The 72089-nt window shown below is 37.9% G+C and overlaps 4 protein-coding genes across 6 annotated transcripts; 1 reads left to right on the forward strand and 3 right to left on the reverse strand.

Annotated features, from left to right (window-relative positions):
* Positions 1 to 12657: 12657 nt before the first annotated feature.
* On the reverse strand, positions 12658 to 25748 carry eif4ea (eukaryotic translation initiation factor 4ea). The gene is made up of 7 exons (XM_038269081.1): positions 25665 to 25748; positions 23295 to 23392; positions 22150 to 22245; positions 15598 to 15661; positions 15282 to 15395; positions 14933 to 15072; positions 12658 to 13654 (listed from the first exon to the last, which is right to left on the reverse strand). Exons 1-7 carry the CDS (start codon positions 25680 to 25682, stop codon positions 13540 to 13542), a joined length of 645 nt encoding a protein of 214 aa, XP_038125009.1. The 5' UTR covers positions 25683 to 25748; the 3' UTR covers positions 12658 to 13539.
* A 1703-nt stretch (positions 25749 to 27451) lies between these two features.
* Positions 27452 to 33919, reverse strand: LOC119772632 (alcohol dehydrogenase class-3). Its single transcript, XM_038269115.1, has 9 exons — positions 33789 to 33919; positions 33236 to 33337; positions 31534 to 31675; positions 31365 to 31452; positions 31048 to 31267; positions 28259 to 28519; positions 28038 to 28173; positions 27818 to 27956; positions 27452 to 27647 (listed from the first exon to the last, which is right to left on the reverse strand). Exons 1-9 carry the CDS (start codon positions 33804 to 33806, stop codon positions 27623 to 27625), a joined length of 1131 nt encoding a protein of 376 aa, XP_038125043.1. The 5' UTR covers positions 33807 to 33919; the 3' UTR covers positions 27452 to 27622.
* Positions 33920 to 37329: 3410 nt separating this feature from the next.
* Positions 37330 to 43511, reverse strand: gar1 (GAR1 homolog, ribonucleoprotein). Of its 3 annotated transcripts, none has more exons than XM_038269084.1 (7): positions 43352 to 43511; positions 42955 to 43124; positions 38471 to 38625; positions 38313 to 38372; positions 38106 to 38232; positions 37899 to 37958; positions 37330 to 37747 (listed from the first exon to the last, which is right to left on the reverse strand). In XM_038269084.1, exons 2-7 carry the CDS (start codon positions 43106 to 43108, stop codon positions 37737 to 37739), a joined length of 567 nt encoding a protein of 188 aa, XP_038125012.1. In that variant the 5' UTR covers positions 43109 to 43124; positions 43352 to 43511; the 3' UTR covers positions 37330 to 37736. The 3 variants fall into 3 exon arrangements, with proteins under 3 accessions (XP_038125012.1, XP_038125010.1, XP_038125011.1); XM_038269082.1 differs by having other exon boundaries at positions 37836 to 37958; XM_038269083.1 differs by having other exon boundaries at positions 37836 to 37958; positions 42955 to 43131; positions 43352 to 43409.
* Positions 43512 to 44102: 591 nt separating this feature from the next.
* Positions 44103 to 51027, forward strand: LOC119772619 (alcohol dehydrogenase class-3-like). The gene is made up of 9 exons (XM_038269086.1): positions 44103 to 44137; positions 44787 to 44888; positions 45055 to 45205; positions 45325 to 45412; positions 45493 to 45712; positions 46726 to 46986; positions 47091 to 47223; positions 50229 to 50367; positions 50642 to 51027. The coding sequence occupies exons 1-9, from the start codon at positions 44120 to 44122 to the stop codon at positions 50694 to 50696; spliced, it is 1167 nt and encodes a 388-aa protein (XP_038125014.1). The 5' UTR covers positions 44103 to 44119; the 3' UTR covers positions 50697 to 51027.
* The last annotated feature ends 21062 nt before the right edge of the window (positions 51028 to 72089 follow it).

Consider the following 72089-nt stretch of genomic DNA (forward strand, 5'->3'; position numbering starts at 1 on the left):
TCCACTGAGCATGCTCATCTGCACCTGATCCCGTCTGCTCCTGTGCGGGACCACCTGGTCATGCTTTTGGACCCTGTCAGACTCTGAACCCTCCTGGGAGCTTGTGGATGCCTGGAAGTCTGGATCCTGCCACCTGTTTCTGTTCCTGCCTGATCAGGATCCTGTTCCTGTCTTTTCCTGTCTGTTCTGGATCCCTGACCAGGATCGGCTTCGAGCATGTCCTCTGGGACTGCAGCACTTGGGGACATTCTAGGACTGGACTGTTAAACTAGAGTGTCTGTAATTGGGCGGTGCCCCGCTCCCCATCCTGCAGTGTCCGCGAGCCACAGCTCCACTTTAGTTTTTGTTTTATTTAATAAACTTTTTGAACTGTCCTACTGACTGTCTCTCCATGAATACTGGGTCCATCTGTCCTCGGTTCATGACAGTGTCCTTCTGTAAAGGACCTAGGATCAAGCGGTGACCTCTTTTGACCTTGTATGTTTTTCTGGTTATGGCACAGAACGAGGCAAGTAAGAAAAGAAATTACAAAAAAATCATAGTATTATTTCCTGTACAGTTTAAAAATTCTAAGAAACTTCTAATGACTGTCTTTCTTAATACATCACAGCAGAGTAGAAGCCGACATTCATATCTGTATTCAGATAATATCACTATGTTCAAGGGCAAGAATAAAGGACAAACAGTCTCCCATTTGGATTCAGTGATCTGCTAAATAAACTAGCTAACTTTATTGAGCAGCATCCCTGTGGAAGCACTATCTGTGGATGTGCATGAAGAGATTCTTACTAACATGCTGTTCTTCTCTGAAATTGATTTCTTAAAATGAACACATTTTCTCTGAAATAATGTCACGTAAAAGGGAATTATCTCTGTTAGAGGTATGCCACATGTAGGTCAGTAAAATTTTTTCTTCTTACATAAACATATTATCTAAAACCATTTATGTTTTTTCAATACCAGCTAAACATCTTTAAGACTTCATCTAAAAAAAACAAAATAGAACAAGTTAGAAAATTTGATTTTTTTCTTTTACTTTATCATGGTGAAACAAAGGAATGAACATGAGATTCTTTTGATTTTTGAGTTTTGTGCCACTGGTATGACTTTGAGTAAGTCATTAAAATTGTATTTATATAACAATACTTATTATTTTGACTCTGACTTTGTACAAAGCTAACAATGCATTAAAAAAACTATTGGCTTTCCCGGTCAGTGGTTTAAAACAGACCAGAAGCCAATGAAGATGCAGAAGAATGGAGTCATTCTAGTGCTATTTAAGACCATTTATTTCAGGTTTGACACAAATTATGCCTTTATTATATTGGAGTTAAGGGCTCCAGAGTGTTTATGTTTCTCTAAGAAATTGCAATAATTCAATTTCAAAATGTAACAAGAATATGTTTTTCAAATTTTATAATATAATATGCAGAAATCAGTGAAGTATATCCAAACAAACTGCAAACTCTACAAAATGACATCCACCACCTTATGAGATTTTCAATGACCTTACCATCTCAGAACCCTGCAGCAGCCTGATAGTGCACCATGCAGCCGAGATGAGACAGAAGCGTATAAAAACACGTGTACGATGAATTGCTTTACTTTATTGTCAGGGGATTAAAACTTGAATGAGAATACAATTTAGGCTGTTAAAATTAGTAGGTCTTTAGGGCACACTGATAAAACAAGCTGGTAAGATACTACCCATTCCATCTTAAAGTTTAATTCTTTAATCCTTAAAACCTCCTTGTCGTTTGATTATAAGTGATCAAAACTTAACTTCTACTTTTTTTCAAAAAAAAAAAATTTAAATATGAGAAAAAGCACAAAAAATAGTTTCAGAGCATATGTGAAATCCGAGAAGAGTTTTAGCTGTAACTGCAGCAACGTTTCTGCATAGAACTAGTTGTCTGTGATGTGCTCTACTTTCTTAGCTTTAGCAAGCCTCTGCATTCTGGATCAAATGCATCTTTCTGATCCATTCGCTGTGAAGACACCATTGCAGTAGTCAGTTCAACTTATGATAGGCATGGGATACTGTTTCCAGAACAGAACTGAAACATTAGTCCTAATATCTTGAATCTGTTCTTTACATTAGAGAAGGCTGACTTCCTTATTTTATTTATGGGACGGTTCAGGTCTATCAACATACCCAGAATTCAATTCAATTCAATTCAGTTTATTTATATAGCGCCAAATTCACAACACATGTCACCTCAAGGCACTTTATAGTTCAACCAGATCATACAGTCAAATTGATTCAAAGTTTTCTATCTAAGGAAAACCAGTTCATTGCATCGACTCATTGACTCAAATACAATCCCTCACACTAAGCATGCTTGTAGCGATAGAAAAGAGAGGAAAAACTCCCTTTTAACATGAAGAAACCTCCAGAAGAACCAGACTCAGTGTGAGCGGCCATCTGCTGAGGCCGACTGGGGTTCAAGGAGACAGAAGCAGAGACACAAAAAGTAGCTGCAAAAGGCGGCCCCGTCCAGGAAACACACAGCCAGGCAGACGAGCTCCGAGCCAGCTCCCATGCCAGAGGACCAAGAGAGCAATTCATAGTCACCTAGTGACATGGTAAGGTACAGCAAGGCAAGTTGATTGATATTACTTGTTTCAGTAGCAACACAATTCAAAGTGCTGTGAACGAAAAAATATATATATAAAATAGGTATTTTAATGTATTGGTATACATTGGATTGGTATAAAAGTAATTAAATATTGAATGAAAATAATTAAATATTAATATTAAAAATAAGATGATTTAAGAGAAAAAAAATGATTGATAAGAAAATGAAAAGCAAGATGGACTGAAAACACAGCATTTTAAACTATACCAGTCAAGAGAGGCGAAGAATTTGCGCAGCTTAATCCAAGATGATAAGTGAAGATGATTTGGTCACAGTAAGTTGTTTTGCTGAGGCTTGTTTTTGTTCAGACTCTTTCTGGCCTGCTTCTCTTGCTGGCTTCCATGTTTGCAGGCTGCTGCTCTTTTGCCAACATAAAATATCGAATGCTGTGCTCTGTTTTGGCAACCCTGGGAATTGTGAAAATGATAGGCATAGGTAAACACAGGCTGCACACTGCACCACATTGGTTCTAAACTGTACATCTAGATTTGAGATGAGAAATTCTGACTAAGATGATGCTGGAGAGGATAGATTATTGTTGTTAATTCCATTCTGGGGATCTGAGAATGATTTAGTTTATTTTGCAGAACATTTCTTAATAACCGCTCCTTCAACTAATAATGTTCAAATACAGGTGCTGGTCATAAAATTAGAATATCATGAAAAAGTAGATTGATTTCAGTAATTCCATTTAAAAAGTGAAACTTGTATATTATATTCATACATTACATACAAACTCATATATTTCAGATGTTTATTTTGTTTAATTTTGATGATTACAAATGACAACAAATGAAAATCTCAAATTCATCATATCAGAAAATTAGAATATTGTGAAAAGGTTCAAAATTGATGGCCCCTGGTGCCACACTCTAATCAGCTAATTAACTCAAACCACCTGCAAAAGCCTTTAAATGGTCTTTCAGTCTAGTTCTATAGGCTACACAATCATGGGGAAGACTGCTGACTTGACAGTTGTCCAAAAGACGACCATCGACACCTTGCACAAGGAGGGCAAGACACAAAAGGTCATCGCTAAAGAGGCTGGCTGTTCACAGAGCTCAGTGTCCAAGCACATTAATAGAGAGGCGAAGGGAAGGAAAAGATGTGGTCGAAAAAAGTGTACAAGCAAGAGAGATAACCGCACCCTGGAGAGGATTGTGAAACAAAACCCATTCAAAAATGTGGGGGAGATTCACAAAGAGTGGACTGCAGCTGGAGTGAGTGCTTCAAGAACCACCACACACAGACGTATGAAAGACATGGGTTTCTGCTGTCGCATTCCTTGTGTCAAGCCACTCTTGAACCACAGACAGCGTCAGAAGCGTCTTGCCTGGGCTAAAGAGAAACAGGACTGGACTGCTGGTGAGTGGTCCAAAGTCATGTTCTCTGATGAAAGTAAATTTTGCATTTCCTTTGGAAATCAAGGTCCCAGAGTCTGGAGGAAAAGAAGAGAGGCACTTCATCCACGTTGCTTGAAGTCCAGTGTAAAGTTTCCACAGTCAGTGATGGTTTGGGGTGCCATGTCATCTGCTGGTGTTGGTCCATTGTGTTTTCTGAGGTCCAGGGTCAACGCAGCCACATACCAGGAAGTTTTAGAGCACTTCATGCTTCCTGCAGCTGACCAACTTTTTGGAGATGCAGATTTCATTTTCCAACAGGACTTGGCACCTGCACACAGTGCCAAAGCTACCAGTACCTGGTTGAAGGACCATGGTATCCCTGTTCTTAATTGGCCAGCAAACTCTCCTTACCTTAACCCCATAGAAAATCTATGGGGTATTGTGAAGAAGAAGATGCAATACACCAGACCCAACAATTCAGAAGAGCTAAAAGCCACTATTAGAGCAACCTGGGCTATCATAACACCTGAGCAGTGCCACAGACTGATCGACTCCATGCCACGCCGCATTGCTGCAGTAATACAGGCCAAAGGAGGCCCAACTAAATACTGAGTGCTGTACATGCTCATACTTTTCATGTTCATACTTTTCAGTTGGCCAACATTTCTATAAATCCTTTGTTTTTATTGGTCTTCAGTAATATTCTAATTTTCTGATATGATGAATTTGAGATTTTCATTTGTTGTCATTTGTAATCATCAAAATTAAACAAAATAAACATCTGAAATATATGAGTTTGTATGTAATGTATGAATATAATATACAAGTTTCACTTTTTAAATAGAATTACTGAAATCAATCTACTTTTTTCATGATATTCTAATTTTATGACCAGCACCTGTACACTAAACAAATACATTTTTGATTTTGACAAAGAAACTTAGGGGAGTTGCGCTTTTAAATTTTTACGGTAGTTTATTCTGTATTAGTGGAGCATATAGATGCTACTTCATATTTGCAATTTTAGGCTGCGTGTCATCTGGATAGTTACTACAGCTCATGTTATTTCATATAATCTGAGCTGGGGATAGCATGCGGAAATTAAATACAAGGGTCCCCAAGTGGGAACCTTGGGGAATGCCCCGTTTTGTGTCTCTGAGCTGTATTTGCACATTTTTCTTGAGCTGACTTAAAAATATAGGATAGATGACACCTACAGAGCTTTGCTGAATGTATTTTTGTATTTACATAGGCTTTTGTGGAATAAAAACCTATTATCTTCTTGACATACATTCATTTAATTATTCTCACAGTACAGTGACAGCAGGAATGTTGACTGTAGCACCACAGATGATGACGTACAAACTTCACTTGAACTTTTAATGTTAAGAAGCAGCTGCTGGAGAGTTACAGTGAGCCAGCAGTTCAGTGACATATCTGCCATAAAAAAAAAATAACAGAGGGTATCGGCATCTTCTGCAGATGTAAGGTACTTTCTAAAACCTTTCATGTTGCAGTCTTATCCAGAGTGGAGTCATGTCACTGAGTCTAGACCTCCAGCACATGGCACTTGTTCATAAGAGGTGGGCTGAAGAGCAGGAGGTTGTCAGTTGCCTGGGGCAATGATGCTGGGGTATATGCAATGCAAGGGTTTCTATTTTCCTTCTTTTCATTTTTGGATGGGGTAGATGTTCAAAGTATAAATGGACGGTGGGGGTTACGCTCAGCCACTATTTAAAATGATTGTCTTCCCCAACTGTGTGAACAGACATGAATTCACAGGATATCCATTTTTCTCTAAATTACAATCAAGAAGGATTCAAACGTTTGATGTTGAAGTCAAGTGTGTAGCCACATTGCCTCCTGGTGGACGGTTCGGGTAAGGACGAGAACCCAAATAAATCATCCAGTCTGACTCAAGAGTGAGCTCTGTTTCATCATTAAACATTTCCCATAGCAACAAAGGTGAGACAGAGTGTTATATTGTGACTGCAGCTGTAATTGGCTTGTGCAGATCTCTGTCCTAAATCCAGAATGTAGACTAAAAGCCTGTTTCTAATTACAGAAATGTTCCTGTTTTTAATGTATTAATTCAAAAATGTTTAAGGATTGATAAAAGCAAATCCCTGCAACCAATCTGATGTTATAGACAGCCTGCATATCAGAAGGCAGGCAGCAGAGGCTGCTTTGGTGCTTTTATTTTTTAAATCACACAACTTTGTTCTAATAATTTAACTGGAGCAGGTTTGCATGCACAGAGTCTGGGGTTGCCATTTTATATGTTCAGATTTAATTGATAGCTTCAGGACACAAAAGGGCTTAAATGGGGCAATGGAAAGGCATATTATCAAAGTGTTCTTTGATTAGGATGAGTAGTGAACCCATGCTTATTCACAGAAGAACCTCTTAACAGAATAAAATTATGTCAGTTGAAAATGACAAATTCAAATTGTGCCGAAGCATAATTCTAAACTGCATCAGAGTGTTTTTAGCTCTTAAGTGCATTTTAATCAATGCATCCTTCCACTAAAACTTGGACAAGAGAACTGTAGCAAGGTGCTAATGCATTTACAAAGTGCCCCATTTCTTCGAATGGGTCACTGATTGGACTAATATCAGTTCCAAATGCTCAACTCGCTCAGAACGACTACAGGAAAACCCTCAAACAGAATTGTCATTCTTGTTGCTGATTATCTGGTGAGCCTTTTAGATGGAGCACATGCCTCTGTCAATTACAGGTGTCAGCTCGGATCATCAAAGCCATCAATCAGAACATCAGGAGCTTCCAATTTAGACACCTCAGATGTGTCAGCTGTTAGCACCGCAGGAGCAGAAGATGGGCTAATCACCTGCAAGAGTGGATATCAAGGACTTGCAAAATCTCACTCTGAACACTGATGCTGGCATGATCATGGTGTCATCAGTTTAATTTAAGGCAGAGATTTAAACAAGAGATCAATCTGAGCAACTACAAGAAGTAGTCGTTCAGTTACAAATTCTATTGTATTATTAGAAGATGGCAATGACTTTAAAGTCATTAATCTCATCACACTTCAGAAGGTTTATGAAAAATGGTTTCAATTTAAAAAACAACAACAGTCACATCAATAGCGGTATTAAACGTGAGACAAATATATATCTTTTTGCATGTTCCCTTAAGTGAAAATCAAAAAGGTAGTGCAGAATTCTAAATGGAAGAAAATAATGCACTAACAGGAATTCACCCATTTGGGAAGATACTATCTGATATTATCTTATATTCCTGTTATGGCGGATAATCTATATCAATATTACAGTCTTTTAACATGAAATTAGTAGGACGTTGAGATTAAGCCCAGAAAATTCTGAATTTGCAGTAAAATGTTAAAACAAATTGGAGTCAAAGCAGAAAACACCCCAGTTTGAAAAACAAATGAGACTTTTACACATTATTAAAAATCAGCACTGTGATGTTCTAATAGAAAAACCTTAAAATAAAGTCAAAAATTTTATATTTAAAAAAAAAAAAAATAGGAAAACTGCTTTACCCTGGATTAACAATATTCTTCAGTTTATGAAAAAGCAGGATTTGAAATTGTAAAAATAAAAGAATTACCCAGAAAGAATTTCTAGAACTGTGGAGTCAGAGGGTGCAGAATGACTCTCATCGTTCTCAAATAAGTTCAGCTTTTCTCTAAAACAGGGCCATTTGTAAAAGAACACAGAGAGCACTGAAGAAAATTGTCAATTCGATATGTTCTAGTGTTTTCTATTTGTGCAATGCAATTTGTCATTATCTTGGTTATACTGTAAATTAGTTTTTTGGAGCAAAAATACATTTCAGTGACAGGGGCTGTAATTTTGTCCTTTGGGTAAAGCTCTGTATCCATTGCCTAAAAGGTGATAATATTAGGTACACTGTCCCTGTAAAACTAGAAATATGTATTTTATGTATTTCTTTCCATACCATTTAAACACTGTAGAAAATGAACACACATTTGACATTACTTATCTGCCTCATAAACATCCCTTAATCTGGCACTGCTACCATCGCCATCAGATATCCAGCCCCCACCTATGATGCTATCATGCCTATAAGATGGCAATATACAGAGTTCATTTATTGGACCAGATATTTAAGAAAAAGACTAACATATTCATGATGATACACTATATTGCCAAAAGTATTTGCTCACCTGCCTTGACTCACATATGAGCTTAAGTGACATCCCGTTCCTAATCCATAGGGTTCAATATGACGTCGGTCCACCCTTTGCAGCTAGAACAGCTTCAACTCTTCTGGGAAGGCTGTCCACAAGGTTTAGGAGTGTGTTTATGGGAATTTTTGACCATTCTTCCAGAAGCGCATTTGTGAGGTCGCACACTGATGTTGGACGAGAAGGCCTGGCTCTCAGTCTCCGCTCTAATTCATCCCAAAGGTGTTCTATCGGGTTGAGGTCAGGACTCTGTGCAGGCCAGTCAAGTTCATCCACACCAGACTCTGTCATCCATGTCTTTATGGACCTTGCTTTGTGCACTGGTGCACAGTCATGTTGGAAGAGGAAGGGGCCAGCTCCAAACTGTTCCCACAAAGTTGGGAGCATGGAATTGTCCAAAATGTCTTGGTAAGCTGAAGCATTCAGAGTTCCTTTCACTGGAACTAAGGGGCCAAGCCCAGCTCCTGAAAAACAACCCCACACCAAAATCCCCCCTCCACCAAACTTTACACTTGGCACAATGCAGTCAGACAAGTACCGTTCTCCTGGCAACCGCCAAACCCAGACCCGTCCATCAGATTGCCAGATGGAGAAGCGCGATTCGTCACTCCAGAGAACGCGTCTCCACTGCTCTAGAGTCCAGTGGCGGCGTGCTTTACACCACCGCATCCGACGCTTTGCATTGCACTTGGTGATGTATGGCTTGGATGCAGCTGCTCGACCATGGAAACCCATTCCATGAAGCTCTCTGCGCACTGTTCTTGAGCTAATCTGAAGGCCACATGAAGTTTGGAGGTCTGTAGTGATTGACTCTGCAGAAAGTTGGCGACCTCTTCGCACTATGCGCGTCAGCATCCGCTGACCCCGCTCCGTCAGTTTACGTGGCCTACCACTTCGTGGCTGAGTTGCTGTCGTTCCCAAACACTTCCATTTTCTTATAATACAGCTGACAGTTGACTGTGGAATATTTAGGAGCGAGGAAATTTCACGACTGGATTTGTTGCACAGGTGGCATCCTATCACAGTTCCACGCTGGAATTCACTGAGCTCCTGAGAGCGACCCATTCTTTCACAAATGTTTGTAAAAACAGTCTGCATACCTAGGTGCTTGAATTTATACACCTGTGGCCATGGAAGTGATTGGAACACCTGATTCCAATAATTTGGATGGGTGAGCAAATACTTTTGGCAATATAGTGTATATTGTGCATCCTTAGTTTGTATAGTCTCTGTGAATAAAATCTACCACCTTTTCCTTATTTACAGATAACGTTAGATACAGATTTTTTTATCTGATGTAACCAATTGCATTTAGAGGTCACCTAATTAGCAAATAGACTAAACCTGTGGCTAATTCAATCAGAGTTAAGCTGCAGCTGTTCTGTGTCTGGCTCTAAAAATATCTGAATGTCCAGATTTTGGACCTTCAGCTTTAGGTGCGTTATAGGTGCAAAATTATCCAAAGCTTTTAACATCTAAGATTTTCAATTTTAATAGACAATTTAAATATTTTCTAAACAGCTACCAGAAGAGGTAGCTTCCTAGAATAATAATGGGGGGTTACCAAGTGCTTAACTTTTTAGGCGAAAGTTGATGTTTGGTCGTTAATTTAATATGAAATGAAGATTAACTCAGAAACCTAGCTTTAAAAGCCTTAAGTTTTTTTTTTCTCTCTCCAAATGTCCTGGAAAATGCATTAACTGTCTTTGAGTGAATGCAAGATTTGCTCTATTCCTATAATACAGGTGCTGGTCATAAAATTAGAATATCATGAAAAAGTAGATTGATTTCAGTAATTCCATTTAAAAAGTGAAACTTGTATATTATATTCATACATTACATACAAACTCATATATTTCAGATGTTTATTTTGTTTAATTTTGATGATTACAAATGACAACAAATGAAAATCTCACATTCATCATATCAGAAAATTAGAATATTACTGAAGACCAATAAAAACAAAGGATTTATAGAAATGTTGGCCAACTGAAAAGTATGAACATGAAAAGTATGAGCATGTACAGCACTCAGTATTTAGTTGGGCCTCCTTTGGCCTGTATTACTGCAGCAATGCGGCGTGGCATGGAGTCGATCAGTCTGTGGCACTGCTCAGGTGTTATGATAGCCCAGGTTGCTCTAATAGTGACTTTTAGCTCTTCTGAATTGTTGGGTCTGGTGTATTGCATCTTCTTCTTCACAATACCCCATAGATTTTCTATGGGGTTAAGGTCAGGAGAGTTTGCTGGCCAATTAAGAACAGGGATACCATGGTCCTTCAACCAGGTACTGGTAGCTTTGGCACTGTGTGCAGGTGCCAAGTCCTGTTGGAAAATGAAATCTGCATCTCCAAAAAGTTGGTCAGCTGCAGGAAGCATGAAGTGCTCTAAAACTTCCTGGTATGTGGCTGCGTTGACCCTGGACCTCAGAAAACACAATGGACCAACACCAGCAGATGACATGGCACCCCAAACCATCACTGACTGTGGAAACTTTACACTGGACTTCAAGCAACGTGGATGAAGTGCCTCTCTTCTTTTCCTCCAGACTCTGGGACCTTGATTTCCAAAGGAAATGCAAAATTTACTTTCATCAGAGAACATGACTTTGGACCACTCACCAGCAGTCCAGTCCTGTTTCTCTTTAGCCCAGGCAAGACGCTTCTGACGCTGTCTGTGGTTCAAGAGTGGCTTGACACAAGGAATGCGACAGCAGAAACCCATGTCTTTCATACGTCTGTGTGTGGTGGTTCTTGAAGCACTCACTCCAGCTGCAGTCCACTCTTTGTGAATCTCCCCCACATTTTTGAATGGGTTTTGTTTCACAATCCTCTCCAGGGTGCGGTTATCTCTCTTGCTTGTACACTTTTTTCGACCACATCTTTTCCTTCCCTTCGCCTCTCTATTAATGTGCTTGGACACTGAGCTCTGTGAACAGCCAGCCTCTTTAGCGATGACCTTTTGTGTCTTGCCCTCCTTGTGCAAGGTGTCGATGGTCGTCTTTTGGACAACTGTCAAGTCAGCAGTCTTCCCCATGATTGTGTAGCCTATAGAACTAGACTGAAAGACCATTTAAAGGCTTTTGCAGGTGGTTTGAGTTAATTAGCTGATTAGAGTGTGGCACCAGGGGCCATCAATTTTGAACCTTTTCACAATATTCTAATTTTCTGATATGATGAATTTGAGATTTTCATTTGTTGTCATTTGTAATCATCAAAATTAAACAAAATAAACATCTGAAATATATGAGTTTGTATGTAATGTATGAATATAATATACAAGTTTCACTTTTTAAATGGAATTACTGAAATCAATCTACTTTTTCATGATATTCTAATTTTATGACCAGCACCTGTATAGTTGGGAGCTGAAAAAACAAAATAAAAATCACAGACTGGGTCATACTTGGTACAGCCCTGCTTTAGGCTCTGCATTCAGCTGCTGTATTTTTGTTACATAACACTGTTCCACTGCAACACAGTACAGGCATTCATCTCAGCCAGTAGGCTTCATGTTTTATCCTCAAGTTCTCAAGAAACATCACTTTCTTCCATGTTCTGTAAAAACCTGCATGTAGAGATTCTGTTTAACAAAACATCTCGTTTTCCTGGCTTCGCTGCTTTGACAATGAAATTAGACAACTTAAATCTGTCATATTTATGTAATTTAATCCAATAAACCACGACAAACTGCATGGAAGGATAAATTAACTGAGGATAAAGCCACAAGAAAAGTCAAAACCAGTTCTGAATGTAGCCATGAAACCTGCAGAGTTGTCATTAAGGGAACAGAGCATCAGGGACACCAGAATAAAATAGTTTTTGGTATTACTTAGCGAAAACAGAATTTTTTTATCTGAGCCCATCTAGTAGAGAAAAGTCAGGCAATCGTCTTTACTGTAAAGCATGATGATGTGAGCATCATGCTGAAGGAGGAATTGGGCAACTAATTAACAGAGCAGGGGTTTTAAAGATATCAAGACAGAATAAGGGTCCTTGAGACACTGGACTTCAATAGCATTGAAGGTCAGATGGCTAAAAAATTTGCTGGAAAATAGCTTTAAAAATTAGAAGTGGGGAGATGCTAATAGGTGCTTCAACCAAGGCAGCAGCTTTGGTTGTAACCATTTACAATTTTGGGTGTAATAAAAAAAAAGAAAAGAAAAATGTGAATGAAAGTTTATCAAGTCATTATGGTTTATTTTTTTTTATATAAAAGGAAAAAAACAAAGAAAAACCAAACAAACAAACAAAAAAAACACCCAAACTGCTTTAAGAGATCTGTAAGAAATGTAAAAAAAAAAAGGTCTAGAACTTCTTCCCGGTGAAGCAGAGTGACAGCAGACCTCTACAGAAAACCAGGTCCCAGGCTAAAAAGTTGGAACCTGAATTTTAGATTTGAAAAGCTCCCTTGAGAAGTTTTAATTGGTCAAATTAAAATGTAGATTAAAAAAAAGTAATTATGTAGCTTATCAGCTCTCCAAACATATCTTACTTTATTTATTTTCCATTTGTTACAGAACATGTCACTTTACAGTTTATTTACATTGGTCCTTTGAACATACTTGGCAAAAGTAAAAAGGCAGACATGAAGACTGAAGGCACAGTTTAGTTTCCAAAAATATTTTACTTTAACTGCAGATTATGGGGCTTAAACTTTTCAGAAAAGCATTCAATGTAAAGGTCAAGAGATAAAGTTAAACATCAGTGCTCTACAACTGAAAATAATATGCAAATATAAGGTAAAGCTTTGAATGACTTTGATTTCAAGACATAGGCCTTCTGCTGGTCACAGGAGCCATAACTTTTTCTGTTTTACTCAGGATACTTTTTTTCTTGCAGTTAAACTATGTGAAGATAAATTTCAAGATGATACTCAAGGCAAAAATTTGCATTCATTTTGTTTTCTCTTAAATAATTTCAACCTGAACTCAAGTTTAGCAGCACTTTGAAATGTTACTCATCTAGACAATGCCAATAAGATCAAGGATACCCAATGCATTCAGGCAAAATAGCAACTCAAATTAAAATTTTGTCTCAAGCCATTATGTTGCTTTATTTCATGTAATCAGAAACTGACATTTCCCTGAAAATCTTAAGTTTAAATCAAATTCTAATGCACTGGAAACTGCATCTTCAGCTCACTGCCCCAACATAAAGTGTCAAAAGAAGTGCTACAGTTTTAATTGCATATTCTGTCTACACAAACAAAAGCTTTGGTCAAGTGACAAATAAGCAAACAAAAGACAAAACATTAATACCTTGTGGAATAATCTGTCGGATACAATCTTGGAAAAAAGTACAGAAAATGTGATTCCGTCAAGAAAGAAAAAGCAAACATTTACAGATGAATCCAAAGGTCCTTAGGCAACAAACTTGTTCTTGGTATTGGAGCCGCTCTTGGTGGCTGTATCTGCATGCGACTGGTAGCCAATGATCACTTTAGGAGGGACGCCTAGCCTTTCCTTGTACACCCGCCTAGAAGCACAAACATTTACTGAAGCCCACTGGGATACTTCTTGCATATTATAAACATTCACATGTGGTTGAATATCAGCAAGGGTTACCCAAGCCTTGATCTAAAAAATAAATCAGCAAAGGAAACACTTATTTAAAAATAATAGTCAAATAACTGTAACATTAACTAAAGGTGTCCAAATCCAGTCAAGGCCCTGAGTCTGGCATGCTTTAGAAGATTCTCTGCTCTTACGTTACTGATTCAAATTGCATAAACATCAAGTTCTTTAAAGGTCTAAAGAAAATCGATCTGTTAGACCAGAGTTTCTCAATTAAGGTCCTGTAGATTTAGGTTATATTCACACTGCAGGCCTTGATGCTCAATTCTGAATTTTTTTTTTTTTTTAATCAGATTTTTTTGCGTTGCTGTTCACATTTCCAAATATATGCAACTTGTATGTAATCTCCGGTATGAGCTGCATTTATACAACGCAAGTGTCCCACATGCAAAGTAGAGGACGCAATGACATCACAAGCAAGCGTGCTCTGTGTTTACGGAAGTGAACATAGATGTAGTGCTTGAGAACATCTAGCGATCTTTCCCAACCTTAAAAACTCAATCTTTCCAAGTTGGTTAAACATAAATACTGCTCTCTGCATTATCGTCCACCATGGTTGTTGTTGTTTTCTTGCCACTTCTGCGTAGCAAGAAGCAGAAGAGTGATCGCTGTCTGGTATTAATGCCGTTATGGTCGAATGAATCTGACCTGGCCGTTCAGACACAGGTCGCATTTGAAAAGATCAGATTCGTATCGGATTCGGGACCACATAGCCAAGCGGCCTGGGTCGCATGGGGGTAGAAAAAACAAAATCTGATCTGTGTTGTTCAGACAGCCATGGAAAGATCAGATACAGGTCGCATATGGGCCAAAAAAAAAAATGATTTGGGTCACTTCAGGCTGCGGTGTGAACGTAGCCTAAAAGGTGCAGCACACCGGCCCTTGAAGTCTGAGCTCCGTTGCAGTGGTTGTTAATTTGGGCCCCTTACCACCGCCAGTCCAGCACGTTACATGTTTCAACATCTGACCTTATCTGTGTAATTGGGAATTATTTAAGATTGAGGCCTTAAATTGAGAATATCACATTTGTAACTTTAATCCCCAGTAATTAGATCATGTATTGGCCCAATGCTTTTTGCAAAGAAACAAAACAGATTTTTTACTGAAGGTTAAGGCATCAGAACCTGATGCCTGCATGAAAAGAGCTCAACAATCAATAACTGCAGCTTGTACAGCTTACCCAATGTGTGTGATGGCCTCTTTGTTTTCAAAGTCTGTTGTCCATATTGCGATTTTATCCCCTTTGGCCCTTACATTAATGACGGCTCCACAGACATCATCACTGTGATCATCAAATGCTTCACCCACAAGACATAAGAGCTGCAATAAGAAACAAATGAAATCATTTGCCACAGACTTGTTATTAGAGAGCAGCTCCTTTTGAAAGCAGGTCAGTATCTGATGTGTGCACAGTCGAAGCACACACACTTTTTCCCCCAGGCTCATCAAAGTTGGGAAGGACACAGCAACAGGATTTTGAACCCAACACAGAAAAAACCTAAACATGGTTTTTATAAAGTGGAACATACCGTCTCCAACCAGAACCGGTCCAGATCATTTTTCCGCTGCTGTTTGGACAGAGTTATCAACCAGCGACCACCTCGTCGGTTCCTTTCATCCTCCCACATGGGTTCAATGCCATCCTTTAGAGAAAAACAAACTCAAAACAGACCAGACATAAAACCAGCATCTTCCACAGATAAAACTCACCAAGTTGGGCCACTTTTAACATATTTGGTTCATTTGTACAAGGCATGTAAAGTTTATCAACTCTCCCTTACATATGGATTTCAACTACAGTCAAGAGTACAATTTATGCTCAGAGTGTTTAATGGTGGAACTTGCCTTGAACAGCGAGTAGTCACACCCAGACATCAGGTTACTGGATAGCTGGATATGGTTATACAATCTGTAAACAGATGGGATGATGTGATAAAATATAAATTATATGAATTTTACTCTCAACAGCTATATGATTCAACATGAGTAAATGTAGATCAAATGAATACATTTGTTCATAACAGTAGTGTGCTCCAAGCATTTATGGTCATTTTGATGATTCCGGTTTACAGCCGATTAAAAAAAAAAAGTTCAGTTTCTGGAAATCAGACCAAAAAAAATAAATCTCTCATTCAACATAAGCATAAATGCACAGTACATTTCCAAACTAATATTTAGGAGGGAAGATAAAAAAAAAAAATAAAAAAAAAAAAAAAGTGCACTGATTGAGTTCAGATTCTTGAATTCTAAAGATTCCAATCATTTGCAACAACAAAGTTTTGTTTGCTTTGATTTTATAATAAATCTGCTGCTCAAACTCCTCTCTACAATCAAGTAGAATATGTGTATATTTAGAAGTCTTGTAAAAGAAAAATAAATAAAAAGGGGGGATGGTGTTTTTTTTTTTTGGAAGCATACATAGCCTAATAAATACAGTCTATTAACCTAAAGTAATAAGCATGGTATGGTTGTTACATGTCAGGTACGCCCTTCATTCACTTTGACCAAGGCACCTTACAGTAGAACTGCAGTCAGTTCCTTGACTAGCATGGCTATAACTGCCCCCACTTAGTTAGGGACAACTGCAGAAGATAGATTTCCAACTGGGATTAGCTTCATAATCATGGTGGGCCACTTCTTTGATTTTATTTATTTTGCTCAGGCAAATCATAAGCCCACCAAATGTTGAAAGGCCAATGTTATTGCCATTACAGTTAATATATAAAAGAAATGTCACAGGGATGGTATGGGGGGGGGGGTCATTTAGGAAGGGGGATGATTTTAAAGATTTGTTTTTAAAAAGGGGGATGTGGTTCCCCCTCATCCCAAGTACTGGGTATATCCCAAAAGGCATCTGTAGAGAAGGTTCAAGGTCACAAACGGAAGTCTTAAGAAAATGGTGTATACAGGACAAATTACATCCTGAAAACAAATATGTAAAGATTCAAATTGCCCGTTTTGAAAAAATAAAAGTCAGCTGCTCCAGCCCCTGTCCCACCATGACGATTTAACAGCGTATGCCTGACATACAAAAATAATCTTGCCAAAACGCTGGCATACGTTCGATATGGTATGGGTACGCTTTGTATATGGTACTCTCATTTAATAGAAGTGCCACTTGGAGTTTTTTTTGTATTGTATACCTATAACAAGACATCATGAAATAATTGTGTCGATTTTAACAGATATTATGGAAATTCTCCTAGTTTCTGAATTTAGGAATGACAATTTAATAAATCAGATAAATATTGATATCGGCCAGGGTATCGTTAAGCATCTCAGAATTCGACACGATTCTTCTGACTATGAATTGATAAGTTGAATTTTTTATTTATTTATTTTTATTAAATACCTGTTGATAGAGTTTAGACGGCAAGACTTGTGAATACATCTTCTGGACTGGAGAGAAAAAGTTACCGGGGAATTTCTGACTGGCCTATTTAAGCTAGGTGAACATTTTAATGTAAAAATATGGTGCTATAAATAACTATACGCATATTGTAGTCTATATGATGATTTTTCTTTAATCTCACATGGCCAACTATTTCAGCAAGAGCAAACCATATATACACTCGCCGGCCACTTTATTAGGTACACCTGTCCAACTGCTCGTAAACACTTAATTTTTAAGCAGCCAATCACATGGCGGCAACTCAGTGCATTTAGGCATGTAGACATAGTCAAGACAATCTCCTGCAGTTCAAACCGAGCATCAGTATGGGGAAGAAAGGTGATTTGAGTGACTTTGAATGTGGTATGATTGTTGGTGCCAGAAGGGCTGGTCTGAGTATTTCAGAAACGGCTGATCTACTGGGATTTTCACACACAACCATCTCTAGGGTTTACAGAGAATGGTCCGAAAAAGAAAAAACATCCAGTGAGCGGCAGTTCTGTGGGCAGAAATGCCTTGTTGATGTCAGAGGAGAATGGCAAGACTGGTTCGAGCTGATAGAAGGACAACAGTGACTCAAATAACCTCCTGTTACAACCAAGGTGGGCAGAAGAGCATCTCTGAACGCACAGTATGTCGAACTTTGAGGCAGATGGGCTACAGCAGCAGAAGACCACACCGGGTGCCACTCCTTTCAGCTAAAACAGGAAACTGAGGCTACAATTTGCACAAGCTCATCGAAATTGGACAATAGAAGATTGGAAAAACGTTGCCTGGTCTGATGAGTCTCGATTTCTGCTGCGACATTCGGATGGTAGGGTCAGAATTTGGCCTCTACAACATGAAAGCCTGGATCCATCCTGCCTTGTATCAACGGTTCAGGCTGGTGGTGGTGGTGTTATGGTGTGGGGAATATTTTCTTGGCACTCTTTGGGCCCCTTGGTACCAATTGAGCATCGTTGCAACGCCACAGCCTACCCGAGTATTGTTGCTGACCATGTACATCCCTTTATGACCACAATGTACCCAACTTCTGATGGCTACTTTCAGCAGGATAATGCGCCATGTCATAAAGCTGGAATCATCTCAGACTGGTTTCTTGAACATGACAATGAGTTCACTGTACTCAAATGGCCTCCACAGTCACCAGATCTAAATCCAATAGAGCATCTTTGGGATGTGGTGGAACGGGAGATTCGCATCATGGATGTGCAGCCGACAAATCTGCGGCAACTGTGTGATGCCATCATGTCAATATGGACCAAACTCCCTGAGGAATGCTTCCAGCACCTTGTTGAATCTTTGCCACGAAGAATTGAGGCAGTTCTGGAGGCTAAAAGGGGGTCCAACCCGTTACTAGCATGGGGTACCTAATAAAGTGGCCGGTGAGTGTAGTTTATAAAATATATAGAAAAGCCACTTGGTTTCTTGCTTTGTAACAAAAAAATTTTTTTAACCTGTTGCATTAAAGAGGAACTGGAAACCTGCTGCAACTGTAAACCTACATTGTTCACTACAAGGAAGTTACTGCAGTAACTTGGTCTTCTGCTGCACCATCCAATTTATCTTTCTCCAACAAACTTATTGGGCTAAAATCCAAAAATGTTTCAAAGTGTTGCTGCACTTTCACGTAGGGCTTTCTCTTCTTTATTTAATTTCAACATTTAGCTCTACGCAGCCCCAAACCTGGGCTTTATGGTAAACCTTCCCTCTCAGTCAACCACATCAGTCTGACTGAAGTAGACAGACTTGCCTACGAGGTCGACAGGACCTCTAGTGTCTGAACTTGGTGAAAAATACAAATAATTCCGAAGGCTTATCTGTCACTGTGTCAACAATGCAGTTTTACATCCACATTGTCTCCCTTTATTCAGTACGATGCATATCACAAAACTCTTGATTATTAGCCCAATGATCAAGGGTGGAATGTCCAGTTAAGGATGTGGTGGATCACCACTGTATTGTGAAAGACTTGAGGGCAATTAAATGATTTATATACATTTACCCGCCTTAAGAAGTCTTCATCTTTGTCATTTTACTTGTTTTTTTGTTTTTTTTCCTTCGCAGTTGCAAATACAATAGATCCATTAATTATCTCAGCTTTTTCCCCCTCGTACTGCATTAATACCTTTTGAAAATGATCCTCTTAGATGTGAACTTTTTCCCCTCCATCCTTTCCCTCACAAGGGATTAATGAAGAAAAATCCCAATTATAATGGCAGGAACAGCTGTTAATTTGATTCAGGTGTGTGGGGAAAGAAACATTTCCCTTTCTTAAAAGATTTTGAGGCTATAGACTGTTTGGATAGCTGGTTTAACTAAGCCAAAGATTGAAGAGCAGTGACTGCAATGGGGGATTGTCTATAAATAAAAAACACTGAGCCCTAAGAGGATCACTCTAAGGCCTTTAAAATACTTGAACTTTTAATCCAGATGTTATTGGCCGCCAATTTTAGCTTTCATCTGATATTGTTTCAAGTTTAATTTTTTTCTCCCAATGAAGCACCAAGACCTTTTCATTAAGCTGTGTAGAATTGTGCTTTTAACAAAGACTTTTATGTTGGCTCTATGATGTAAATATTAACGTCGTCTCTATGAAAACTAAAGGAAAATGAAAGTACAGGTGCTGGTCATAAAATTAGAATATCATGAAAAAGTAGATTGATTTCAGTAATTCCATTTAAAAAGTGAAACTTGTATATTATATTCATACATTACATACAAACTCATATTTCAGATGTTTATTTTGTTTAATTTTGATGATTACAAATGACAACAAATGAAAATCTCAAATTCATCATATCAGAAAATTAGAATATTACTGAAGACCAATAAAAACAAAGGATTTATAGAAATGTTGGCCAACTGAAAAGTATGAACATGAAAAGTATGAGCATGTACAGCACTCAGTATTTAGTTGGGCCTCCTTTGGCCTGTATTACTGCAGCAATGCGGCGTGGCATGGAGTCGATCAGTCTGTGGCACTGCTCAGGTGTTATGATAGCCCAGGTTGCTCTAATAGTGGCTTTTAGCTCTTCTGAATTGTTGGGTCTGGTGTATTGCATCTTCTTCTTCACAATACCCCATAGATTTTCTATGGGGTTAAGGTCAGGAGAGTTTGCTGGCCAATTAAGAACAGGGATACCATGGTCCTTCAACCAGGTACTGGTAGCTTTGGCACTGTGTGCAGGTGCCAAGTCCTGTTGGAAAATGAAATCTGCATCTCCAAAAAGTTGGTCAGCTGCAGGAAGCATGAAGTGCTCTAAAACTTCCTGGTATGTGGCTGCGTTGACCCTGGACCTCAGAAAACACAATGGACCAACACCAGCAGATGACATGGCACCCCAAACCATCACTGACTGTGGAAACTTTACACTGGACTTCAAGCAACGTGGATGAAGTGCCTCTCTTCTTTTCCTCCAGACTCTGGGACCTTGATTTCCAAAGGAAATGCAAAATTTACTTTCATCAGAGAACATGACTTTGGACCACTCACCAGCAGTCCAGTCCTGTTTCTCTTTAGCCCAGGCAAGACGCTTCTGACGCTGTCTGTGGTTCAAGAGTGGCTTGACACAAGGAATGCGACAGCAGAAACCCATGTCTTTCATACGTCTGTGTGTGGTGGTTCTTGAAGCACTCACTCCAGCTGCAGTCCACTCTTTGTGAATCTCCCCCACATTTTTGAATGGGTTTTGTTTCACAATCCTCTCCAGGGTGCGGTTATCTCTCTTGCTTGTACACTTTTTTCGACCACATCTTTTCCTTCCCTTCGCCTCTCTATTAATGTGCTTGGACACTGAGCTCTGTGAACAGCCAGCCTCTTTAGCGATGACCTTTTGTGTCTTGCCCTCCTTGTGCAAGGTGTCGATGGTCGTCTTTTGGACAACTGTCAAGTCAGCAGTCTTCCCCATGATTGTGTAGCCTATAGAACTAGACTGAAAGACCATTTAAAGGCTTTTGCAGGTGGTTTGAGTTAATTAGCTGATTAGAGTGTGGCACCAGGGGCCATCAATTTTGAACCTTTTCACAATATTCTAATTTTCTGATATGATGAATTTGAGATTTTCATTTGTTGTCATTTGTAATCATCAAAATTAAACAAAATAAACATCTGAAATATATGAGTTTGTATGTAATGTATGAATATAATATACAAGTTTCACTTTTTAAATGGAATTACTGAAATCAATCTACTTTTTCATGATATTCTAATTTTATGACCAGCACCTGTAAACAAATACCAAAAACTATTGTGATAAATGTCATTAGTTTAAACCAAAAAAAGTAAAAAATTGAGCAAAAATTAGTCTAAAGCTCTTGGTTCTGTTTAGGGGTTCAGGATGGAGCTTAATGTCCCAGTAAAACATTTTAAATTAAAAATAACTTCTGAGCAACAGGGGGATATTTCTCTATAGCCCAGTAAAGACACTGTTTATGCCTCTGTTTCAAGAGGCTGAACTTGGACTGCAGCATCTCATCCATGCTGTGGGATTTGCCCTTTGGACCTCCTGGGCTTTGCTTCAGAACCCTGTAAAGGTTGCAGCCATTCCTGCTACCTATGTATTTTCTCCACCTCCTCAACCATCTATGAATATGTTTAGATGATGCCCAGTGAACAGCTGGCTTCTATTCTTTATCTTATATTGATACTTTGATTTTTCTGAGTCATTGCATTTGGGGTTTTCAGTAGAAATAAATATGAAATTAAACCTTAAAATGTTTTATTCTATGAAATGAAGCAAGTGTAGTTTTGCTTTACATTTTCAGACAATTTTTTTTTTCATATTATAATTTGCTCAAAATTCTCCAGCAGATTCCATCAAGTAAAGCATGTACATTTTGCTTTAGAAAGTCCATTTATTTCTAACAGGAAGATGCTCAATTTTCCTCTTCAACATCTGAAAATAACTTGCCAAACTAAAAAAAGCACAAATTGATATGTTGATGACCTTGTGATCTAAACTAAGACTTCAGCATTGCTTTCTATAAACCAGTGATTTACTTACGCCCAGAAGTCCTCCACAGTGTCAAACTTAGAAATGAGTCGAAGGTTTGCCTGCCATGTTTTGCTTTTGTCGTTTTTGAAAAACCACAGAGCCCACCTAAAAAAATACAGAAAAGAGAAAATAGGCTTTGACTAAAGCAGGGATGTAGGTGATGTTTTATCTTTTCCCTAGCACAACCCTCCTTAAAAATTGGGATGCAATTTCTACTGTTATGAGCTGCTTGTATCTGAACCATCTGCAGGAAAATGATTACAGCAATATGCATACAAACCGGTTTTATACTCCATCCTTTAAATTAAATGTTAAAGGTACCACGTTATTCTATAAATATATCAGAGCAACCTTTATCCATTTTGGTCATTGAGTTAAGACCAGTAATTCCCAACAGGGGGCAGTCATACCCCTTGTGGTCCATGAGTGCATTGCAAGGGATACATGAAAATATTTCATTTCTTAGCTGCGATCCATTTGTTTTGTAAGGACCCAACTGAAAAATTAAACATGCTTTTACCAATCAAAAAGTAAGTTTTTCTTATATCTTTAAGTTCACCTGCAGCTGTGAAATACATAATAACCAAGCAGAGGAACAGACTGGATGTAGAGAACAGCCTGGTATCAGCTGTTTTTGAGCCATCAGAGCTCTTTAAAGCAGCTCATGTGTCCTGATGACAACAAAGTAAAACTAATTAAGTCAGTCTGACATACATACATACATACATATATATTTATTTATTTATTTTTCCCCAATTCATCAAGTTTAAATGTGATGATATCAGAGTTACTCAGAGAAGCACCAGTTTTATAAACACAGGTTTATTATATTCCATTTTGTATTTATTACAATTCCTAACCAACTTCCAGGCAACATATTTATGTAGTTTTTTTATTTCAGGTGGAAAGAATAAAATGCCTAAGAATTAAATGCTTAAGTTAAAAGATAAAGTAAGATAGTTTTTATTTTATAATCAGTTATTGTACATTCTACTTTTGGACTATCAGCATTACTTTTGACTGAGAGGGGTGCTCATGGTACGAAAAAATGTCCAAAGGGTTACGCAAGTCAAAAAAATGTTGTGACACACTGACCTACAAAACAATACATTTTTAAACATATCTGAAAACAAAAACTTAAAATGCAAAGTTACCTGTTTTGTAAAGGATGTTTGATGTAAACTTCAGGACTTACAACCTTCTGAAGAGATTTTTCATAATTCTTTTCAGAATTTGCAGGGAGGGAGGTTGTCTGTTTTGGAGAAATAAAGTAAATAAAAACATGCTTATATGGATGATATTGTTTGCATCTCTACACACATTTAAAACTTTGAAAATTACATTTTCAATCTTATTCACTTTCCTATCATTACCATGAGAGAACTCAACACTTCTGACTCAGAGCTACATCAGAGTCCTTTTTAGATGTTTTTTTAGGAATACAAGCTGGAAAATATGGAAGAGGATTAGGGCCACTGAAAAAATAAAAAAGTTAACTGATTTTTAAATATCATTTATAATATAATATAATATTCTGACTTTAATCTCAGAATTCTAACTTTTTTTTCTCAGAATTCTGACAGCTAACCAACAGGTTAGTATCAAGCTGTAGCCATGTCTAGAGACTAAACTAACTGCTCTTCCATTAATGAAAGCATCACCAGGGACTCCTGAACGTAAAAAGTCGCCTAATTCCATCATTTTCCACCAATGTGTTACTAGCCTTCCCAAACAACTAACATCTTTGTTAGTGAAGCTGAGTGCTCCCACATCTCTTCTTTCGGGGTGACCTTTAAGATTAAAGGAATAATACACCCAAAACATGATTAGCCTTCATTTTCTACTCAACCCCATGCTGAACAACACTCTGGAGTACTTTTTTGATATCTCAAATGCATCTGGAGATCTGGGAGGTTTCTTGCTGTCTGCTGACATTCAAATAATGGAGGTCTATGGTGCCCGAGACAGAAAGGTCCATAAAAGTCCACAAAAAACGTGTCAATATTCCTCCATACTGCTCGTCCAATGTATTCCAAGTGTCCTGAGTGGGTAGCATCCAGAATTTACTCGAAACGAAGTCATTTAGAATGTTTTTAGAGCATAAACAGTAGTGTATAGGATTTCCTGAAAGCGCGCACATGCGTGTTCACGACGCTACGGAAGCCGGCAGACCACACCAGATGAAAGTGCGCATTCAGCGTCTGCTCTGCCAATAATGCAAGCGTAGAAGAAGAAATGTGCCGTTTACCTGTGCAAAGAAAGAAACAACGAAAGAAAAATGTCTGAGGACTTCAGTGTTGAGGAAGAGCATGAGTTCTTTGCCGAGCTGAATGCGCTGGTTTGGTCTGCCTGCTTCCGTAGCGTCGTGATCGCGCATGTGCGCGCTTTCAGGAAATCCTATACACTACTGTTTATGCTCTAAAAACATTCTAAATGACTTAGTTTCGAGTAAATTCTGGATGCTACCCACTCAGGACACTTGGAATACATTGGACGAGCAGTATGGAGGAATATTGACACGTTTTTTGTGGACTTTTATGGACCTTTCTGCCTCGGTCGCCATAGACCTCCATTATTTGAATGTCAGCAGACAGCAAGAAGCCTCCCAGATCTCCAGATGCATTTGAGATATCAAAAAAGTACTCCAGGGTGTTGTTCAGCATGGGGGTGAGTAGAAAATGAAGGCTAATCATGTTTTGGGTGTACTATTCCTTTAAGATCCAAAATTCTGAGATTAAGGAGGTCGGGATTCTGAGATTAAAGAGGTCGGGATTCTGAGATCAAAGAAGTCAGGATTCTGAGATTTAAGTCAGAATTCTAACATTAATTCAGAATTCTGAGAACAAGAAAGTCAGACTTTTTTCCCCCTGATTAAACTGAAATATTTAAAAATCAGTTGTTGTTTTTTTCCTTTTTTTCCTGTGGGCATAATCCTCTTCCCTAGGGAAATGTCAAAAAGGTAGATGCTCAATTCTTTTTTCTCTCCTCCATGGAAAAACACTTATTACCAGAGAATGTCGCACTCTCACAGGCATCCTCCAACACGTTAAGTTGCAAATAACTTTTTCCTGGTGTCTGGTTGATTCTGTCAGAACTGACCGGAACCGAATTTAAACTCCACACCATCCTGACCAGTAACATGTGACGTGGACTTTAATGTTTCTCTTTAAGTTGTCATTCATTGCCAACAGAACATGAACTCAACTCGTCTTTAGAGTCCGTATAGAAAGTTCTCAGTGAGTTATCCGAATCATATGGGTAAGTGTAAAACATAAAAGTCAAAACAGCTGTGTTCTAACGAACGGTTCTAATAAAACCGTTAACTTATATTTGCTGCGTTAACTTTCTGTTTGCTTAAAGCAAACAGTTTGGAAACATTTTACCAGCTTCTCTTTTTAACGCTCGGGACTGTCTCTAAAATTTCACATAACGTGTTCGGTATCGGATAAACTTGCTCCTCGGTTCGGTTAAAACCCCGCACCGACAGCTTAGTCTAACTGTTAGTAGCGTTCAATGGGACTCACCAATACAGCGGTCGCCATCTTCTGGAATCATTTCCAGCCATTGGGCGTCAGTTAAAATAGCCGCCTGCTGCGCATGCGCAGTCAGATGACCAAATAAGGAACATGTCCACCCAAGGGGGGCGACATGTTTGAAATTAAAATAAAAAGAACTTTTAAATTATTGCTAGATTTCAACATAACAATTTTTTTTAAATGAACACACCTCTTGGTATCACATACAAAGGTTTAGTGTTGGTTTTATGTGTTGCCCAGAACCTTTATACAAGTTGGAAAAACAAATTAATAATTTGAAAAAAAATTATTTTACTTTATAAGTCCAATACCTTTGCTTAGTTTTAGCTCTATATTAAGATTTGCAGTTAGGTTTATGATCCAAAACTTACATTTATGTATGTTTACTTGATTATCATCATAATAGTGTCCTCTATTTTTCTTTTACCTATCTTGAATTTGTTTTATCCAGTTCATCAATAATTTATTATATTTAAATCTCTCATTGAGTTTAGACAACCATCAACCATACATTCTATGGTTTTTGAAATTATTCCCCAAAAAATTTAAATGTGTTATCTACAAAAAGAATCATTTGTTACCTGTCACTAACCTACTGACCAAACACTGAAAATGTGGGGACTCCACATTATGTATGTTGAAGATTTGATTTTTCCATTGACTTTTCACCTCTTTAATTATTCCTCTTAGTAGAAGAGGAATAAACTTCACAAAAAAGAAGTTAAATTTATTTACCACCTTATCATTTTCTACTGAATAACAAAAAGAATATATAAATTCTATTATGCCTGTGTAAATTCTGCCATCTAGATTATAGCAACCACACAACAGGGTTTTTTTTTTTCCCACCAAAACAATTTGTATATTTATGTAACAATTCCAAATTTGCCATTCTTTTCAAATCACAACTGCTCTCTCAAATTTAGCTCTCCAGCTTGTTTTAAATTTTTTTTTTGACACAACTTGTGTTTCATCTATTTAGGTCTAATTGGAATTTTAAACATCTATAGGACTATTTTGTTGTACCAACCCCAAGTTGTCCAGGGTGTTAAAGATTATTTTAAGCAGACGGGAAGATGTGCGGCAAAGTGCTCAAAGCTGGCACTGCATCGAGGGACAATCCTCTGTACGTGGGTAGCACAATTAATCACTGCCCAACCCCATCTGTCACCTTTTGTTTTATATTATCTTTTTTTTTTTTGCCCCGCACCGATATCAGAACATTTTGTGACTAAAACTTGCAAAAATGATAAGCTAAAATCATATCCTTATACTGTATCTTTTAGCAGGCCATTACAGAACTTCCTTATTTTGTCCAAATCAAACATCCTTTATTTAATCAATGGAGTCTTTTATTTTATTTGGCTGCGATGAACTATGAATGTAGGTAAATGATAACTTATAATAGGGTGCCCACTTTAAATATTCTTTCCAATTAAATTTTTGAAAATATGTAGCTTAAATAGGAGTGATTCTGTTTAAGTATCTGTTGTATTTTGTGGCATCCTTGTAGTGACTCTATTGAAAGCTCCACATTACACATTGTTTTCTAGAATATTCTATAGTAGAGCCAGATGGTCAATACATGCAATAATAATCTGAATTTCAACAGTAACAAGAATTTGTTGCAGGTCATTTGTAAAAGCAATTCTTACAATCTGCTCCAGTTCTCACCACATGTTTACCTGCCGTTGGGTAAGACACTTAACTGCACGATGCCCGCCAATCTGTGTCGGGGTGTGAAATGTCATCAAAGTGAAGTCGGAAGCAAGTAGTTATTTTTTATAATAAGGTTTTATTGACAGTATTAATGGTTCAAACAGTTGTTCTAGTGTTAAAGAGCTTCTTTTAAACTCTGGAACCTATATCAAAGGAAGTGCAGAGAAGTGCTGGAACAACAGACTGAGGCTTCTTTAAGGCTGGCTGTGTTGGATGTCTAAGGCACGTCAGAAAGTCAACACGCTTCGGATGCTGTGGTGTAAAAAAAACAAACAGAAAAGGCAAAAGATGTGTCAGGATTTAGACAAAGCTGCAACAACAGAAATGTGTGAAGAAACTATGCAAGCTTTGCAGATGTTTCTGAAATCTAACATTAAAGTTTAATTGTTCAACTCAAGTTGGCATGTTTGACCGTTTCCTACCTCTTCCCAGCATGCATCAGGTCAAAAGCTTCATTGATCTTCTCAAATGGAAGAGTGTGTGTTACAAACTCGTCCACCTTCAGCTTTTTACTCATGTAGTCTTCCACCAATTTAGGAACACTCTCCACGCTCTTCCACCCTGGAGGAAGCACATATTTGATGAGGGTAACTGCAGATCAAAGCACCATTAGCAAAGGTTTGAAAAGAACAGAATTCCCACCTCCGAATGCCGTGCCTCTCCACACTCTGCCCGTCACCAGTTGGAATGGTCTGGTGGAGATCTCTTGTCCTGCTCCAGCCACACCAATGATGACACTTTCACCCCAACCTTTGTGACACGCCTCTAGAGCGGCCCTCTGCAATAGAAACATTTATGTAGCTACTTTAAAACATCTTTATTTCTTACCAGTAGATCATGACCAATGACCCAACAGAACTCACCATGATTTGCACATTTCCAATGCACTCAAACGAGTAGTCCACACCACCATCAGTCATCTCCACCAGAACCTCCTGGATGGGCTTGCTGTGGTCCTTCGGGTTTACAAACTCGGTGGCTCCAAACTCTTTGGCCTTCTCGAACTTGTCGGGGTTGATGTCCACACCGATGATCCTGGTTGCTCCAGCAACCTTGCAGCCCATGATGGCAGCCAAGCCAACAGCTCCAAGTCCAAAAACAGCACAAGTGGAACCAGGCTCAACCTGCCAGACATGGCAAACAGTTCTGAGATCTCAAGGCTTGAAAAGTTATTTTCTAAAGAAATTACTCATTTTAGTCAGTGAAATCTTATGTTCCAGCAAAGATAGATCTCACACTCAGTTATCATGAAGCTTCAAATGCTTCCATCCATCTCTCTTTATCCCTCTGGCTCTTATGCATGACGACCAACAGAAAACATGGGGCTGCATGAGAACCAGACAACCAATTTTTGATAAGTATTCATTTAAAACAAATCAGAGCATGTTAGATTTTAAAATTATTCTTATTTTGATGCAGAATATAAAAGTTTTTAATAACAGTGTTTAGTTATAAAAGGTACTGACATAAATGGCATTTATAGAGAAACATTTCACCCTGATTTTTTTCTGTATTTAATTTTGGTAAATGTTTTGATGTATTGATCAAAACTAGATAACATTTTAAGTTATTTAATATCTGAACTGCTGCCCCACAATTGCATATTTAACATTCCTATTTATAGAAGGTACTAGTGGTGGAACGGTTCACAAAATCCACGGTTCGGTTCGATTCACGGTTTCGTGGTCACGGTTTTCGGTTGGGTTTGATACATGTTGATTGTTAGACCGAAATCCCATAAAAATTTATGAAATTAATAAAAAAAATCCCCCCAAAAATAATGGATTGTAATTATTTTAAATGATCCGCGGAAACCCTGGATCATTTCCGTACGTTTTGCTGCTTTGAATTTAATCATCTCGCGCATGCTCTCTACCATCTCCAAGGGACTCAGAGGAGAGCGGACGGGAGCCACAGTGGGGGCTGTATGCTTTGCTTTGAGCAGCCGGTCTGAAGCGCAGCGGGGCGGAGCGGGGGTAGCATACGGAGTATGAGGGATTTCGGGGTTAGCATGAAGTGTTGGTCATGTTGCTGTTAGCATAAACAAAAGGTGTTGCACAATGCTTGCACACTGTTGCACTTTTATCCACAACTTTCTTTCCGCCGTCATCGTAGGTCACTCTAAATGCAAAGCGCTCCCATAGAGCAGACCTATAAAGTGCTGCTGGCGCGTCTTCCAACTCCAGTTCTTTCCCACTCACCATTCCGACACAATTCTCCACAACAACTGATTTTTTTCCCTGCTACACCCGGCTAAGCTGCTTCGCTTCTTCCTCTTTTTGTTTACTACTGGTGGTTGGCTTTGGTCGCAGTACCGCCACCTTCTGCTCTGGAGTGTAAACGCTTCGCCTATGAGAAAAAGGAGCAGAGCATGAACCGAACGAAACACACGCAAATCGAACCGAGACAGTCTAACCGAACGGTTCGGACGGTTTTCATAAATCGTCCCATCCCTGGAAGGTACCGTTCCCCTGTGCCAAATTCCCTTTATCCTTTAATGTTTTCTACTTATCTAGATTGACAGTTTTTAATATGGCATAAAAATATAACAGATCATGCAGATAGATTTCCAGACCTGCACACAACAATGGAGTTTGTATCCAAGGAAACCCAGCTGCAACAAGGAAGCAATTTTACATAATTCGCTCTTCCTGGAGGAGCATGGAGCAACAGCAGACAGACTCTTGCATTGTGTCATCGAGTTTTCAGTCAGTCCTAATTCCAAGCATGCATGTATGTGGCGACAGTGGAGAGGAAAACTCCCTTTTTAGAGGAAGACACCTCCAGCAGAACCAGGCTCAGTGTAAATGGCCTGTCAATGATATGTGGCCAAAAGACAAGCTAACATTCTAACTATTTGTACAGTTCACTATTAGATATAATTAAAAAAATAAAAATCAGCCACTTACACGGCTCTTTGGGAAGGTAGTAGCAAGGTAAACCCAATGGGACTATTCCACTAGAACTCTTAAGTTCTTTTAACATTAAAGATTTGCTTATTTAAATCATATAATAAATACAAATTTAAGTGGGAGATCTTTTAACAGATCACTGTAATAAAAAATATGTGACTATGATGTTTTTTTTAAGTAAACAATATTTATAAACAATGAGCTTCAAGTTTTCCTTTCTTCCTTATTTAAATTTTATATTTTATAATTTTCCATCTCTGCACTTGTTGGATCAATACATTGGCCAGCCAATACTTTGGGCCTATATGAATGTTTTTTTTCCTAGTAGCATCAGGGGACATATGCATGTGTATTGATTAGCTCAATTAATAGCAATGTCTTCAGATCATGAAGTGAACACATTACAGCTCCCTGCATTTACTATTTATAACTGATTTTTTATTGTATTTTTTATTTTAATGCTTTTCTTTTCATTTAAATTGGACATGTGTAACATTCGTTATTGTGTTATTCTTATGTAAATGGAAGAAAAGAAAGCAACATGAGCTACAGTTGTGGATCGATTGATGTCAAATAATGTCGGCATCTGCCTTAAAAAACTATCAGTCAACCTCTAGTATGCATTGGGAGCACAATGAGTATCCATCAATGCTGTAGAATAATATGCTTTACAGAGTTTAGTTCTTCTGGAAAGAAGCTCATTTATCTGTTTTTAATAGTTAGCCACCTTTACTACTCACCTTGGCAGTGTTAAGAGCAGCTCCATAACCTGTGGAGATACCACAGCCCAGAAGACACACTTTATCCAGCGGAGCTTTCTCGTTAACCTTGGCCAGGGAGATGTCTGCCACCACCGTGTACTCAGAGAAGGTGCTGGTCCCCATGAAGTGAAACACCTGCTTTCCTTTGCAGGTGAAGCGTGACGAGTTGTCGGGGAGCAGCCCTCGACCCTGGGTTATTCTGCAGGGTGGAGAAACATCAGTGGATGCATTTAAATTTGGTTGCTGACTGTGTGTGTGCGTGTGTGTGTGTGTGTGGGGGGGGGTTAATACCACACCTAATCTTCTGGCAGAGGTTGGTCTTGGGGTTTTTGCAGAATTTGCATTCACCACACTGAGGTACATATAAGGGGATGACGGTATCACCTGGGATAACAAAAAAAAAAAAGGAAAATGAATAATAAAAGAAATACTCACCTTTTCATGTATTCATTTCCCGCCTCTTACCTGGCTTGAACTTAGTGACACCCTCCCCAACGCTCTCAACGGTCCCAGCACCCTCATGTCCAAGGATGACGGGGAAAAGTCCTTCAGGATCGCTGCCACTCAGGGTGTAAGCATCGGTATGACACACCCCTGTAGCAAGAATCTAGAAGGTACATGGCAATTATTTTGGGTGCATTATGAGCTATAAATGTTTTTTTCAATTGTTATGACTTTTCCAAAAAAATAAAAAAATTATTATAGCAGGAATGATAAGGATACTTTTCCAATTGCCTCTTAATATAAATATGCGTGGTGAAGGCTATTGTAAAGCTCAAAGTGACATTTAGATTATTACTTAATGCATGTAAATAACCCCACATCCATACAATTGGGGAAGCAAACAGTAAATTATTTTTCAAGACCACAAAAATATATATTAATGCACATTTATTGGAGAGTGTTGGCCTAGTAGTTAGATCAGTGCTCTTGTGCTCTGAGAAGGTTGAAAGTACCCGGTCCGATCACCACAGCCTCCACTCTGGGTACCTGAGCAAAACCCTTAACCCCACACTGCTCCCCATGCGCCACACATCGGCAGCCCACTGCTCCCCAAGGGGATGGGTCAAAATGCAGAGCTGAATTTCCCCATTGTGGGACAATGAAGGGATAAAGGAATTTTTTTTAACAATTTAAAGTGCAAATAAAAACACCAGAGCACTTGGATCAAATGCATTGAAAACCTTAAAGGGGCCTACCAAGTTCTATAACTTTGATCAGTATGCAAATGTCTTCTTTTAAAATGTTCAGTCCCTGTTGGTTAATCATAATCTATTTATAGGTTTTATTACACTTAGTTCTAGCTCAATTTGTTATTGTTACTTAACATGACCAGAGGTATAATATTGTGGGAATGAATACACAAGGAAGAGCCATAAAGGAGATGCAATAAACCTAATGAAGATAATAATATGTCCTATGTGGTGAGTTTTATAGTCACAGCATATAATATATATCCCAAAAAATTAATAACTGATTTTGAGTGTGTAAACATTGACAGCAATTTAAAGGACCACTGAACAGATGCTGCAGGAATACATGCATACCCCCCACCCAAACAAAGTCCAGTTGTATTTTTTTTATTCTCTATATTTTATCAGATGCTGTAAATCAGTAGGTCTGTCACAATATACCATTCGTTTCAATTTATCAAATATATTTATATATATTTTTTTTTACTCGAGGGCTGCTGTCCTGCAGGTTTTAGAGGTGAATCAGCAGCTGATTCTGATGATTGCTGTTCAGCAAAAGCTGGTTAATCAACTATCAATGTAAATCAGCAGTGCTGGAGCAGGGAAATCTCTAAAACCTGCAGGACGGCAGCCCTCGAGGACTGACTTTGGAGATGCCTGCTCTAAGGTTATGTTAGACCAAAAAAAAAAAAAAATTGTTTTTTATGAATTTCTTATAGAAGCACTTTTGTTATTTTTCTGAATAAATTCAGGCAAGATGGCATTTCTTATTACTTTGACATTCATTTCTGCCATCAAAAATATATATATATTTTGAATGTTACAAAGGTCATAAGGTCTTGTTTCAATGAAATTTCCCTTGTTTCACTGAGGGCCCTATAAAGGGTTAAACAGGGATATAAATCACACAGAGGGCTCTTTCAGTTTGAACAAACACAAGTCTTGGAACAAACTAAAATCAGATTAAAATTCACCTTAATGCGAACTTCATGAGCCCTGGGTGGGGCTACCTCCACCTCCTCAACGGACAGGGGCTTCCCTGCTTCCCAAGCAACAGCTGCCTTGCATTTGATCACCTGCAGGAACAATGAATTAAAAACTAATCAGGTGTTAACACGATCAAAGTACACCCTGCTTTGCTGAGAGGGGTTCCCACAGCCAGAATCTTCCTGCTGAATCTGACCCATAATCTACCTTTATCTGACAAGTAAAATCCGTTAACTTGAGTTGTTTTTATTTTATTAATTGCTTGAATGGGAACAAAGAACATAGGCAGGATTAGGGAGAGGCGTTGCAAAATCCAGAAAGCACCAGCTGGATCTGACCTGCCAAAGTCCTCGATGATCAGTTAGCGGACACAGATTCCCTGCTGCCTTCATTAAACTCGTTTTTATGCATTCTTTCATCTTAGCGCACAAAACATACAAAATGAATCATGCAAAGCACTACTAAAGGATCCCCTTGCATCTAAACGTGAGGATAAAAAGGCATATCACATATTTCAGCTATTGATTTTTGAAAACTTACTTTCCCAGCTGTCTCCATGTTCGTTTCTTGTGCAGAAAGAGGAGGAGGCGGTTATCAAGCAGCCGTAAAGGAGGTAACCTCTTAGCCAATCAGAAGCGAGAACGCTCAACGTACGTAATGCGTCACTTTGACCAAAGAAGATAAAACCGGGTCGAACAAGACCTTGCAAGATCTTTGAAGCTATAAATCCTTCCAGGGTGAAAAAAATTGGTGTTTACGTAATGAATATCTGTAAGACCGGTCCTGAGCACTTTAATAGAACTAAAACTAGAAATAGTAAAACGTTTCAGATAACCTGAAAGTCTATTTTATACCAATTTAGATTCAAATTTTTCATTTCGCTCCCCAAAGATTATAACAGAAAACTGTGAAACCACAAACAAGTTATAAGTATGAAAATAAAAATGTTATAATTCTAACTGTATTCTTGGGGCCAATGTAAAGGTTCTAGGTATGGAGCAGGTGTTAATCATAATAAGTCACTCAAAGACAGTAGCATTGATAGCAAATACAAAAGAAGGAAAAAAAAAAAAGAGATATACAAATAGATAATCAAGCATACTTGCTTTTGAAACACTACAACAGCACCTAATTAAGCTGTCAAATAGTAATAAGAGGATAGATATGTCATAGTTGAGGCCTCTTACTACCTTAAAGAAGTAAACCTAATGAAAAAAAAGAAATGTAATTCTACATTTCTCCTTGAATTTTTCTAAGAACAGGTTTTCATACCCAAAACAGTTTTCCGATATCATTGTTTTGTTTTTTTGTGTGTTTTTTTTTAAAGATATTCTTTATTTAAACAAATACCACTTTAGTAAATACTAAAGGTCTTTAATTGCTAATACACACACATTAATTTAATGGGGTTTTACAGTCAAATGAAGATTTCAGGTTATTGAATAAAGTTTTTAACCCAGAAGTCAAAGTAAATAGTAAAATGGGTTGGACCATTGGACCAATCCAACTTGGCCTCCACATATTTAAAATGCTGTGATTATTGTAATGCTTTTACAGTCCTTTGTGTCTAAATAAAACAAAAATGCAAATGAAAAGTTGTTTGGTTGTTAATAGTACAGACTCTCGGGGTTCATAGCATATACAGCTTATTTTCTATTTAAGAACTGAGATATTTCTTTAATGATTAAGAATATAAAAAGCCAGTTCTTCATTCACTCATGTGCTTCAGTTTTAAAATGCTTTTCTGTATTTTTGTGACATTTCTCTGTTGAACAGCTTCCACTGAAACAGTATGAAGTGAAATTTATTGATCTCACAATAGAGAAATGTACCTCTGCATTTAACCCATCCCCTCAGGGGGGCAGTGGGCTGCCATTGTGTGGCTCCATGGGAGCAGTGTGGGGTTAAGGGTCTTTGTTCAGGGAACCAGAGCGCAGGCTCTGGGGAATCGAACCAGGCACTTGTAACTTTCTCAGAGCACAAGGCACTGCTCTAACCACTAGGCCAACACTCCCCTTTATAGTATTTTTTTTCTTTTATTACTTCTCTTTGGTTTTAAATACTCTATTAGTTCTATGGTTAGCCTCAGATTTATGAGCTAAATAGCTGGTGTCAAATATTTTTCCATGCGTAGCAAACCTGCAGTATTTGAACCACATTTGAAGAATGGCTGCACATTTTGACAAACTCAGATTTACTTTACCAAGTATGTTTGGGATATAAACCAATTTACTGCAAATTGTCTGTTTAAAAGGAACACCCTTAAATAGACACAACTACATACAGCCGATTTAAAGCCTTTTTAGGTCAATTCATCTTGTTTCTTACCTCGACATCTCTTCAAACTTTCATTGGTACTTTTAAACAATTTCTTAGTATTCTATAAACACTAAAACATATCTAGATTGCATTTTAAAGGAACACTTTAAATCTTGTATTTTCACTGTGCAGCACAGTGAAAATACAAGATTGCATAAATGTTTACTTATTTTGATTGTATATTTTTATTATTTGCATAAATTGCAATCTTTAAATAATTCAAATGTATATCCTTGAATCCAAGACTTACTCTCTTCTCTTTCTACTCATTATCTGATGTATTTGAACCAAGATTAAATAAAAACAAAATTATATCCGAATCAAATCCTGTTCCTAGACACTCATTAAAGTAGTGTATTCAGATTATGAATATGGAAAATTATTTCTAATTTTTTAATGATCAAAGTGGAACAAACACTGAATAATTTTGGGATGCCCATTGGTAGATGGCACCATTTTGGGGTTTGAAATGACAACTGTACGGCGATAAATGGACAGTAAAAATTGACCATTTCATTGCATCGATACGTAAAAACTTGCAGTAGGATCAGTCTATGTATTAAATGTGTAAAGGCAAACAATGTAAAGTTACAAAGTAACTCAGTATAGCCTCAGTTGATAAGGGAACAAGTTTAGTAACAAGGATTCAAGTATTTGAGCAAGTTGAAATTCCTATTGTCAAAATATGCGATATGTTGTGTAACTGAAATAACAGTAATGCAATAATCTATGAAAAAGAGACGGAGAAAAGCATTGTGTAGCATATCTTCCTCCTCTCTCCCATTTCCTGTCTGCCTACTTTCAAAAATAAGTCACTAGAGCCTAAAATAATATTTAAAACCCTAACCACAAGGAATTGTTAAAACTTGCAAGTTAGATATTACGTCCCAAACCCGCCCCTTAACACCAACCCTCCATCCCTCTTGCTCCTGCAGAGGGTCCACCACATTAACTGCCATCCCAAACCACAGTGGATAGGGTGAGTGGACTACCAGCAGGTGTAACGGCAAACTGACATTCAAATATAAGGTATGCTGGTTTGCACCATCTTCGTCACGATGACATGAAGTCAAGTCAGGAAAAAGTAATTACTTCCAAAAGGGAGGGTCCTTTTTGAGATGTTTTGACTGTAAAGTTATAAGGTTGACATGACATTTGATGTCATGTCAAACCATGTTACAGAGCTACAGCTGTACACATGGGGCATTACTGTGTTGCCATAGGAACGACTACATTACTTTTTTGGTTGGAGGGAAGAGGTCGCCCCATTCTCATTTATACCCCCCCCCCCCATACACACTTTCAATCAGCTCAGCTTCCAGTGTGATTCACTGGGAGTGACACTCTATAGTTAAGGGGAAATAAATGGGGGCGGTTTGGGACTGGGCCTTAGATTTCCAACTAAACCTGAAGACATGAAGTAAATGAAAACAGATTTATATTAATAAGAATAAATATCAAATTGGGGAGCAGTTGCAATATGAAAAGTATGTGGCAAATATTGTATGGCATGTAAGACCTTATGTCAGTCGATAGTACAAATGGATTTATTAATTTAAAATGTAACTATCAGTTCTGGCTCTTCTATATTGACTGGATGATGCTAAAAATAATGACTACAGTTTAGAAAGGTTAACCTAAATACAACATATTAAACAGATAAGATTCTAGTAATCAGTCCAAGTAACATCTGTACAAACTACTGCTGCTGTTTTATGCTTTATGTCGAAATATTGAAGGAATGAAAAAAAGAAAAAAAAACTCAAACAGTACGTTTTAATCAAGGCTTTCAACAAAAATACAAGTCTGATATTTTCTATCAAAATGTTTTAATCCAACCCTCGATACAGTCGTGAATGATTCCTTGAATCTGTAACTCCATTCAAATCAATTCAGAATAATAAACACTCTTTTAAGCAACAAGCTGATACAATGACTTTGGAAAACAAAAAGGCCCTCTTTGTGTCAGAAGCAAGCAAAACACATGAACCTTTTAAATAAAGGTAAAAAAATGACTTAAAATCCATCACTGATCCAAAAGTGATGCATCCAGTATCTGAAGATATGTCCTCAGACTGAGTCCTAATGAGTCTTTGGCCAGAATCTGGCAAACTGAAACCTTCTAGTTGGAAGATAAATGACTGGATTTTCCACACCAGCAGAATTTGTTCACCTTCCACCTAAACAACAGAAAAAAACAAGACATGAAACAACGCCTACCTACATTCTGAAGGAAGAAGACATTCCTGTAAAGAGATAAGGTCTTACCTCTGAATCCACGTCCTCCTCCTCCACCTCTCCCTCTGAAGCCTCCTCCACCGCCTCGACCACCTCTGAATCCTCCTCCAAATCCTCCACGCCCACCTCCACCTCTTCCGCCCCTAAAACCACCTGAGCAAGAAAAACACTAGTTTTGCAAGCTGCCTCCAGGAAATACAAAAACAAAACTACTCTTAGATGCAAATACTATTAAAACTGCCAGGAGGAGCTGCAATCTTAAAATCTGACCCAAAAATGATTGTGACAGACTATACTGACCTCCACGACCACCGCCTCGTGCTCCACCCCTACCACCTCCTCTTCCTCCTCTTGGTGGCCCCTTTTCTCCAGGTGGTCTTGGGAGGAACCTCTGCAGTGGCAGCAGCTTCATTGGATCGATATAAAACTGGAACAAAAGGTACACAGAATTAGTTCAGCCTGCAGAAGCATCCAAGATCGACATCTGAAAATTATCTTTTTTTTTACCTTCTGCAATTTCTTGAATGAAGATGCTTTCATATTTTCAGAGAGCTTTACTGAAAAATACTGCAAGAACTTGTTAAAGAAAAAAAAACTTTTCTGAATGCAACACAGACTTAAATCTTAAGATGGTTCAGATCCTAAAACCAGAACAGAAAGGATACAAAATCTCGTAGTTGGCCGAATATCTCGTCCACCTTTCCGATCTGCTCCTTGTTTTCCAAGTACACCGGCGCATTGAAATAGGGAACTTTGTTTTCCTCTGTCGTACACTTGCACACAATGTCATCTTCACATGGATGCATGAATTCTCCCAGAGCTGCAAAGGCAATAGACAAATTCACATGAGGAAATAGTCTGAAAATAGTTAAATTACCTAAAACACAGCATAAAAGATGAGCAATTTCAGTTTCACGAAAAAAAAAAAAAAAAAATTGTCAGGAGACTCGCATTTCTGTATATTGTTGGCAAAACAGTTCAAACTCAAAGTAATAACTGCAACTACCGTATTTTCACGACTATAAGGCGCACTTAAACGTCTTTTTTTTTCCTCAAAATGTGCGGTGCGCCCTATGGTGCGGTGCGCCTTATGTGTGTTGTAACTGCGACTTTTGAGACCACCTCATTGAGGAGATGATGAAAGAGTGGCTGAATGTAAGGAGACCAGGTGTTTTTTTTCCACCCCTCACCATCGCTGTTAATATGTAACTCCATGCGTGCCCATCTCACAGCTGATGTGAAAAACATGGGGAAACAAATTAACGCTGCTCGACATCGGTGTGAACCGGACCCAGCAGGTGCAGCAGAAGCAGCGTGTTTACATGCAAAGTCAATGGTTGACGCGCATATAGGTGCAGCAAAAGGTCCCGCAGCGCATTTTGGTGCAGCACGTCGGGAGCGTTTAAGCATCTGAAGCGCCGCCAACGCGCTTCTGCTGCTCGAGATGGAAAAATTGAAGTTTTGCTGCTGGACGCACCGCATCAACCAATCAGAGAAGCTGATCTGGGAGCTGCCAGCGAGACAGACAGCGCTCTGATGACATATGATATTAACGCAAATGGAAAAGGCTGGATGGATGCGTGGCTGAGGCAGGTGTATGTGAGAAGACTAGGTGGTTTTTTCCACGCATCACCATCGCTGTGTGCCCATCTCACAGCCGATGTGAAAAAAAGGTGAATCAAATGAACGCTGTGCTCGCCGTTATCCGGGGGGTCTGACAAAGGAGCTTCAACCGCTCGACATCGGTGTGAAGCAGCCGTTCGAAGTAAGGCTGCGAGCGGCGTGGGAGCGATGGATGACCGACGGAGACCACAGTTTCAGGATAAGAAGGCAGCGCCGGGCAGATTACGCCACAGTTTGCGGATGGATTGTAGATGCTTGGACTAAAGTGTCTGCTGGCTCTGTTGTTCAAGCTTTCGCAAAAGCCGGCATTATTTCTGAGGAGCCGCGCTGCACGGAAAGTGACTGACAGCGAAGAAGGGGAAACTGGCATGTCTGATTTAGCGCAGCTGTTTTATTCAGAAACAGAGGATGATGACTTTGATGGGTTTGATTAATACTTTGTAATAAATACATGAATAAAGCACAATCATACTCAGTTTTGCTCCCGCTGTATTTTTCTCCCTGAAAACTTAATTCAACAGCATCCCCGGCGCGTCTCCCCCTCTTCATCGCGGTGGCTGGCAGGTGTTTTTTCATCTAAATAATCTAAATCTTGCAGCTATATTTGCTGTGATCAGTGGGAATAAAGTAGTTTTAATATGTTTTTAAGTGAGAAAGTCCACCTGAAAACTTAATAATTGCAGTCAGTTCATCCAGATTATCTATTTCTGTCGGAGGCGCTCAGACCCCCACATACCAGCGGTGCGCCGACAGGAGAAATCCTTTCGTTCACCGCGGCTGCTGGCAGGTGTTTTTTCATCTAAATAATCTAAATCTTGCAGCTATATTTGCTGTGATCAGTGGGAATAAAGTAGTTTTAATATGTTTTTAAGTGAGAAAGTCCACCTGAAAACTTAATAATTGCAGTCAGTTCATCCAGATTATCCATTTCTGTCGGAGGCGCTCAGACCCCCACATACCAGCGGTGCGCTGACAGCAGAAATCTCTTCATCAGCAGCCTGTAGGCTGGGCAGCCTGGGGTTCACCGCGGCTGCTGGCAGGTGTTTTTCATCTAAATAATTTTAGCTGCAGGCACCAGGATACCGGTAATAAAAGCGAACATATTCCGTCAGCAGGTTTCAGGATTTTAAGTTAATTTAGGAGTGACCACAGCGCTGTGTCATCTGCGATGTGTCTGTCTCACGGCCAGCTCACAGGTTTGATTAATACTTTGTAATAAATACATGAATAAAGCACAGTCATACTCAGTTTTGCCCCCGCTGTATTTTTAAATACGCAGTAGAGGTATTTAAAGGTAGTAGAGGACATGTACCTGTATATAAAAAACGCGCCCTATAGTCCGGTGCGCCTTATGTGTGTGTTAAATACAGAAATGGGACACATAACTGAGAGTGCGCCTTTTAGTCCGGTGCGCCTTATGGTCGTGAAAATACGGTAATGATTATTTTGGAAATCGAATTTCTGTCGATTCCAAGGGTTGGTTGATCTGTCACCTAAAGGCATATTTTAAACTCCAGTTAATAATCGATTACTAAATTAGTTGATGTCTATTACAATAATCGATTGATCATGATTAACCCGATTAATTGTTTTAGCCCTAGTCTAAACGTCAGTTTTTGTGTCTTACCCCAATCTATAATTGGTTGTTAGTGTACTTTATCTAGGCCATTCTAACATAAAAATGCTTTAAATAAACCATGAAAACATCCATAAAAGGTGACTAGAGGCAACAATTGGCTTACCAAATTAAATAAATCAACATATCTTAAATTCTGCCAAGTTTATTCATGTGCCATTCAGACTTCTTAAACTCCCAAAGATATTTACAAGCAAATTATATTAGTTTAGACCAACAGGCCACAACGTAAGACCAAGCAGGTTTAAAAGAAAAATACACAAAAGTTAATAAAAACTTTTCACCAACAAAAATAAACATGAACCAAGAAAAGACTGGAAAATGCCAATCCTGTTGACCTTTATCAATTCTCAACTTTAAAACAAAAAACCCTAATGGTAATTATTGACAAAATAAATCTATTATCAAAACTCATCTTCTTCATGTTATGATTCCATGAAGGAGTGTACTTCCATAAATTACGGAGATGTTTATAAAAAGGGACCACTTTCCCCGAGGACTTTTTGGAAGAAAAACCCTTTCAGCAGTAGTTGGACTTTACTGTACTTTTTACTATATTGCTGTGAGAGCATCGCTACTTTTACTTGCAGTTGGTTTACAGCCGGGCGTACACCGTCCAATTTTTTGCCCTTTTCGGGGCGATTTTCTAGCTGTGCTAGAATTTTTTGATCCGGCCGACTTTCAGCATGATCGTGAGTCGTGTAGTGTACAGGGGGTAACGAGGGGCAATCAGCCATCAGGAATCGTGAAAAAAAATCAAACATGTTTGATTTTCACCTGACAGTCGTGGCCAAATCGCTCAGTGGGCATGTGCAAACATCCTCCTCCTCCTCCTCTCAGATGTAAACACAGAAGCATGGCGGGGGTGCGAGTGAGATGGAGTTCTTTCTGTCAAATTGACAGACCGTAGTAGCTCCTTTTCTTTTTAGGGCTTTCAGCACAAAATTACACAAATTGCCAAGGCAGCGCGTTTCACTCAAGTGAGCTTCATATTCCCCTTTATTTGTCTGGCTTCAGGATAGACGAGTCAGTGTAGCGCCATCTCACTGTGGAGCCGAGACAGACGTGGTTTTTAGACGTACAGTGTGAGCAGGTAGATCGAATCAGAGCGTCGTGCTGCACATGCATCGTGAGCGGTGAACTCACACTGTACGACGGTCATACAGTGTGAGCTGCAGCTGCGTGCAACAATTGAAAAACCATAAAAAAGAGCTTCTTGAAGATCAGGTAAATTTACAGTACAAAATCATTATAGCTGGAAAGGCTTTCCTGACAATGCTTTTATCTTAGAGGCTGTTTTAATAAGTTTGTTTTAGAAAAATGAACGGGGAAAGAGCTTCTTCTGCTGGAATGTGATACATTGTTCATTACAAATTTCATAGCTTGAAAGACCACAAATTACACTTAATATTTAGTCTGATCTCATTAAATTAAGACATCAGATCTGATGTTTCTAACCAAAATTTACACTGCATTAGAGTAGCTATTTTAACAGGTACTTTTTTTGTCTTGAGTAATTTTTTCATACTTTTTAAAAGTAAAAAAAGTAGTGTTACTCTTCTTCTGATGGGGAACTTACCCACATCTGCTTTAATGTTATACGCATGTTGCTTTCTGTAAGCTTTGTATCACAGTGCAACTTTCAGTGTGTGTTTGAACAGGCTAGTTAAAGTTACTTTAAATAAGCCATCAATGCGGCTATGAACCAGACCATGCTGGGTCCCAAACAACCATAATCAGCCCATTATTCAAGCTTTAGAAAAGCTGCAGCTGCCTGTTAGAAACTGTGTAACCTACAAACACGGTGGCTGCATGTCAACGATTTATCTGCTAAAAAAAATAAATATCATGTTAAGAGGCTGCAACCATCGTCTGTCTTAATGATCTTACCAACAACGCGCTCAGGAGGGCCGTAGTCTTGCTGTCTGTTGAACCCTCCTCTTCCACCACCTCGGCCGAATCCTCCACCGCCTCTAAAGCCTCCACCTCGGCCTCCACCTCTGTTAAAACCTCCGCCGCGTCCACCTCCACCTCTGAACGACATCTTTGCCTTAAAAACTCTGAAATATAAAAAAACAAGACGCGAAAGATGCATAAAGCAAAACGAAACTTTTGTTCAGCGGTATAACATGTGGACTTCAAGCCAGCTAACACCAGCGTTGCTACATAAGCTAACTAGTTAGCTTCATATTCACCCAAAACACAAACAATTGTGTATAAAGTAGAATATATGTGATATTAACGTAGAAGTTACAACAGGTTCAAATTACATCAATAACATACTTACTAGTACAGCTAGCTAAGTGCACCGGAGACTCCAATCTCCATGCGACTGCACGTGTGGTGATCAGGAACTGTCGTAAACATTTGGAAAGTGTCGTAAGCTTCTTCTTCTTCTTGTTGGATTTATTGGCGGTTCGCAACAAACATTTAGTGGCATTACCGCCACTTATTGGTATGGAGAGTGGTTCGTGATGGAGTGTATATATATATATATATATATATATATATATATATATATATATATATATATATATATATATATATATATATATATATATATATATATATATATATATATATATATATATATATATATATATATATATATATAATTTCTAATAAAAAAAAAAATACACATACTGATATATAACTTTGTATTCACCCTCTCCATAATTAAATTATATGCAATAATTTAGTTTTCTTTATTTGTATATGTTTCCTACCCAATTTCTTCCTCCAAATATCTAAGAAATTAATATTTTCCTTAATACATCCAAACTCTCTCCTCATATATTTTCATATATGGTTTCATATTTATGACATTCAAGTTTGTGTCGTAAACTTCTTCTTCTTCTTTTAGACGTTTGGCAAGCAACTTATTGATGTGCATTACCGCCACCTACTGGAAAGGAGAGTGGATCGGACACTAAATATAAATACTGTGTCGTAAACTCGCCCTGGGTTATTGTTCATATGAGTGGACACACCCTTCATAAAGCATCTGATGCGCGTCACTGCTTGAATTTACGGTTTTTCTCTCTTAAACGCAACAATGGCAACTGCTGGAAAGGTAAGATAAATAAAAGACTGAGTTTTGCTTCCGATTCGGGTGTTATAACAGTAATGAACTTGTGACAGATTAAACAAGGACGAGTTTACCTGCCAAGAACACAGTTAAGTTATCCAGTTTTTTATTTTATTTTTAGTTTTACCTTCTGACCCAAAAGAGCAGAGAACTTTGCATAGTGCCAAATAAAACAGTGTTAACGCCTCATGGTCATTATTGGTGTTGGTATGGTTGTGGTGCAAAGTTGAACATTCATTCTATGTTTGGCATATTTTTTTCTCTGATGCAAAGCAGCAAAGCTTTCTTAATATTGTTTTATTTTATTTGTTATCTATCTAGAGGGAATAGAATATAATTCTAACTAAAACTACAATATATCTGCAGACTGAAAATAGTCAGCTCATGTTTGATCTTTGTGTATATCTTCTAATTTGCATCTAAGTTGCTCTTCAACAAGTCTGTAATTAAAGTTGAAAATTATGTTCAGCTTTGACTGTACATGCTTTTTGAATTCTAAGCTAGAGCTGACTAATGGTTGCCCAGAAATCTAAAAAAACAGGTTCTGGAAGTTCCTCGTCTAGTTTCAGAATCCAATTATAGCGTTTATTTCTTGAAGAGATTACTTTTTTTTTACTAACTTGCATTTTTCCAGGTAATTAAGTGCAAAGCAGCTGTTGCTTGGGAGCCCAGTAAGCCTCTCTCTGTGGAAGAAGTGGATGTTGCCCCGCCTAAGGCTCATGAAGTTCGGATCAAGGTTCTCCACATATAGATATTTTAATCTTTTTCAGTTTCACAGTATGTCATGATATTAATCGAAAAGATAAGTTGTGTCGTTTCCTCTTTGTGGAGCTCGTGTGCAAACCATCAGCTTCCTGTTTCTGAAACTGCAGCCTGACACAATGTGGTGTTGTTTTGCATAGGTTGTTGCCACAGGCGTGTGTCACACAGACAGGGAATATCTGTATGAGGCTGGGAAAGGGATGAAACTCCGAACATTCCCTTTAGTTCTGGGCCATGAAGCTGCAGGCATAGTGGAGAGTGTTGGCCCTGAAGTGACTCAGTTTGCACCAGGTTATTTTTAACAGTAAAACTTACAAACATCAGAGTTCAAATTTGATTGGTTTCTCCTTTAACGTTTAAGTCCATGACTCATGTTTAGATGCATGTTTTGCATTTGTTTTTTCTCTCAGGTGATAAAGTGATTCCTCTTTTTCTGCCATTTTGTGATGCGTGTGACAGATGTGAAAATCCCAAAACAAACTTCTGCAGGAAGAACTGGTGAGTCACTTGTTGTCTAATTCATTGAGTTGCCATCACAGTGTTGAGTTTAATCACGCTGTGATCACAATGTCTCTTAGGGAAAACACTCAAGCAGGAGTTTTGGCTGATGGCACAAGCAGAATTTCTTGCAAAGGTCAGCAGGTCTACCAGTTCCTTGGAGTCAGTTCCTTCTGTCAGTACACTGTGGTTCCAGACACATCTCTAGCAAAGATCAATTCCGATGCTCCCCTGGACAAAGTCTGCCTGCTGGGCTGCAGCGTCTCAACAGGTTATGGTGCAGCTCTTCAAACGGGAAAGGTGAGCGATAGTTTCAATTAAATAATTTCCTTCCTTCCTTCCTTCCTTCCTTCCTTCCTTCCTTCCTTCCTTCCTTCCTTCCTTCCTTCCTTCCTTCCTTCCTTCCTTCCTTCCTTCCTTCCTTCCTTCCTTCCTTCCTTCCTTCCTTCCTTCCTTCCTTCCTTCCTTCCTAGGTGTACTTAAGTACACTTTTTAGCTATCTATACTTTACTCCATTAATTATTTTGTTACTCATTACTCTTGGCTTTGGTTTAATGTTTATAAATATTTATTTTACATCATATGTGCCATCCAATGCAGATCATTGGTGCCATCCACATCTAGTGAAAACTAGTGTAACAGGATGAGTCATATAACACAAACACTCATTGTTTAGCTAAAGGAAATCATCAGAAGCAAGCAGTTGTTCTTCAAACTGCAAACGTGAATTGTCTATGCCATGCTACAATGTCGCATTCAGAACAAGAAGTCAAAATGTCTGAAAGGTCGGACATAAGCGAGAGCGTATCAGGAGATGGAGACCAACAAGACCTCCCTCATCCTTGGCCCTATCTCAAAGAATTTTTCAAAATAGTCTAAACACTGAGCTTTCATTTCATATAGCGGCATCTGATTGTTTTTTTTAGAGGTTACTTTATACTTTTATGCTTAAAGTAGTTTTTGGAGCACATACTTTTTCACATTTACTTGAGTAAAGAGGTCAAATTGATACTTCAACTTCTACCAGAGTGTTTTTAAACTGCAGTATCTATACTTCTACTTAATTAACAAATGTCTGTACTTTTGACACCACTGTTGTAGAGAGAGATACAAGAACCACAATATAAATCTGAGTGAAATATTTCATTAGACCCATTGTGTTGTTATTAAAAGGTACCTCCACTAGATGGCAGCAACCCCCTCAAAACCTTTTTTATTTTTTAGAAAACTGTTTAGAAGAATTGACAGTGACATAAATGTTCTGTTTATTTCTGTAGCAAACAATAAAGTACTCCCTCTGTCTGTTTTTCCAGGTTGCGAAGGATTCCACATGTGCCGTTTTTGGGCTTGATGCAGTGGGACTGGCTGCTGTCATGGGTTGTAAGGCTGCCATGGCCAAAAGCATAATTGCGATCGATATCAACCGTGCAAAGTTTGAAAAGGCCAAACAGTTTGGAGCCACTGAATGTATCGACCTAAATGATCATGACAAGCCCATCCAGGAGGTTCTGGTAGATAAAACCAATGGTGGGGTGGATTACGCCCTGGAGTGCGTTGGCGAACCAGATAGCATGGTGGGTTTCATTTCTTTTCTTCACATCTGAAAAATAATAATGTTTGAATTTTCTGCATAGATTATAAAAAAAAAGGCTCAAGTGAAACATCCTACTCTCCCCAGAGTGCTGCACTAGAGTCTACAACAGAGGGCTGTGGAACATGTGTCTTCGCTGGATGGACAGAGACCGAAACAATGCATGTCCAGGTCATAAACATCCTGATGGGGCGCACCTTGAAGGGGACTTATTTTGGAGGTATTTGTTTTTTTAAATTTCCATCATAAAGTTTAATCTCAATAAGTGAGATAAAAGAGGCCACCTGCCAAGGCCGACTGAGGTTGAAACTAGGCTTGTCCCGATCCGATCCACGTATCGGATCGGGACGCCGATATTGGCAAAAAAATGCGTATCGGCAAAGCATGTAAAATGCCGATCCAGACTGCCGATCCAGTTTTTAAAAAAAAATCCGGTCCGTATTTTCCAGTTTCGCCGATTGAAACGATCCATTCATCTATTTTAGGCCAGTGTTCCCCTGTTTTGCATTTTTATTAAAACTTACAGTAATACTTGCACCTTTAACTGTTTACGGTTTTACTGTTCACTGTGCAATTTCAGATTGCTATTCATAATTTTGTCCAGTTTGTGTTTATCTCTTAATAAACAGATAAGTTTGTTGTTACCAAGCATTGTGTTTTATTCAATCTCACCTAATTTAGCTGGCTAGATGTTATCAAGAGTACTAAAACCCTTTTCAACATGAGTCTTACAACTAAGGCTAAATACTTTAACTTAAACTTAAATACATGCTCGGATAGGCTGGTATCGGCCAGTATCGGTATTGGATCGGAAGTCCAAAAACAATATCGGTATCGGATCAGAAGTGCAAAAACCTGGATCGGGACATCTCTAGTTGAAACAGATAGAAGCAGACATGCAGAAAGAAGCAGAGATACAAAAGGTAACTGTTAAACATCTCAGCAGGCAGTCCCATCCAGGAAACACACAGCCAGGCAGTCGAGCTCCGAGCCAATTTTCTTTACAAAGGAAAAAAGAGAGCACATACAGTTAGGCACAGTAAAAAAAAAAGCAGGAGTACACTACACCGAAAAACAGGCCAAGCTCAAACCGCTGTAAACAAAGGTGTTGATTGCAGCAGTACAGTTGATATTTTTAATCCAGGATGGAGTCACAGCCAAACAGGAACAGACCAGATATAGCTACTATCACAGGAAAAATCAAAATGAACAAAAAGTTATGAGTGGAACTTAACAAATGCAGAACCAGGAAAAGTGGTCCCTATGTCCTCCAGCAGTCTAAGCCTGTAGCATCATCAATGTAGAAAATAGCTCAGGATAACTGCCTATTTTGGATGGTAGCAATGCCATAACGACACAACAAAAGGCCCGTAAGCAGCATTATCTGGATGGGCCTCATATGAAGTAAAACACCTCACATGAATAAATGTTATCGGGCTACCTTGAGTTTCACAGCCCCCATCTTCACCCTCGCTCTCTCCATTCATCCACTGGTAGCAATCTTTACTCACTGTTACAGCAGTGTCCACCTATTTTGGGAAGTTTTTTTCCGTTAATCTAGTATCAGGTGGGTTAAAGAGGAATTGTTCGCACCATTACATCTGCAAAGTGATGTCCTAGTCCACAATTGCAAAGGGGGGCTACCAGGTGTCAGTGATGGGGCCCCTAAGAGGTTGGGGGCCCCAAAACAACTGCAGTCTCTGCTTACCAACAGTTATGCCATTGGATGTAGGGCCAAACTAGATCCAAGGAGAAATGACTCTCCAGACTGAAATTTCCCCGCGCCGGATCGGCTTGTTAACGCTCTACCTCTCTACTCACCCAACCAGTAAGCAAACATCACTTAAAATTGGACACAGTGTCTGCCTCATGGACTAAAACTGGTAGTTGGTTCCATAGGAGAGGAAACTGATAACTAAAAGATCTACCTCCCTTTCTCCTTTTAGAAATTCTAGGAACCACTAGTAAACCTGTAGATTGGGAGTGAAGACTTCTCTTAGAAACATAAGAAATGATCATATCTCTTATATAAGATGAAGCGTGGCCATTTAAGGCTTAATACGTGACAAACTCTGCTCTGCTCTTGATTTAACAGGAAGCCAATGAAGGGAAGCTAAAATAGGAGAGATATGATCTCTCTTTTTAAATTTTATCAGAACTCTGGCTGCAGCATTTTCAATCAGCTGAAGGCTTTTAACTACAGTCTGTTGACTACCTGATGGTTAAAAAAATTGCAATAGTCCAGCCTTGAAGTAACAACTGCATGGACTCGTTTCTCAGCATCATCCCCTGATAAGATATTTCAAATTTTTGCAATATTTCAGAGATGAAAGAATGACATTCTACAAACTTATTTAATGTGGGATGTTAAGGACATGTCCTGATAAGATAAAAAAACAAAACATTATTTTAATCCCATGTAAATGAAGTGACTGCATTCAAAAGTAGAATGTTTAGAGTGATCCAGGTTGTATGTCTTCAAGACATGCCTGTAATCTATGTAATAGGTAAGCTTCATCAGGATTTATTGACATATATAATTAACCCACACTCTAAACTTTGGCCCCAGAGCTCTTGATCTCTGCAGCTCCCCAGAGTAGCAAAAGCCCTCTTGGCTCCTTTTCCAGCCTGTTGGTTTATACCTTATGCCTGTACCCTTTTCAGCTTCAGTTGACGGATTGAAAAGAACTCTGACAAAGGTTCAAATCTTGGCTAGAGTTTAAGAACCTAATCCTGCTTTAAACATCCTCAACATCTGCGTTGGTCATTTTATTATCTCCAAACAGAAAACTATCTTTAGAAATACAGCACTCATATTTAAAATCAGAAGAACAGCCCAGATTGTATCAGTCAGCATGACGACTCTGTAGTATATAAGTCTATGGCATCTAGCAGCTGCTTATAATAATTTAATGTCACCGGCCACTTTAACATGATTACAGGTCTGATTTCATTGATTAGAAAAATATGTTAATGCCAAGCAAAGAATAAAAGGCTTACTATAAATCTTTTATAAAATTGATCATCATTACCTTTAGTATGTTCTCTTGTAATCTTTAAATAAGGACTCTACAGAACAGTTGAATAGAACTGCAAATATTTGACTGAGGTTATAATGCCAGAAAATGTGAAACAATGAAATAAAAATTAAAAAAAAGCATCCAGAGGGTGTGAATATGTGTTGAAACAAGCGTTTCTCCTTACCGAGCTTATTTTGCTGTGAAGGTTGGAAGAGTGCAAAGGATGTTCCTAAACTGGTGGAGAAATACATGGAGAAGAAACTGATGCTGGATGAATTTATCACTCACAACCTCCCTCTGAGTCAGATCAATAGCGCCTTTGACCTTATGAAACGTGAGGAAAGGTAAGAAACACTTTCTTAACTTGCTGTTTCCTGTTTCCTTCAGGTTGCCACAGTGAAGAAATAAACTAAAACTACTGAGAAAATCTCATATGTTCACCTCCTGGTGTTCAGTTATTACTGAAACACAAATTTTAGAAACCGATCCCACCCCTCAAAGTTTAACACATTTAATTAATGTTTTTATTTTTCATTTTACTTCATCTTCTGTTTGTTTTTTGCTCACTGAAGCTGTGTGTATTCTCTCTTAACCATTCTCCTTGATTTGTCCCTCTAGTATCCGTACAGTCATCAGTCTGGAACAGGAGGATACAGCCGATCTGCATCCTTAATGAACAGTTTTATTGCTTTATTGCAAGGTGTAAAATTACCGCTCGTCTTTCTGCAACTCTGAATAAAACCAACTTGCTAAGGCTTTATTTAATGTTTAATTCTGAGCATATTATTCTGACTTACCAGAAGGTGGCAGTGTAATAATAGGCAAAAGCTTGGATATTTGTGCAAAAAGCATTTCTGTTCAAAAAGTTCCTTTTATTCAACAGATTTTTCTTTCTCATGTATTTTTCTTTAAGTTAAATAAAGTTTTGGTAAAATTACCTTCTGCTCATAGCTAATATGTAAATGAAACATTATGTCTTTAATAAATGCATCATCAGCAGCATATTCTCGGTGTATCTGTCAGACTCTGACTGTTTTTTACACCATCCTGCATAGGAAGCTGGGTTAGAAGAGGCTGAAATCTCTTGTAAGCAGTGAAGAACTTCATGTGGTCATTCTTATGAGATGTGACCCTTGGCAATATTATATAAAGATTTAAACATGACTCACTAAGAGAAGTTAGGAAAACAGTTGTGAGCTGTCAGGACAGAAGACAAAAGGTTGTTTGGGGAATGCCTCTCGAGGAAGAACAAAAAGGCTCCCAAAAGAATTTGTTTCATAGATGCTCTGTTCAAATCAAATAAATGCACTTGGCAGACAAACTGATTTTCCAAACCTTTTTAGTGGAAAGTAAATTTGTTCTCCTCATCTTCAGTTTCTTTTGCTTGTCTCATTAATCACAGATTGGGCTGCTTAGATGACCTCATTTTATTTAAAACTGCAAAAATAGAGCAAGCTTTAAGGAAACAGATAGCAGAAAAATTGAGATAATAAAACAGCAGAAGGAGAAGGGAGATCAAAAGGAGAAAAAAAGACGAGGCTGTACAGGTCCATGCAACTGGGAGTCATCATCTGTAAATGTTGGGCATATTAGCAGGTTCGTTTGGCTCTGCCGCATGCTTGTGACCGAACCTCTGGCTCATCTATGAAAAAATTATCTGAAGGGACGACCATGTGTTCCTTTGTGAGCTCTGTGTCTGAAATGACAGGGTTGTACATCGGATACAAAGGATGTTTCCTTGTTTCAGAGATTTAAAAAAGTTTTACCTTCAGGTTTCACACTGTTAAGTTTGTGCAGCCTTTTCCACTCATAACCAAGAAAATAGGAAAGTGCCAGAGAATAAAATAGAATAAGAAACCCATGACATTTAAAAAATCATGTTTACTCATTTCTACACTTTCTTTTCTTTAGTAAAGAAACCTTAAATAAGAATAGTCTAGATTGAGTAAATGCCATCGCTCAAATAAAATTATGTTTGGGAGAAAAAGGTCAAAAGTGTTTCCTTGTAGTTCAAAATATCTAGATTTTAATAGACGTGATTGAATTCATCATTATGCTCTTGTGAGGGTTTTATCACGGTAAGGATATGATTTGTATTATATAAAAATATGAAAGCCTATAATTAGCTGTGACTTTCTACTGTTGACAGTCCTGTTATCGCAACGTGAACAATTTCTTTTGACATCTACTTTTTGTGAAGTTGTGTAACAAAGCAACACAAAGTGGTATTAAGACACGAGCACTGTATGTGTTCAGCCTCTTAACTCAATACCTTTCTATATATATATATATATATATATATATATATATATATGTGTGTGTGTGTGTGTGTGTGGCCATGTCTTTAATACCTGGTGGGGACAATTTCCTAGGAATATGCTACATTTTGGGGACTCATAGGTACTTGTGGGGACCAACAACTGGTCCCCATAAGGAAAGTTTCTCTTCTTGGGGTGGGGGTTAGGTTTAGGACTAAAGTTTGAATTGAGTTTAGGTTAGGTTTAAGGATAGGTATGTGTCGGTAATGGTTAGGGTGTGTGTGTGTTTAGTTAGATTGCTTTTGAAATACCTTCAAGATTATAATATAAGAATATAACAATATTATAATTAAAAAATCAATTATTTAAATCCCCAATCTAAGCATTTTTATTAGGTTTAATGAACAACAATAGGATCACTTAACGGATTAATAATTAGGTTACCATCAGTCATAATCAACACATCATTTCTGCTCCATCTGACCAACATTTGCACATGAGGTGCAAAGATGTCAATAAATAAGCTAAATCTCAGAATGTTTTGTAAACTATGAATCTAGGATTGTCAAAGTTATGATAAAACCGCTGGGTTGGAAAGGAAGCACCATCCTTGCTTCTGTTTAGGGCCTCCTATGATCTAAGAGTGCTTTTGAGGCATTGCATGCAGAAAAGGTAAAAGCTAAGCATGTCTTTTTTTAAAACAATTGTAACATTTTCTCTAATTGAAGACTCATAAAGACCAAATAGTGCAAATAAATAAATAAAACTAAGATAAAATAATGCATTCAATAGAAAATAATTGGACAATAAATTGTTATGTTCAGGGTTTTTTGAATTGAGGAAAGCCACATTTGAAAGTGATTAGAAACTAAGCACTGATGCAGTTTGTAATCTCAAGGCTACGGAAGAGAGCCCACCTAAGTCACCGGGAGCTGCAATGTGAAGCCCTCGCTTTAGCAGTAAATCCTGGCCATTATACGCCTAAAGCAAGCAACTGCTGTGACATCCCTGGTCTTTCTGTGTCAGTGGAATATACATAACCTGATTTGAAAACTGTTAACCAACTTAGTGCTTTAGTAGGACATCTGTTTCAGCTCAAGCCTCAGTGAGCTGCAGGGACTAAGAAGAAATATCATAAAACAGCCAAACTGACTGGATTTATTTTTTGAAAGGAACTTTTATCACAGTTTTGTCCTTCAAGTTAAAGGAGATTGTTCCTCACCTTTAGATTCCTCTCAGCTCTGCTCGTCCTCTGGGTTATTCATAACCTCCAACCCAAATAACTACAGTATCATGCTTTCTCAATGAGACGTGATGGTTCATGTTTTGCAATCTGCCAGTCATGACTGCGATTTCTTGATGAATTGCAACAGAAAAAGACAACAAAGGGCAGGATTACGTAGACCACACATAGCTATTACAGCAGAGACAGACAAACACACACTCACATGGAGGGATTCATGCGTGACAGGCCTAAGCTTCTGTTGTCTTTTGTCTGACAGTAGCAGTAAGGTAGTAATTGAGAGATTAGCTGGAAGGTGCTATCATGACACTCCCTTGTTTTGTCTCTCCCACACTGGTCAAACAGCTCATCAGCAGCAGGCATGGGAAGAAACCATGTGATTTTTTTTTAGAGGTGACCTGAAATGACTTGGTACAAAAATGTCCCCTGTAAAAAAAAAAAAAACGAAATACCTAAAGCCTTTTTAAAGCAATCGTTTTGTCCTTTCTTTTTACACAACAGGAATCCAGAATCGGATTACTATGTTATGCCCACGCTCACCTGTTGTAAACTTACCTGGTCTTGTCTGAATGCATCTATAATAACCACCTGTGGAACTTGTGTGTGTGTTTTTCAGGGACAAGCTTGGATATAAATGTCACATCCAAATCCTGCTTGGAACTTTTTGCATTTCTTTACCTTTGTATGTCATCTTTGAGTCAACAAAGCATTTTTAGTATGTTTGTGTTGGAGGCAGGAGAGAGATTTTTCTCAGACACTTTTTGGCTTTTCCCAAATCCCTGAAAAGGGCACATGAGGAGAACTCTGGGAGATTCCCTGGAGATCTGCACAGTTTACCTGTCTTAGGGTCTCAGCTGCAACCAGGCTGAGATCATTCTTACTAATGTCATTAGCTGCTTCTTCTTCAAAATATTACAATCTCTTTAACTTTTTCGACCCTGTCAGGTTAGATCAACAAGATTTTTGATTTGACCATTTAGTGATGGGAAAACATTGTGTTTATCCTTAGAAGTATTTGCCAATTATTTGATCAAATTCAAGAGTTTGGATCGAAAATATATACCGTAGTAGTTTTGAGTCTCACTACGGATTCTCTTTTACATTTAGGTCTGGGCCCAGTCCTATATGGAGGACCAAGTCTGCCATATTTAAAAATAAATAAATAAATGGACAATAAATAAATAAGCATATAATTAATTGCCCCCAAAAATACAATAAACAAATAAATGAAGGTAGAAATTAAATTATACGGTGAGACATAAATGTATATATCTCTTTTAATTAGCTTCTTTATTTATTTTATATTATTTATTTATAAATAAATAAAGTTGAAGACTATAACGGACAATAAATAAATAAGGTAATTATGACAAAGGCAAGTAAATAAAGAAGCTAATCAAAAGAGATATATACATTTATGTTTCACTGTATAATTTCATTTCTACGTACATTTATTTGTTTACTGTATTTTTTTAGGGCAATTAATTGTATGCTTATTTATTTATTGAGCATTTATTTATTTTAAATATGTCAGAGTTGGTCCTCCATAGCCTTTGGTCTCCTGTGGCCAGAATGATCTTCACAGCATGGCTGAGGACAAAGGATATCAGGTTTAATTGAAGCATTTATAATGTGAGCCAAAAAGTTCACTTTTGGTATTTTCTGACCAGAGCTCTTTCTCTCACATGTCTGCTTTTTTCTTTGCATAACATCAAGCAGGACTTACTTACCACCTAAGTTCAAGAAACAAAGCACTTATTTTAAGAAAAATTATTTATTTAGATTAAATTATTTTGCAATGTGATGACAGTTTTTTCCCCCACCTGAGCTTTTGGTCTCTGCAGCTCCCTCAGAATCACTTCTTGGCTGTTTGGTTTGTCTAATTAATGCTGCCCCTTTAGATGAGCTGGGGGAAGGTTTGCAGTTGGACCATATGTACAAACTGAGCTCTGGTAGAATTTCTAAGCTTTGGTTGAAAACCTAACTCTTCAAACTTCTCTAGAACTTCCTCCCTGACCTGTCTGCTTGTTTCTTTGTTCTTCATGATGCTGTTTATTTTACTAAACCATCTCTGAGGCCAGAAAAACAGGCACAAGAAAGCAGCTGGATTCCCAAATAATGAGACTTTTGAAGGAATTTGCTTATTTGTTGTTGTTAAGGAAATCAAAGTAAGTGGGATGCAGAGAAATGCACATCCCAAGTTTTCAGACTTTTATATGAATGCAATATTAACAGCTTAAATAATGTTAGGTGTTATAATAAATGAAGGAATTTTAGAAAGGAATTTTAGTTATTGCATAAGATAAACCTTAAGCTTCAGTTTACTGGCTGGCCTTTTTACCTAAGCGCTCTCCTTAGTTTTTCAGCTTGTCTGTGATTTTTGCTACGTTTTCTGCCCCCCTCCTATACATCACAGATCATTTAAGTGTTGCTTCAAAAGAGTTTCAAGGTTGCGGTAAGACAAGAAACATTAAAATGAGTATGCGGTGAGACATAGTTACCTTGTTAGACAGCCACCATAAATTAAATCATTCTGTTTTTCTCCCTCTGCTCACAATAACTCACTGTTTTCCAACGATGAGGCTTCCAAATCAATGTTCCTTGGCTGGCTGCCTGGCCACAAAAGGATTGGGCCAATCCCAAAAAACACACTCCAAACTGAACACAGCTGACTGAACACTTTTCTTTGGGTAGTAATTGTGGTGAAGAGTAAAGAAAACGTGAAATGATCCATTATAGGCACCTCAGTCCATTACTCATTCCAAAGCATAGCAGTTTCAATAATAAATGGGCAGAGGGACTCAGGTTTGTAAAACTGAATCCAGGTAATAGTTCCAGCAACAAAGGCTTAAAAATGATTCAATGAATCTTTTGAATCCATTTTTTAAGGATGTATAGCATGATATCAACATGGTCAAACCTCACAATTTTGTCATCTTTAGTCATTATACAGTTTCTCTAAAAGGTCTGAATACTCATCAATGAACTTCATATTAGTTAAGCCTTTAATCATCAGCCTTTCCAGAGTTTAATGACTTGGATTTATCACTTTACTTGGATTTTCACTGTATTTGGGTTTAGTTTTTACATATGCATAGATATACGTACAGATATATATACAGAAGAGCTATATGTGTATATACAGGTGCTGGTCATAAAATTAGAATATCATGAAAAAGTTGATTGATTTCAGTAATTCCATTTAAAAAGTGAAACTTGTATATTATATTCATACATTACATACAAACTCATATATTTCAGATGTTTATTTTGTTTAATTTTGATGATTACAAATGACAACAAATGAAAATCTCAAATTCATCATATCAGAAAATTAGAATATTACTGAAGACCAATAAAAACAAAGGATTTATAGAAATGTTGGCCAACTGAAAAGTATGAACATGAAAAGTATGAGCATGTACAGCACTCAGTATTTAGTTGGGCCTCCTTTGGCCTGTATTACTGCAGCAATGCGGCGTGGCATGGAGTCGATCAGTCTGTGGCACTGCTCAGGTGTTATGATAGCCCAGGTTGCTCTAATAGTGGCTTTTAGCTCTTCTGAATTGTTGGGTCTGGTGTATTGCATCTTCTTCTTCACAATACCCCATAGATTTTCTATGGGGTTAAGGTCAGGAGAGTTTGCTGGCCAATTAAGAACAGGGATACCATGGTCCTTCAACCAGGTACTGGTAGCTTTGGCACTGTGTGCAGGTGCCAAGTCCTGTTGGAAAATGAAATCTGCATCTCCAAAAAGTTGGTCAGCTGCAGGAAGCATGAAGTGCTCTAAAACTTCCTGGTATGTGGCTGCGTTGACCCTGGACCTCAGAAAACACAATGGACCAACACCAGCAGATGACATGGCACCCCAAACCATCACTGACTGTGGAAACTTTACACTGGACTTCAAGCAACGTGGATGAAGTGCCTCTCTTCTTTTCCTCCAGACTCTGGGACCTTGATTTCCAAAGGAAATGCAAAATTTACTTTCATCAGAGAACATGACTTTGGACCACTCACCAGCAGTCCAGTCCTGTTTCTCTTTAGCCCAGGCAAGACGCTTCTGACGCTGTCTGTGGTTCAAGAGTGGCTTGACACAAGGAATGCGACAGCAGAAACCCATGTCTTTCATACGTCTGTGTGTGGTGGTTCTTGAAGCACTCACTCCAGCTGCAGTCCACTCTTTGTGAATCTCCCCCACATTTTTGAATGGGTTTTGTTTCACAATCCTCTCCAGGGTGCGGTTATCTCTCTTGCTTGTACACTTTTTTCGACCACATCTTTTCCTTCCCTTCGCCTCTCTATTAATGTGCTTGGACACTGAGCTCTGTGAACAGCCAGCCTCTTTAGCGATGACCTTTTGTGTCTTGCCCTCCTTGTGCAAGGTGTCGATGGTCGTCTTTTGGACAACTGTCAAGTCAGCAGTCTTCCCCATGATTGTGTAGCCTATAGAACTAGACTGAAAGACCATTTAAAGGCTTTTGCAGGTGGTTTGAGTTAATTAGCTGATTAGAGTGTGGCACCAGGGGCCATCAATTTTGAACCTTTTCACAATATTCTAATTTTCTGATATGATGAATTTGAGATTTTCATTTGTTGTCATTTGTAATCATCAAAATTAAACAAAATAAACATCTGAAATATATGAGTTTGTATGTAATGTATGAATATAATATACAAGTTTCACTTTTTTAATGGAATTACTGAAATCAATCAACTTTTTCATGATATTCTAATTTTATGACCAGCACCTGTATTTTATCTCTTTTTATTCTTATTTTTTATCTTTATTATATTGTATAGTTGGATGTGTGTATATATCATATAAAACTGTAACTGGAGTGTGTAACAAAAGTAATTTCCCTCAGGGATTATTAAAGTATTTCTGATTCTGATTCTGAAAAAGAGAATTCTACAAAATCAAGAAATCTAAGTTCTTGATTTACTTGAATTTTATATTATCAACATCTGTTCAAAAAGAAATGTTAAGTCTGCAATGCAACAGATGTTTACATACACTCATAGAAGACATAGAAGCTATTTTTTCCTCTTTTTCTGACATTTATTGTAACTACACATTTCCACTTTTACCTCTGCTGGCATCAAAAGTTATAGATACCAGATTAATAAAAGACTGAATTATTTTAAAACATTCTCTCAGAGTCAGATGTTTACATACATTGGATAAAAGCTTTACAGTTAACCATTTGTTGAAGTTTAAATAATCTCAAATACCAAGAAGGGATGTTGGTTTATCAGTGGGTCCAGTTTCTAGATACCTGGAGCTTCAGTGTTCATTTGTTTACATTATCATATATGAATGCAAATAGAATGGGATTGTCCAGCCATTGGTTGTACAGACATACATCCAGCCATACAAGGCAGATTCTGTGTCCCTTAGATGAATAAATTTTTTGCACTGTAGTACAAAATGTGTTTATCAACCAAGGAGCAAAGGAGAATAACATTCTAAGAGTAACATACAAGGAACTGGTACACAGGTACAAAAAAAAGATGACGAAAGAAAATGATTCAGAGACACATAATCAAAAGTTCAAAATGCAAGCCAAAAAAAAGGAAAAAAAAAAAACAAAATGTACATAAAACTGAAAAGGTGTGAAAAGGGTTTTAACGTCATTGTTCGGTTAGATATTATTTTGTTTTTTAATCAAGAAAAACAAATAAAAATGAGATGCAATTTGCCTTTTCACATAATCAATACAGAATTATGGCAGGCGAACAAAGCAAGAAAAATTTGCCTTGTTAGAGTTCTGTGTGATCAAACCTTTAGGATCGATGGATGGAATGATGGATGGATGGATGGATGGATGGATGGATGGATGGATGGATGGATGGATGGATGGATGGATGGATGGATGGATGGATGGATGGATGGATGGATGGATGGATGGTTTATACTACAATGCATCGACTCAAAATGTTCTTTTTTTTCAAGATTTTTTTAGTAAAACAGTTTTGACATTCAGGATTAAAATACATAGAAATCCCCTTTAGGCCTTTATAATATTATGAAAACTTAGTGTAGGCCTACCAGATGTGAATGAATGGACCCTAGATGCGCAGCTGTTAAGGGTAAAGTCCCCTTCAGAAGTATTTTGTACAGATTGATCTGTCAAGCTTTTTGTTTGAATTCAGCTTCACGTTGTAGGTGAGGGATTCAGTCTCATGCAGAACAGCTACTGTTTGCACCATATCCTTTTTTTTATGTTTCACTGTCACTTGTTAAAGTTGCCCTGTAGAACACTGTGCTGTGCAAGTAGTTCATAAACATTCTGCATATGTTCACATATAAAACAACCATGTATAGATTTTTTTTCGGTGGGAATAAATCTAATTTTGTCCTAATCCTTGTCCTAATCCTTGGCTTTCTGTCTTACAGGGCAGTAACAACAACTTTTTGTATATTTATCATCAAATTTTTGCTCATACATGGCATTTAAAAAAAAAAGTCAACACAATTGCTCATTTAATTTTAGGATGATTATTTATGACTAATTTATTTTATTTTTTTACGGTGTGCCTAAATAATTGCAGCCTAAGACCAATATTTGACATATCTTAATGAATGTTATGAGTGCCTTTGGGAAGTTAGTTTTACAGAGGTCAACTTTACCGCCAGCAAAACACACATAATTAAACTTTAGCAACGGATTACTCATCAAATATGTAATCCTTACCAATGACAGTAGGACTTGGGCTTTGTTCTCACCGTCTCACACTGAGAGAACCAACACCTCTCTGCCTGCAGCCCCCCCCCCCTGCGTTCACCTAAAACTCTCTCTGTTGCCTCTTAACTTAGTTGGAGTCTCTTTGTGCTTCATGTTTGCCTATATTTCCTAAATCCTGATGAGCAAACAGGAACACGGGTTGATTATCTTAAAATTATCCTGTGTTCTAAATACACAAAAAATTAAATGTCATGAGATTTCCAGGGTGTGTAGAAAATTAGAAGGTAAAATCTATCTATCTATCTATCTATCTATCTATCTATCTATCTATCTATCTATCTATCTATCTATCTATCTATCTATCTATCTATCTATCTATCTATCTATCTATCTATCTATCTATCTATCTATCTATCTATCTATCTATCTATCTATCTATCTATCTATCTATCTATCTATCTATCTATCTATCTATCTATCTATCTATCTATCTATCTATCTATCTATCTATCTATCTATCTATCTATCTGATACTATTCTAATAAGTAGTAATAAGATTTAGAGCTAATAAGCAGGCCACCCTTAATCTTTTAAATAAACCTAGTCTCTCCCCATGTGGCCCCTCTTTCTTGCATAATAAATAATGTATATTTTCCCAGCAACACATGCAACCCCCCCCCCCCCCCCCCCCCCCCCCAGCCTTCTCACAATGTCTCTTTTGACTTCTGAGCTATTGGTAGAGTTCAATCTGATCTACAAACACGTCTTATTTTCTGCCCTCCCCCCAGTCTTATTGGTTTACTTTAATTAGTGATATTGAAAGCAGGAGTAAATGAGAAGGGGGGTGTGGGGGTGGTTTGCCTGTGGTGGCGGTGTAAATACTGAAAACAAACAAGAGAGCTGAATGGAGGGATGGCGGCGGGCACAGTCCTGACGCTGCTGCTCAGACGGAAGAGGACACATGGTGTAAGCAAACACTCATAATTGCATTAGATTCCCCTGGCACACGGTTAATCTAGCCTTCCTGTGTCCCAAAACACAACAGGACACCTCTCCTTCTCCTCTTCATCTTTGTCACATTAGAAATTATTCATGCACAATCCACAGTGCAGTGGTTGATCATTCAACAAGCATCAGAGAGGACTAATTACATTTTAGGGCACCAAGGTGTGGATCATGAGGGAGTGTGTCTGTGGGATGAGTCTGAGAAATGCAGCAAATCTGAACGCATGCATAATCATCCGTTATGTGTGTATGTGCTCTATCACCTAGTTGTGCGAGCATTTGTGCATCCCATTAACAGTTGTCCTGTTTGATATTTCATTCCTCAGCCCACATGTCTTGAGAGTATGAGCAAACACATTTGGTTGAATGTGATGTTCTCTCAGCAAACAGTGAAATCTGGCCTTGGGTGAAGCTCTGACAGTTAGGTGTCATTTGGATGGGATGTTCTGAGCCTCGTTGAGATGTCCACAGACCTTTTGGCTAAAAAATATAGGGGTTATTCTTATTTCTGCTGATTTAGTTTTGGTTTTTCAACATTTTTATCAGTCTCAAGTAAGTGCAAAATCTACAACCACCACTAGATGGTGCTGTCATTTTTCAAAACATCAAGAAGATCTACAGTCATATACACTCTCCAATCTAATGATATAAAATCAAATCTTTTATGTATTTGTTTTTCACTGCAAATATGCATAACTTTTTTTAAGAGCTGGAAAAAACAAATGATATCAGATTTTAAAGTTTACCTTCTTTTTTGTCTATCATGAAAATATTTATTTCATTTGAAAAATCCATCCTTTGCCAGAACTCTGGATTTACTTTGGTAGTTTTAGAAATATCCCAGTTATGTTTTTTACAGATTGAATTGCGGCTCTTTAACAGGCTGTTTCAAGTTTGAGCTAAAACAAGCTACAAATCTTGCAATTCAAACACTACACAGAAAGCACCAAACACTGTAGAGAAAACCTGCATTTCACCAGTAATTGTCATCCTTGATACTATAATGGGTTAAGTTTCCGAGAAATCACATATACAATGCTTCATTAGCAATTTAAGACTTTAAGTTGGGTCACAAGAAGCAGTAATGAGGACGACTGAGGAAAAATCTCAGATCTCTGATGGTATTTAGGGGATATGCAAGGCTTTGAAGCAAAGCCACTGTGCTGGAGGGTTTATATTTGTGTGGCCCAAGGGCCAGTGTAACAGAAAATAAACAATACGTCTTGGTTATTAGGGCTTTATTAAGACCCACAAACTCCTCAGCCTTTAGAGGGTTTATTGCCAGACAAGTGGGTCCCCTAACAATTCCATTCATTGGCTTTGATTGCTTAGATTGTTAAACTCCATTTGCATTTATTAGGATTATTACATTTCACCCACAGAAATGTATTTTGTCTGGCTAACAAAGAAAGCCTTGCTGCAAAAAACAAGATTACCTTATATTTTAAGCCGAATAATGATGTTTGTGGTAATAACTGGACTCCAGAAAATTAGCCTCTATTGACCGCCCGCATAATCAGAGCCACTTAGACTAGCAGCAGCTACCCACACATGATGCTCCATCTCTAATGACTGACAAACAAACAACCAAGCAAAGACAAGAAGTGAGCATGGGGAACACCCACCAAGTTGCTTTTAGACTAATATCCTCTAAGCTCCGGACACCCCAACAAAGTCGGTCTTGTCTAACCTGGTTCTCACCTGTTTGGAAACAGCTAAATTGCCCAGGGTAATCCCTTGTCCCCAGGGTACAGGAGGAAGATTTACCCACCCCAGAGCTCTGTCCTGCCCTGACAAGTTGGTGCTCTCTGCAGGCCAATGGAACACCCACAGTCACCACGTTAAATCATTCTAAGGCTTTCAGCTCATCAGAAATGATTCTTAAAGATTTTAAATGGAAAAATTGTCTGTAATACTACCATGTAGAAAGAAATAAAGATACATATTCAGGTAAAAATGTTCAGAATATATAGAAAAAATAAAATGAAGACTCCTAACACCCTTTAAATGTCATATTAAATGTGACTCTGCTTTTAGATATAAATAAGAGAATAAAAAAGGGGATTTAGCAAACAGTGTCTTAGTTTTTTTTCCGCCCACAGATTAAACTTTCCACCATTTAGTTAAAAAGAAATCTAAATTGTTCTGGTTGTTGTGGAGTAGAAGTGCCAGCATCCAATCAGCAGACTGGTTTGCTCCAAGAAGCCTGAGTAGGAAAGTATTTATAACTGTTTAGTTACTGTTTTGTAATGCTACACAACTTGATATAATTCATTGGAAGTTTTTGTAAACAATAAAAAGTAGTAAAGATTTGTAATGGGAAAATAAAATACATTTTCAAAATATTGTAGAAACTTTGTAGAAATGCCGTTGCTGAGAAAAATGCTACAATGCTTTTGAGTCTCAGTTTTAACATTAAACGCAGACTCAGTCTATAGGATGGAGAGGATCAGTAAATATCAAGTCCTGCCTCATATTCCTGAGAAGATGCAGCTCCAGACCAATCTGATACATGAATTATTTTATTCCTGACTGGATGTTCAGCGTGGTTTTCCTGCTCTGTTATCTCTGTCTCAGTTCTTCTGCAGCCTCTAACGGGTTTTCCTTGCTCCTTTCATCTAACCTTCAGCTCTGACCAGAGGCTTGTACCACAAAGTGAGCTCTATCTAGCTAGATTAATTCCAGCCTATCTGGTTTAACCAATCCACAACAAGAGCAATCAAAATCAGTGGTGCCACAAAGCTGGTTATTCACTCGTTAACTCAAACCAGCTTTAAGTGATGAATGATCTGTGAATGCGCACATATAAGGGAAAGGCTTCAAGGTAGCGGACTAATCAAAATCATTAGCGCTGAAGGGAAAGCTTTATTTCTCCTGTATATAGTTTTTTTTTTTTTTTTTTATTACAATTTTGGTATAATTACTGCTCTAAGTGGGTTGTTCTGTCAGCTGTGTGTATATATATATATATATATATATATATATATATATATATATATATATATATATATATATATATAGGCTAACTATTTAACAACCTGGTTTTCATTATGTGCTGAATATGAAATTTTAAAGAAATCCAGGCATCGACATCCACTCTCCTGCAATTCCATAAAATTCTTGTTTTATATATCATTCAGGCAAGTGGTCAGAATAATTTGATAAATTCAATGATTAACTGATTATCAGGGCAATGGACACTTGACTGACAGCTCAACAGACAGTATTTTCCCCTAGTCGTTCATCATTTCCCCTACCTTTATCGCTCATATAGGCTGATGCAAGGGATCTTCTCATAATTTGTGCTCTTATTATTATTTTATTTATTTATTTTTTTTACATATAAATACATAAATTATACAAGATGCAATTAAATCCCAAGTGTGTATAAGGACATTATACTGAAGAAAACAAATACAGAACAGTGAAAGATTTGCATTTCTTTTCTTTTTTTTTCTTAAAAATAAATAATAAAATAATATTAAAATAAAAATAAAAACAAAAAAGAAAGATTTGCATCTCAAAAAGGAGACAAAATGAAAATTAATCAATTTAAATCTTTTCAATTTAAAAAAAATATATTTTTCTTTAACTGCTTTTTTGTGTTTTCAAATTGTTTTATCATGATGTTGTTTTAGTTCTATTTGCGCTATTTAGAGGCGTCTTCAAAGAAAGGACACGTAATTGTTTCCCAAACAGCTGATTGGCTGCTGGGTTGAGCGTTTTCTAGGATTCAGATCAATCCTGAAAGCTGGCCTGCCCAAGAGCACATACGTTACCATGGTGACTAGCCTCGCTAAGAATGAATCCAGTTTCGTGGTACCGGAAAATCGGAGTAAAGATTAAGTTAATCTCGCTTCGTGGAACAGGCCTCAGGTTTCCCTGTCCCTGCTAAAAAATTTTTCTTTAAAAAATTAGCCACAGTTTTCTGCTGCACACAGTCTTACCATTTTGCATGATTGAAAGGTTTTTATTTCAGTCTCATCTGAACGGGTCACATTCATGACTTGCAGCAAACTGCAAATGGAACTTCCTATGGCTTTCTTGCAGCAAAGGTTTTCTGTTTGCCACCCTTTCACAAATTACTTATAACCCCAACAATTTAACTGAACACCTATGCAACCCTTTTAGAGTTATTGTGGATTTAAACACCAACACCATTTGAAAAAAAAAAAAAAAAAAAAAAAATCCACTTCAACTGTGCATCTAAGTTTACACATTACTGTCTCCCCCTGTAGATGGAGTACTTGTAAAATTACTATAGGGGGCACTATTTTACAAAATCTGTCAAGAGCGTCAGAGACGCCTTTAAAAGACCACAAAGCATTTCTGTAGCTGAATCAAGTGAAACGAAATGTAAAATGATATTAAGAATAATTTAGATCTACTTATTAGTTACAAACAATTTCTATTCAGATTTATCTAATATCCACTGAACTATACAAAGACCATAACGATGGCTAAGCTGTTGCTTTTTATCAGATTAAAAATGTTTTAATGGTTACACTTGATTAATATTTCAACAAATACATTGAAATTCTACATTAAGCAAAGTTGCGTAACACCATAAAATATAAAAATAACCTGAAATTAATGCTTGAAAACAAAGCTTAATTCCTCCATAAATGCTTCATAGGCCTATTTCATATTGTAAAACATATCGGGGTTTCGTTTAGTTCAGCAGAGTTTTATCATCATTAGGATGATAACTGTAGAAATAAAAAAAGCCTGCTGAGTGCTGTTAGAGTTAACATCTGCAGTCAAGGTACTTTAAACCTGGCAGCCTCTTAGCTCAGCATCATTAATCTCTCTCCTATCTGCCAACCGTACAACATTCATCATGTCACTGCATTCAGGCTTTTACATCTTATCCAAATGTTGGTGTATAGCAATGCTTTTAATGGCTCGCCTTCACTGAGATAAGAAATTAAAGCTGCATTAAATGGAACCTGTTTGCAGTTGGAGCTATTCATCTTGCTTCAAGATATTGTCGGCTCTCTTAATTCATTATCATTGATAGTGACTGTGTGTGTAGCTGTACTTTTAGCTGAGTGTATTTTACTAGTCAGGTGAGGACCGTTTCTGGTCCTCACATTTTTGGGTGCTATAAGTTGGGTTAAAGGTGTGAATCAGGTTTAGGTTACCTGTAATGTTTAGTTTCGGGGTCAGGTTTTGGTCATAAAAAGGGATGCAATAATTTGAAGTCATTACAGGGTCCTCAGTAAGTTGTTAAAACATTAATGTGTGTGTATGTATGGGTGTATGTGTGAGTAAGCCCAGCTGAGGCTAAATGTTAGCCTGACTGCATCTGGACTTTATTTTGTCTTGTCTAAATCTGATTTCCTTTCAGAGATTACTCACTTTCATTTACGTTCATTTGGACATTCTGTTTGTTTTGATTTATATCTCTAAAATCCCTTTTTTTTTTCTCTGCAAAGAGTAAAAGAACTTATTAAATTATAAACAATAATTTCCCCTGAGGAAATCTCAGTACTGTGTTTTTTTTTTCTGCCAAGACATTTTCTCTCCTCCACAAAATTTCTTTGAGCTTTAACTAACAGAATGAGGATTTAGCGTTCTCCAATAGCTTCACTCAGAGGACAAGTTTGGACCTTTACGGCTCTCCAAATGAAAATGACTGAGTTTAAACTTGGGAACTGAAAAACAAAAATAGGCTTTAACTGCCAAAACTGTTCATGATGAAACATTTGTAAATGGACTGTTTTGTGTATTTATGTGTTTACATCAGCAGTGTATATGGTATTTGTTTTATTACCTATGCTTTTGAAATTTAAAGGGAAAATCTGGTCAGCAAGAATAACCAATGAGTCATTATTTATACCTAAAACTAATACTTTCGTGGTGATTTAATGAATTAAGTGTTAAAAGTGAAGTGAAAAAATAAAAAAATATTTTTCGGCGCAATCACTGAGACTGGGACTGGCCATTTTTGCCCAAATCTAGTAACACCTCACTCCTGACATTTTCTGGCAGTGACGTCACGGTGCGGTAAGCCTAGCGCCATTCTGCACAATTTACAAACAAAATCAATGGGAACTACTAGATACATCTGCAATCAACAACAATTATTTAAGGTTTTGAGACGAATTCACCATTGAAATTTGCGAGAGTTATAGTTAAACTGACAATGCTCATGTGCATGGCAGTTGGATGTTGTAATACATCGGGTAACAGTGAGAAAATTTTTTGTTATTTCCGATTCATGACCCACCATGTGTTCTTCACTGGATTGCCAACTTGAAGAGGGAGAATGATTGCGTAGATTTTTTGTAAGAGAATGGGACAATGGTAAGAGATCTTATGCTGCATCCCTTGCTACAAATTGATTAATCGCCTACATCGACCTACGACACAGCCAATCAGCTTTGAACCATGCCTCCACAAAAGCCAATCGGCATCCAAAGTTCATCTTAAAAGGCCTCTGATCCGCAACTCGTCTGCTACCTAGTGCGCAGGTGGCGGATGTGCTGTGTGACTTCATTCAGATGACACTGCCATGTTAAGCCTGGTTCTGCAAGAGGTTACTTCCCCTTGGGGAGTTTTTTCTCTTCACTGTCGCTTTATGCTTGCTCATCATTCTCTCAACCTGTGTTAGCCAAACTGGACTTCCATCTTCCAGGTCCCTGTGTGAAGCTCTAGTATCAGCTCACGCAGTCCACTGGATCTCTTCATAAAGCTCAGCATACCAGCAGTCTACAGACTGAACAACTTAATCTATCTCCACTCCTATACCTGTTTCAGGCCTGGGGGGGGGAAACAGCCCTGTTATTTACTACTGTTCATGCATATCTATCAAAATTCAGCGCTATGTTTCCTGCCGAGGTCTGAGTGCCAAAGACTAAGTAATTGTATCAATACATTTCTTCTTATTTTCTTTTCTCTCCGTGTGAGTTTTTTCAGATTCAAATATTGTGAAAAGATTCTACAGATAGTCACTATGCTCAAAATATTGTAATATGGAGTTTCCGAGTATTAAGCGTTGACTTAAAACACATAGCCTGCTGTCTATAAACCACACCAGCCTCTGAGAGGCTCTTTAAAGTTTGCCTCTTACATCAACGGGATACCATAACGTTAGAGATTAGTTCACCGCATCCTCACTTAATATTCGCAATAACACATATTTTAAATAAAAAAGCCTTAACGCTTCATTCCTGCAGGAGAATTTGAATAAGTTCAAGATAATAACTTCACAGGTCAGCTCAATGCTTCAGGCCTTGAAATCAAGTTTCCGTCAAGCTGAGAAGAGTAATGACTGTATCATGATCACCGCTGAGTTATGTCTCTGTTGTCTGCTAAAGATGTGCTTAAAAGTACTGTGAAAAATACATCATAAAACTTTATGACGCACAAGCGTGAGTGCAAAACGATGGCAATAAATCTTTAAACTCCAACCCAGGATCCATTCTTTCACCAGATGCCTCTTAAGTCAGGAGGAGGGGTCCCTGTGCAGCTGTGTGACCTCACAGCAGGTGTATTCATGCAGACAAATAGAGATATTTTGAATCTAAAAAGTTGTATCTTTATTTTTTAATAATCAAGGTGTAAGGTGTAATCATAGAATGTCTGAAGAAATAACAGAGTGACACCGAGCTAGGCAGGGTATTACGAAGCTTCTTGCCTTCAACATTTCCCTATTTTATCAATTTGAAACCAGGACTTGAACATATTGATTTTATTTGTAGAACTTTAAAACACCCTGACATGCCTAAAAATTGGCATTAGTGCCAAAAAAGGATGAAAGACTAGATTGATCTAAAGTTAACCCATTTTCAAACAAAAAAGATAAAAACGAGCATTTCTTTGCTTGTGGGAACCTCAGATTGAGAACATGTTCATACTACTCAGGGGGTTTCCGATCATTTTTTAACCATACCTGTTTGATAAACAGAGCCATAACTAAGGCTTAACTTTAAAGGACGAACTCTGTCATTGTGTGTAATTAAAATAATCCCAGTAGTTCCAAATAGAAACGAGCCTCTTCAAAGTTCTTGTAATGTAGAGTTAACTCCTGGATAAACGGACGACGAAGAATTCAGACAACAGAGTTTCTCATTAATCTTCTTAACAAACAAACATTTCAAAAGATTTTTTCGGCTTACTCTTGAAGTGTTTCCTTAGCAGTCACTGAATCATCAGTCTGTTTCTGTCATCCATTACTTTGGTTATTTATTGGAAACAGAACAGAACAATAAAGTATTATAGTGTGCTGCACAAAGCTGCTAATGTCTCCATTATTAAAACAGATATCTCCTTAAACATGAGTTTCAAACATCCTATTGAGTGTGTAAGAGGAGTTGGTTGCTCCTAGAGTGGCTTACAGTCGGCAACTTCAGTTCATCTTAGGCTTTGTTAAAATCATTTCTCATCAGTGACTGAAGTTCTATAAGCCTGAATAAAATTTTTCTATCAGGTTTCATATCTGGGGAGAGGAAACGTTTCTAAGCACACCTTAGAAAGAAAGTGGATTCCAACAACTGAGTTCATGGATCTATGGGCCAAAATTTACATTCTAGAATCCACATTCTGGATCAAATCCAACCCAAAAAGGGAAAACAGTCAGGTTAAAAAAAAAAAAAAAAATCTTCTTAGTGTATTTTCATCTACAGCTACAGAATCAGAATATGAAAAAAAGTCCTCCTGCGTTTTCGAGGTATGTCACCTGTGTAGTGTAGTTAGTATATGTGATGGAATAAATGTACAAATGATGTTTTACACCTCAGGATGTAGTATCTTGTTTTTTGGGATCTCACTGCCTGAGTTTTGCCTGATATTTAAAGTTGCCTTGAATATTAGTTAAACTCAAATTAAACATAGATAACCTAGATAAAACAAATAACAGTTGTGTTATATATTTCATTTTGAATTTACGTCCAGAAGGACCAAACCGACTTTTGCAGCCAGTAGACACCACTGGGACCATTGTGGATCACTGAGTGGTTTTAAAAGGCTAATGTGCATCAACTATGACTATTTGTGTGTTTATCTTGGCTTTTATTGACAAATTGTCTTTAACTGGGGAAATTTCAGGCTTCAACAAATTCTTTGGACTTCATGTGAGACTCGACAACAAAAAACAGTTTATGAGAAGCAGATTGGAGTGAAATGGCTAGATCTGGCTGTTCAATTTTCACAAAAGCAGACCTGCAAAACTGCCACAAGACCTGCCAAAAATGAGTGGGCAGTTGTTGAAAATTGTCTTATACTTTATGATAATTTCCCCCTTTAGGTCTGAATGTTCAATGATCTATGCAAAGTGGCAAGAATTATTGAATAGATCACATTGCCCTAGCACTATAGCTTCCCCCAGTCTCTAGCATGTTGAAGTGAGCAAATCTCTATTAATGCAGACTGAGTGTCTGCGTTTACCTTTCAAGAGAGGTAAATTGTTGTCAGGTTTGAATAAAATACAACTTGCCAGATGCCAACAGATGCGTTAGCCTTCATACAGAAATGTTTCAGACCAATGAAATGCATGGATGAGTATGATGTCAACCAGAAGCGGCTGGAGCTAAACAAACATTGATGCTCCTGCTGTAGCTGGAATAGCCTCCATTTCTTTTTGAAAAATGCACAAATGTGGATGGGAACAATGTTTGCATGGTATTCCTCACCGGAGTTGATAAGAGCTTGATTTTCAGTTTACTCCTCTTGTTGTGAAACAAATAAAGAATGTGATACATCATGGCTGCTACTGCTGCTGTGATTGGCTAAAAGCTCAACATAGGAGGGAAGTGCCACTTGGTGATTTACTTAATCAGCCGGAAGGTTTATATTGAATGTCCCTCCCTTTTGCAAACACTTTCTACAGGAGGATTTCCAGATGAATAATGTGTAGAGTTAAAATGTATCTAGGTGGATCAACCTGGCATATTCCAAGTTACATCTGCATGGTATTGCAGAAGATGTAAGTATTTTTTTCAGTGCTGCAACATTTCAGTAACATTTACATAATTTTGGGAACATTGTCACCAACAGTACGTGTGGTTTACATTGTGTCTATAAGACATGTTAAAATAATTTTAGCTGGAGATCAGATATATCAGATGCAGAGGGTGTAGAAAAAAGATGCATAGAGGTGATGTGGTTTTTCTGTGTTTTTGAAACACAGAATAGTGAGACTGGATACCTTAGAGCCATGTGACATCACAGCAGCTATGGCCATCTACTGAAAATATATTCACTTTAATTAAATATATAGCTAAGGGGGTCACAAAATAATGTCTTTTAGGGATTTCAATGAATCATATTGGGACACTACCAAGTCCTATAATTTTAAATAGCCAGATAAATTATTTGGAATTAAATAAGCTTTGAAATTTAAACAGTTCAGTAAAAGTAAGGCAGTAATAAGACTCTGCAATCCATTGCTGGCTCTGTTAACAGAACAACTGTGAACATTTATCATTTTTGTTTTAATTACATTGCCTCCAGCTGAGCTCAAAAGTTATCTGTGAAAAAAGAACCTTGATTTGTTGAATTTGATTTTAGATTTTGTTTCCAAAGCTGTATCTCAACTGCGAAGAAGAAAAAGAAACAAACAGAACCCCACAACTTCACAACTTCTGATATCTTGGGTGGGGAAAAATAAATAAAACCATTTTACAAGTTAGGCACAAATAGAGCAATCAAAAAGGATTTATATCTAGATTTTTTTTTATGCGAAAAACTTGGATTCATGTCACTGAAAAAAAAAAAAAGCTGAGGGGATTTTTGGTTTATGTAGATTAGAAATTTACTCTATTTCTGACTGTTACTGTATTTTATTGTATGTCTTTTTCTGTATTTTTTTAATTTGAATTAAATTTAATTTAACTTAATCTAATCAATACACTTTAAAGGTCCATTAG

Source organism: Cyprinodon tularosa, unplaced genomic scaffold (genome assembly GCF_016077235.1).
Source record: "Cyprinodon tularosa strain WSP-4 unplaced genomic scaffold, ASM1607723v1 ctg72, whole genome shotgun sequence".
Lineage (NCBI taxonomy): Eukaryota > Metazoa > Chordata > Actinopteri > Cyprinodontiformes > Cyprinodontidae > Cyprinodon > Cyprinodon tularosa.

Bases quoted from the DNA above. Each gene is read 5' to 3' on its own strand.
- eif4ea (XM_038269081.1), bottom strand. The intron at 15,396-15,597 runs GCAAGTTCCACC...TTTTCTCTAAAG, and splicing joins GTGACTACTCGCTGTTCAAG to GATGGCATTGAACCCATGTG. The intron at 15,073-15,281 runs GTATGTTCCACT...TTCTTATTGCAG, and splicing joins ACCGGTTCTGGTTGGAGACG to CTCTTATGTCTTGTGGGTGA.
- LOC119772632 (XM_038269115.1), bottom strand. The intron at 31,453-31,533 runs GTAAGAGGCGGG...TTGTTATCCCAG, and splicing joins TGTCACTAAGTTCAAGCCAG to GTGATACCGTCATCCCCTTA. The intron at 27,957-28,037 runs GTGGGAATTCTG...TGCTTCCTCCAG, and splicing joins GAGAGGCACGGCATTCGGAG to GGTGGAAGAGCGTGGAGAGT.
- gar1 (XM_038269082.1), bottom strand. From the start codon at position 43,108: ATGTCGTTCAGAGGTGGAGGTGGACGCGGCGGAGGTTTTAACAGAGGT. The intron at 38,626-42,954 runs GTAAGATCATTA...TTGCCTTTGCAG, and splicing joins CCCTCCTGAGCGCGTTGTTG to CTCTGGGAGAATTCATGCAT. The intron at 38,233-38,312 runs GTAAAAAAAAAG...CTTTTGTTCCAG, and splicing joins CATTCAAGAAATTGCAGAAG to TTTTATATCGATCCAATGAA.
- LOC119772619 (XM_038269086.1), top strand. The intron at 44,889-45,054 runs GTTCTCCACATA...TGTTTTGCATAG, and splicing joins CTCATGAAGTTCGGATCAAG to GTTGTTGCCACAGGCGTGTG. The intron at 46,987-47,090 runs GTGGGTTTCATT...TACTCTCCCCAG, and splicing joins TTGGCGAACCAGATAGCATG to AGTGCTGCACTAGAGTCTAC.